The 72,089-nt window shown below is 39.6% G+C and overlaps 1 protein-coding gene across 1 annotated transcript; it reads right to left on the bottom strand.

Moving 5' to 3' along the window:
- Positions 1–22,594: 22,594 nt before the first annotated feature.
- On the bottom strand, positions 22,595–58,628 carry WDR35 (WD repeat domain 35; the record flags this gene model as incomplete). Its single annotated transcript, XM_083371410.1, has 27 exons — positions 22,595–23,849; positions 24,898–25,138; positions 25,951–26,107; positions 27,135–27,275; positions 28,206–28,370; positions 31,081–31,191; positions 32,121–32,253; positions 32,603–32,749; positions 33,839–34,042; positions 35,959–36,095; positions 36,192–36,272; positions 37,021–37,231; positions 37,935–38,044; positions 38,900–38,953; positions 39,322–39,391; positions 39,820–39,964; positions 40,604–40,664; positions 44,906–45,091; positions 45,479–45,604; positions 46,043–46,188; positions 47,074–47,239; positions 47,743–47,873; positions 49,364–49,492; positions 50,132–50,224; positions 54,818–54,889; positions 57,417–57,534; positions 58,617–58,628. 27 exons carry the CDS (start codon positions 58,626–58,628, stop codon positions 23,696–23,698), a joined length of 3,501 nt encoding a protein of 1,166 aa, XP_083227536.1. The 3' UTR covers positions 22,595–23,695.
- Between the last annotated feature and the right edge of the window lie 13,461 nt (positions 58,629–72,089).

Here is a 72,089-nt window from a genome sequence, read left to right as displayed (position 1 = left end):
GGACCACCTGGTTAGCTGTTGCAAGAAAATTGTATAGACTGACTACAAACAAAGGTATGCATGCCAAAGTAACAACAACAGTGCCTTGGAATATCAGCAAGAAATACCACTTCTCTGTAAACAAGAACCAATGAGAACACAAAATAGACAAAAGTACCAAAAAATGAAAAAGCTAAAGTGCTCTGAGACTTAAAATTCCAACAGACAAGCATCTGCCACATAATACTTCAGACTTAACCATGGTCAATATGAAAAAAAAAATCTGGATAGCGGACAGTGCAATACCTGGAAACAGCAGAATAGAAGAGAAAGAGCTGGAGAAAATAGCAAAATACAAAGACCTGCAAATAGAAGTAAAATGACTGTTGTAAAAGAAAGCAAAGATAGTACCAGTAGTAATAGGCTTCTTGGGTGCAATTCCAAAACATCTGGAGCACTATTTGAATACTATTGGCATTGACAAAGTCATCATGATTCAATTGTAAAAGCAGCTTTACTCGGAACAGCTTATGTCCTGTGACATTAACACCACGAAACAACATCTGCTTATTCCAGGTCCTTGGGAAAGACTTGATAAGTGGACAAAAATGCCAAATCGTCTAAACATCTGGTTGACTGTGCAACCAACCATTATAATTTGCTTGCTACCAGTAGATCTAAGCAAAATATTAAGAACACATGTTAGAGCTCAATTAATGCAAATAAGTTACCTCTTTATTTCCATAGTGACCCACCCCAGATGCAAATACCATTCAGAGGAGAGATAATTAAATGTGTGTATGGAACAGGAGGTGATAATCTTTACAACTTAATTAATATAGAGTGCAAGAGTTGACATTGCAGTATGGATACTTACTTCATCAGAGATGAATTACTCCCTTATTTTCTCATCATTTTAATTACTTATTTTATCAGGTGTATTTGGAGATTAATAATATTCTAAGGACTATAGCTGACATATACACATGGATATAGTCAAAAGCTGCTTTAAATATTTTTTTCAATTCAGATGAGGCAGAAATAGAACCCACTTATGCATTGTTCGTTTGCATTCAGGGAATAGCTACTTCCGATTCACTAATTGGAGGAAAAATTAACACAAACTCTTGCATAACAATGAGGAAGGACTCCATTCCAAAACAATGAGAAAAATGTAGCTTAGACAAACAGATCACTAAATCTGTTTTATGCATACAAATAAACAAGAATAAATATTCCCTTTTACAGAGGGGGGGGGGGCGGGAAGCAGCCTACTTCTCACCAGGATCTCTCTGATAAGCAAGGCAGTCCAAAACAGGACAAGAAAAGAGAGAAGGGAAAACTATATGTTTTGATTTTAATTTTTAATACAGCAAATATTTATTTCCGATTGTTGTGATCAGAGAACATCTTAAAAGAAAAATGCTGTGCAATATAAACTTCTTGTGAATGAAAGTAAAGAAACATTACATAGAACAATCAAATCAATGTACTTTTAACCACAGGTAATGAATGCATCAGGATGGCAGTTTTGGAGATCTGCACTATCTTTGCAGTGGTCTTTCAGCAGTTCCAGCAGTTCTTAATGACACTCAGAGCTAACGACCAGATGACTACAAAACATATAAATCTTTCCATTGCCCACTATTCAGTCAGAACTGAAGAAGCTTCCTGGAGGAGAGGTGAAAGGTTTTCAAAGACAAAGCCAAGAAAGTCCAGTTGTTTTTTGATAGCACCTTTGGGACATTTCCTTTCCCCAGTTATCTTCTAATTTAAGTTGTCAAAGGCCCTGCTTGTATTAGTTTGGCTCACTGGCAGAAAGGGCTTCTCAGTAGCAGGGCCTGAGTGATGGTCCCTCCAAAGAAAAATGTCACTAACTCCCACATAGTCTGCTTTCAGTTAGCAACTGGGCTAATCAGCAACTATTCAATCAGCAGGACAGCTACTGCAGCATCTGTCTTTTAGATTGCCTCTTATATTGCTTTATGCTTTTGAAATGAAACTTTTTTTTAAAAAAAAGGTTGATTTTATTGTTGCTGCAACGGTTCACATTATTCTGTAAATTCAGTTTCAGGAGGAAGACTGGCATAGAAATTAATTAAATGAATTAATGAACAAATTGAAACTTTATGGGAAGTTCTCAGGACACCTGATCGTCTGCCAAATTGATCTCTGCAGAGACAATTTACAAGTGCAAACACAACTTTTCAGCACACACTCTTTACGAACACTGCTTTCAAAGGGCATATTTTTAAAAAGTAAGTAATCCATCTGTTAAAGGAAATGGTTGGCCACCTAATCTCTACTGATTTATGTGACATAAAAAGCAAATACATACCACAGGTGTCTCAAATGTTTAATTATTTTTGTTGATGTACTATTAACAATTCCTCAGAGCATTCTGATAGTTATCAGAGTCATTTAGTTTTAGCTTATCTGTCTAGTTTGGAAATTCAAAAGAGTTATGTAAAAAACAACAGTTCAGCATAATCTCATGGCCTTTAAGCAAGCAGCAAACAGATAAAACTCCTCTCTCTTGACTTGTCCTCTCTCTCTCCACGCATTTCTTAAGAAAAGGAATCTGGAAACATGCAGAGAAGAGATGAGGAGAAGTCTGCTCATGACATTATGCAATCATCTAGGGACAACATCTGCCCACAACATCCATGTAGGTTCTGTTCCCACTCTTCCCTTGTTGATTGGAAAGATCTAAATTGGAATTCTTTTATACCATGAGAACATTTATTACCCTCATATGAAATGCTGGATGTAGGATTGATATGGTAAGTCTTGCTTCTTCACCTGACTATGTAAAAGGAGGGCTAGTCAATATTTGAAATGTCATCGCTGACACTTAAAAAAAGCAAAAAACTGTGTTTAATTTTTTTTTTAAAAAAAGTTGTATAAAATGTATTCCAACCCATAAACAATGCATTCAATTCTTGAATGCAATATAATTGGAGAAAACTCAGGTCCCAGAATAAAATCTGTCCAACAGTACTGAAGTCTACATTTTCAATTATCTCTAAAACCCACGGGATGTTGAGTATCAGAATATTGTCAGTGGGAATGATGAACAGAAAATTGTGAGGATGGTAGACAGAAGAGGTACCGTAGAACCATAAAGAGGAACTCTCTTGTTGGTCAATGTGAATGTACAGCGACATTTTGTTCCATGTTCTTCTTATAAATATCATTGGGGTGAATGAAAGTAAAAAATACATTGCTGATATAGATAGCACTACATAGTTTCTAGCCATTTTACAAATGGCAAAATGTCACTCATAACTCGTGGGAGTGAATCTTGTACCTTGAACAAGATCACTCCCTTGATTGTTAAGATGCAGGCAGCTTGTTAACTGCACATGAGGTATCTCAGGGTGGGGAAGGCCATAGAGGGCCTAGTGATGGACCAGGCTCCAAGGCCTCCCTGAGCCCCTAAGATACCTCATGCTTCCCTCTCCTTTCCTGCTGTGCTGGGCTCACCTTGAAAATATCCGTCCCTTCTCTGCCATGGTTCCTACTGCCACCCACATCTGAGGCTGGGGGATGCTTCTGTGGCCCTCCGGAAGGTGGATCCGGGCATCGGAGGCGTTTTCCAGGCCACTGCCACGTGGATCTGAGGCCAGAAGTCACTTTCACAGCCCTCCAGAGGCCCGTTTCTGGGTGGCAGCAGCCTGGAAAAAGCCTCTGGTGGCCAGGTCCACCTTCTGGAGGGCTGTGGAAGCATCCCCTGGCCTCAGATCCAGGTGGCAGCAGCCTGGAAAAGGCCTCTGGCGGTCAGATCCAGCCTCCGGAGGCACGTCAAAGCATCCCTGGCTTTGGTTCTGTTCTCTGTTGTAGAGAACAGAGGCCTAAAGAACCATGAGATCATGCAAGATCAGCAGTGTGAGATCTCACCCCACTGATCTCGCGTGCTCTTGCGTTACTTTAGGCCTCCATTCTCTGTGAATGCACCAAAGGCTTGGAGCAGCCAAGAAAGCGAAGGATCTCTCGATCTTCACAGGGTGAGTACCGAAGGCCTGGTGTCTAGGGAGACCCGGGGCGGGAGTGGGGAGGGAGCGAATAACCAGGGTGAATGTTGCAGTACCACTGTGGTTGCTCGTAAGGGTGAACAACCGCCATTGTGCAGCAACATTTGTAATTTTGGGACTTGCTCCTAAGCACTAGGGGGGTGCTCATCACATAACTTTGAACGAGCATTAAGTGAATGCTCGTACCTTGGGAGCTAAAGCAGACATACACGAATACTTTGAAAAAAATGATAACCACTTAATCCTTTCAGGGTTTGTACAATTGTATATTAAAGGGAAACATAGAGCCAATGCCATTTTGAGTTTGAGAAAATTTAAAGAAAGTACAGTAGATGCATTAAACCCACTACAGATTTAACATATCAATTTGAACCTCTTAAACAAAATTAGCAACACCCCTCCACCCTCACTTTGTTTTATGCTGCCTTCCAGGGATCACCACAATGGACGTTTTACTTATTAATTATGAATTGACACCTGTCCCCACAGCATTCTTGGCTGCCTTTTCTGAATTTGTACTCTTGAACATAAGTTAACTGACTGACTGAAAATTATTGAACATGTAGCTGGAAATACGAGATCAGAAATGACAAAAGAAGAATCTCAGAATATCTGCTACACCTTTATAACATGCACTCTTCCAATCTTTGACAGGATTTTCTCTCTCTCTCTCTTTTTAAAAAAAATATTCTTAGTATTCTTCTAGTTATTAGAATTAACCAGTTTTGTATAATAAATAAACTACTATCTGAGGAAGAAGGGCAAAAGAATTGATTTTTTTTCTATTCTTGTGATGGATTCATTGGAAGCTCATTGTTTAAGTTGAAATTGTGCGTTTGAAGTTCAATTTCTCAAGTCATTAGAGAAAGATAGGAAATTCAGAGGTCAAGGTAAGTGTAATAGAAATTTAGTTATAAGTTAATGATCCTTGAAATGCAATAGCCTATAGTTAATATGATATTTACAGTTTTCTTTGTGCTCCAAGCCCAACAATGGGTTTTCACCACAATTTACCGCTTTTATAAACTTCAGCGATTGCAAAGCTATTTTGGCTGAAAGATTACACTTATTTCTGTATTTGTTTAGCAATCCTACATTTGAAAGGAGAAAAGCTGCTCTGTACAAAATTTAAAATATACATTGGCAGGTGCGCTCAGAGAAGCAAGGAGGGCAAGAAAGACATCAGTCATTTCAAAATAAATAAAAATTGTAATTATGAAGCTCTGTTTGAAAGCAGTTTGTAAAATGCTGCTTTCCAGAACATTTTGACTGGATTCAACCATTATTTGTATCTGGTGGATGAATAGATATGGGAAGGGGAGCAGAAAATATTAATCACTCTGTTTGTGAAGCTATTCTTACAACAGTTTTAGAAGTCTTGCGTGTCATCTAGTTTGTGGGTGGACTTTTAGCGTCAAAGAGGCCCACTTCATTATCATCCTACTGTTTTCCTACAGGTGTAGGGTCCATTTTTTGGATCAATGAATGCCATTTCACGGGGTCAAACTGGATGATTTTCATGTCTGTGTTAGTTGTATTCTGACACCTTTGCTTTGTCTTCTGAATGAGCATTTGCCATCAATGTTAAAGTGGTTGGTGATGCAGGCAACAATGCGGGGTGTTGCTTGTAGAGCATGGCCAAAGACTTATGAGGCTGAAAAGCTACCACAGCCTTTTATACTGAGAACTGGACTGGATGGACCAATGACATCCAATTATGTAAATTGCTGGAGTATTTTTTTTTGTCTCTGTGTTTTCCCTGTGTAGCTCTGTCTGTGGAGCCTGTCGTAAGTTGTACTCTTCACCGCTTAACAATGAAGGGCAGAGTAGCAATTTGAATCAATCTGCTCCTGACTTTTGGCCTATGATTTTCCACTGGCAATTTTGCTAATGCTGCCTTTAAGCCACAATGTCGAAAGGAGTAGCTGCATTTGCTATGAAAAGGGGCTCCGTTACTGCAGTCCTCCCTCCCCTTCAGGGAGGGTGTGCAATTAATCTTTAAACACATTCAAAACAGACATTACTGGCAAATAGAAAGCATGCCTGATGAATGCTGATAGGATTTCTTTTTCTGAGACCAGAATGTCATTGTTTTTCTCCATGGCAAAACTTCATTGCTCAACTTCCTTTGTATCCTTTTCAGCCTCCTAATAAAATATTTTCAGAAATGAATTACAGGTAGTCCTCGACTTACAACAGTTCATTTAGTGACCATTCCAAGTTACAATGGACTAAAAAGTGATTTATGATCGTTTTTCACAATTATGGCCTTCGCAGCGGGCTTCCGGTGGCTGCGCGGCACCGGAGACAGCCTTCCCGGGCTGCCCGCGGCTCAGCTGAGTTATTTTCGCCCGAAACAGCGCCGATCAGCTGTTCGGGCGAATTTGAAGCCCCCTCCTCGGGAGAAGAGGAGGGGGTGAGCCCCCAGGTAGGGGTAGAGTTCTCCGGGGCCGCCTGAGCTTATGGCTTGGGCGGCTGAAGGATTGAGCTCCCCCGTAGCCTGGGTTGCTCCCAGCTGGCCAGCGCCTCTGCTCCTGATTCTTGGAGCAGAGCCAGGCGTCTGCGACCACCCATGACTATGGATTAAAGGAGCAGGCAGAGCGGTACAAGAGGAGAAGGTGAAGAGGATTATTATATTTTACTCTCGAGCTTGATGGACTTTTTTAAACTTGAAGTGAAAGTGCGTCACAATTGAAAGTAAAAGATGGCGGCTAAACCTCCCCCTAAAACTCTTCGGAGTGCTGGAACTTCTCCGGTGCAACAATCATTATTGCAGGCGTTGCATCCTCCTGATGTATTGACATCGAAGGACTTACAAGATGCTCTTGAAAAACATACCCAGGTAATTTTGAAACTAATTAATGATAGATTTGCACAGATGGAGGAGAAATTGGAGAAACTGGAGGAGAGAATGGAGGAGAGGATGGAACAGAAGTTCAGTGTGATGAAGGCAGACATCTTGTCTTCAGTGTATAAAGTGGCTGAATGTGTGGAAGATTTGGAGGAAAAAGTGGAAGACTTGACTCAAAAGAATGCTATATTAGAAGCAAAAGTATTGGAGAATGAAAATTTAAGAGACAAAATGGATAAAGAACTGAGTCTTGCTCAATATTACCAGATGCAGTTTGCCATTAGAATTAGAGGTTTAAAGGAGAATATTAAGGAAGATCTAAAGCAGCTGGTCTCTGAGGCTCTCGAAGTAGTATTGAATCAGCCAGCATCTGAAATAAAAGGAGGCATGGATAAAGTGTTTCATGTGAATTCATGGATTGCTAGACAGAGAAAGTTGCCCAGAGATGTGGTGGTTTATTTTGCAAAAAGGGAAATCAGAGATGAAGTTATACGAGCTGCTTATCATACTAAAGTTGTGATTGCTGATCAAGAAGTTTTGGTTCTAAAAGAAATTCCTCCAAAGATCTTAAGGAGAAGGAAGGATTTTACATTTCTTGTGCAAGAGCTCAAGCAACGAGATATAAGGTTCAGATGGGAGATCCCAGCTGGGTTGATGGTGATGCATGAAGGTAAAAGGTACCGTTTGGTTACTGTGATGCAAGCGCGTGATTTTTACAATAATGTTTTAAAAGCAACTCCATTAACACTTCTGGAAGCTGCAAAGGGATCTGGAGAAGGAGAACATCAAGAGGCTGAAGATGGACAGACAGAGGAGAATGGTGTTGGAGGAGATCAAGTTACAACTTCGTTGGATGATCCTATGGAACAGAGGGTGACGCGTGCTGCTTTAAAACGATCAAAAAAGAGAAAAGAATGAGATTAGCAGAAGTCTATGGAACTCTTACAACGTACTTATAGCCGAGTAGTGGGAGGTGGGAAAAGATTTGGGTGAGGAATGCAAAATTTTATACAAGTTTAAAATCTAAGAGAGAACTTTTACAAAATGTTTTATAGATGGTTTTTAGATCCTAAAAAGTTAAGTATGTATTTGAATTATTAGCCTAAATGTTGGAGGTGTGGTGATGAAGACGCAATATATTTTTACATATGGTGGACTTGTAAAAAGGTTGAGGCTTTTTGGATAAAAGTTTGGTGGAACATACAGAAGATTTTTAAATGGAGGTTAAAGTTTTGTTCGCAACCTTTTTTGTTTGGAATAATTACAGATGTTACAGTTGTGGACATTAAGTTGATGTTGAATTTAATTACGGCAGCAAGACTTTTGATAGCTTAGTACTGAAAGAGGAACTGCCGACTACAGAAGAGTGGATTTTAAAGTTTTCCGACCTGGCTGAGGTGGCGAAGATTTTGGTCAATTTGAAAGATTATTTGTAAGAATGTTATATTATGGAATGGAGAAAATGGATTGAGTTTATCTAGAACAAGTATAGGGTTAAGAAGTATTATGTAGTATCTGAATAACTCTTTTTTTTTCTTCTCTTTGTATCTTGGGTTTTTTTTGTTTTTTTTTGTTTTTTTTGTTTTTTTATATATATTTAATATTACTAAGGATTGTTTTATCCTATATAAGCTAGAGAGTGATAGATTTCAGAGTCTATGGTTGTTAGCATATGGTTGTTTATGTTTGCTTTTTTTATATATATACCTTGTATTTAGCTCTGGGAAGTGGGGGGGGGGAAGGGGGGGAGGGGGGAGAGGAAGGGGGGGAGGGAGAAGGGAGGGGGAGGGGGGATTTGTAAGGGGGAAAAATTGTATGTTAAAACTTTTTAATTAAAAAAAAAATTATGGCCTTCGCAGCATCCCCATCATCATGTGATCAAAACTGAGATGCTTGGCAACTGGTTCATATTTATGACCGTTGCTGAGTCCCAGCAACGGTCATAAATATGAACCAGTTGCCAAGCATCTCAATTTTGATCACATGATCATGGGGATGTGACCCCTTTTGCGACCTTCTCACAAGCAAAGTCAATGGGGAAGCCAGATTTACTTAACACTGGGTTACTAACTTATCAAGTGCAGTGATTCATTTAACAACCGTGGCAAGAAAAGTCATAAAATGGGGAAGAACTCACTTAACAACATAAATTTTGGGCTCAGTTGTGATCATAAGTCGAGGACTACCTGCTGTACTTTTCCAGCAGGCCACAGAATGGCACAGACAGTTTCATTTGCAGATTTGTTTTTGGAAAAGGACATTGGAGAAGAAGCATTAAACAATGCGGCAAGGACTCTCTGCGCTTTCTGATTTTCCTCCTGCTTCTTTGGAATGATCAATGGCAGTTTTGCTTCTTGCACATTCTACAACTGTAGAATAAATCTGCCAGCTCGTTGGAATAGTGGAAGCTAAGCTATTTTATACCCTTGGAACCTGTCCTTGGCTGATGTTGGAATAAGGAAGAAAATGCTACTTTAATAATGGACAAACTGAGGCAATGGAGGCAAACCTTTTGGGCTCGGCATGTCAAACGTTCAAAAAACGCCTAATGACTCTGCTGGCAAAAGTGAAACAATCTCCCTCACAATAGCAGCAGGACTTGCAGCGGTACGGAAACTGGGCCTGAAGTAGAGGCTTTGGCTTCAGCCTAGCACCTCTTCTGCTTCTCAAAATGGCGACCTTGTGCCATCCTTCAAGGGATGAGAGACTTGGGGACAATTTGACCTAAATCAATTCTAGGCCAAATTTGGGTGTGTGTGTGTCACTTCATAATTTCTTAGTTTAGTACAAGCAGCAGCATGAATAACAGAATAACAGAATTGGAAGGGACCTTGGAGGTCTTCTAATCCAAGCAGGAAACTCTATACCATTTCAGACAAATGACAAAGTAGCAACAATGAGACATTGGAAGATCTGCAAGAAATACCATTTGCCGGCAATCAAGAACTGGTGGGACCATAAACCAGAGAAAGTATTAGAAAATGAAGAAGCTAAAATCCTATGAGACTTTAGAATTCAAATAGACAGGCACTTGCCACATAACACCCCAGACTTAACTGATGACAAAAAAGAAAGACAAAAAAAAAGTCTGGATAGTGAACGTGGCAAAACTTGGAGACAAGCAGAATAGAAGAGAAAGAACTGGAATAGATAACAAAATACAATGACCCGCAAGTAGAAAAAGAAAGAATGCGGCAAAAGAAAGCAAAGGTAGTATCAATAGAAATAAGGGCCTTGGGCGCAATCCCAAAACAGCTGGAGCATCACTTGAACACCATCAACACTGACAAATTCGCCAGCAGTCAATTGCAATTTTACTTGGAACAGTCCTTGACTTATGTCCACAACTGAGCCTAAAATTTCTGTTGCTAAATGAGAGAAGTGAGGTTTGCCCCATTTGATGACCTTTCTTGCCAAGGGTGTTAAGTGAATCACTGCAATTGTTAAATAAGTAACCCAGTTGTTAAGTGAGCCTGACTTGCCCATTGATTCTGCTTGTCAGAAGGTCACAAAAGGTGATCACATGATCCTGGGACAGTAGAGCCGTCATAAGTATGAGCCAGTTGCCAAGTACTCAAATTTTGATCATGTGACCATGGGGATAATGCAACAGGTTGTAAGTGCAAAAAACAGTCATAAGTCACTTTTTTCAGTGCCATTGTAACTTTGAACAGTCACTAAACAAATGGTTGTGATCCAGACAAGGTCCAAATTATTAAACCGGGTATAATAGCAATTTAAACCTTCATGGTAAATGCAGTAAAACTAATAGTAAAAATAAGTCAATTAACATCAGATATCAAGGCAAACCCTATTTATCCTTTTTTAAAAATCAGGACACATTCTTTCTTCAGTATGTTTTTCTTTTAACAACAGCAATGCATCTGTGACTATTATATTGCTAGCTCTGTTTTTAAAATATACCTAAATATTTCAAAATAATGGACTTTATGCTATAAATATAAATGCCTGTCAGAATAGAATGGTATTACATTATTCATGTATTTTTCCTTGTTTTACCCTACCTCTTCCATAGCCTCAAAATGACTCAGAAAACATGTAACAGAAAGTTTTTCACTTACACAGTGCAAATGTTCAGTAATGTTGAGATGAAAAGCGGGGGGGGGGGGAAAGCTAGAGAAAGAAAGGAGATATTTCTATGGAATGGCATAACATGAGACTCATCTTCAAATCCCAATCATGGTATAAAGGTTCCTGCTAACCAGTTTTAAAGGACTTGCACCTTGGTATCCCCTTTGAGTCATTTCCAGCCCGCTAAGGAGGCAACTTACACTCCAGTTTAGTTACTCCATGTTTGAGTAGTGTTCTCCCACTTCTGACACAATTCTTTCTATATGAATTATCTAGGATACCTTCTTAACAATGTACTTAGGGGTTAGGATCTGATGAGCTCCAATTGCGTAGCTGCTTTAGCTTCTTGACCTCAAGCCCCCTGTGGGCTAGGCTCTCCACAGCCACTTGACCTTGGGCTGCAGGAGAGAGGGGTCATCTGACTTTCGCAAAGGCTTCTGCATAAGTAATGCTTGACCAGCACTTTCTAAGAGGTTGCTGGGCCTCATGCAGGCTCCTTACATCCATGGGCTTAACGTCTTTTGAAAGAGTGCTACACTTGTTGGGAAAAATATTTACTACTGTTTTGAAAGGACACCAGGCCTGTGCTTAACCCACCCACCCCTGCCCCCGCAGAGTCAACTATTGAAGGAATATATGTTAATGTAACTGTGGAAGAGTTCATATTGGTGATGTTATCAAATGGAGTTCATCACAGCAAATTCCTTTTGGATGCTGTTTTGAAACTGAAACTTTCCAAAGAAGCAAAATATCTTGTGTCCCCGCTCCGATAATATTTCAAAGGATTTGTGAATGAAAACAATCTTCCTTCCTTCCTTCCTTCCTTCCTTCCTTCCTTCCTTCCTTCCTTCCTTCCTTCCTTCCTTCCTTTTCTTTTCATATAACTAATCTACTATATACTGTATATATATATATATATATAGAGAGAGAGAGAGAAAGAGTAAGTAGGTATACGTAGTTATAGATAACTATACCTACTTATTTAAATTTCCCTCTCTCTCTCTCTCTCTCTTTCTCTCTCTCTCTCTCTCTCTCTCTCTCTCTCTCTCTCTCTCTCTCTCTCTCTCTCTCTCTCTCATCTATCAATAAAATGCAAAAGCTGAGAGAAGCATACTCTTTTTTCCCTATTTCATTTCTCATCAGTTCCTCTAAGGAATTTCTCTGCTTGAAATTATTTGACCAAGGGTGGGGGCAAAATCGATGGTTTACAATCCAAGTAATGGGAAGCATTGATTTAGTTCCATAATTTAGACACTGAATCAGCAGCAGCTAAGCAAAACTATGAGACCATAAAAGGATAGATAAAAATATGCCATAACTCGAAGAGAAAGAGAGAGAGAAAATAGAGAACAGAAACCTAAAGAAATTTACATGCCATCAGCTTGTCCTATTCCTCTAGAGCAAATAGCCTTGAAGGACAGGAGGAAGAGCCTCTGCCAAGACCGTGGTCAGATAAGAGGCACTTGAGCCCAGGCCAAGAAACCAGTTTGAGTAAGGAATGGGGAAACCACATTCAGACTTGCAGGATTCTGTTACTATAGTTGCTGCAATAAAGTTACAGTAGTCCTGACCTACAGTACATAGCATTCTGGTCTCTCTCTTGTTGTGCTGAGAGTTTCTCGGATTATCTGTTCACTGGAACATCAAGATAACAAAGTACGGTACTCAGGATTATGAAATTAAGCACAATGCTGAATTCAGATATTGAAGTTTCTTGGCATGAAGGTATCAGTTTCTATCTCTTTCTGGGTCAGCCCATCTCCTCCTCCTTCTTGCTAGTTTACTCATTCATTTATTCTCCCCCCCCGGATCCAATCTATGCAGAGGTTCCCCCCAAATTTTGTCTTGCACAGAGCAGCAAGTGGGACCACCCACTGCAAGGGTCATACAGTAAGTGCCTGCAGGAAGCAGAAGAACTGGCATACATCATCTGTCCCCCTCACTGGCAGAGAGAGGAAAATGAAATTATGAAGGTAGTCAATACAGGTAGTCCTCGACTTACAACAGTTCATTTAATGACCATTTGAACTTACAACGGCACTGAAAAAAGTGACCTATGTGACCGTTTTTCACACTTACGACCCTTGAAACATCTCCATGGGCATGTGATCAAAATTCAAATCCTTGGCAACTGGCTGATATTTACAGTATGATGGTTGCGGTATCCTGGGGTATGTATGTGTCGTGTGATCATCTTTTGTGACTTTCTGACAATCAAAGTCAGCGGGGAAGCCAGATTCACTTAACAACCATGTTACTAACTAACAACTGCAATGATTCATTTAATAACATGGAAAGAATGGGGCAAAACTCACTGAACAAAGGTCTTTGTAGTGTATGCGGGTTTTGCATACACGTGAGGGTCATTGAATTAAGGAGGTGGGGAGCTGGACAGCTCCAAGCAGGAACAGCGTTCGGCGGGAAGCCAGAACAAGGGGACAGCATTCAGCGGGAGAGCAGGATTTAAAGGGATTGGCTGACCAGCCAGCAGGATGCTTGGATTATACCGATTGGCCAGGCAGTTACTTGACCAGGTATAAGTGAGGGCTCAAATCCTTTGTTTCCCAGTTCGGCCATGTTCCTCAATAAACAACTTAGCTCCTGAACCTGTGTCGCCTCTGATTCTGGGTCCAACACAACAGTCTTGCTTAGCAACAGAAATTTGGGGCTCTGTTGTGGTCATAAGTCGAGGACTACCTATAGTCATTTTTAACATACTTTCATTTAACTTCACTGGACTTAGTGATAAAGCTGGCCTCATATTCATGTCATTGCAAAAACAAACAAAACACCACAAGGGTTGAACTCTGGTGGGTAAAGCATTCAAAGGTGGCATCTTGTAAAGCATGTTAGCTTTACAAGGTCCCTCCTTTGAATGCTTTCATTCTTTTGAATGTTAAAATGTCCTTCTTCAAAGGATGAGTCCCATACCCAGTGGTGGGATTCAGCTGGTTTGCACCAGTTCAGCAGAACCAGTAGCTAATTTTTGGTTGCACAGGCCCAGAATGGACTTCCGGAAAGGCATCCACCCAGAGAACCGGTTGTTCACATATTTGAATCCCACCACTGCCCATATCCCAGAAGTTTCAGCGCTTCCTTGGCTATCCTTTCCTGTACCTGTATACAAGCAAAGTGACAGGGTTAATGGTTCCAGCAGGAGTTAGCAAGCAAACACAAAGCATCAGAATAGCATAAGAAAAAAAACCTGCTAGGAAATGACCTCCTGATTGGCTGAAAATAGGGTCTTGTGCTCAGTCTTCACCCAACTGTCTTCTAAATGGCGTGTGATGGTGGAGAAAAAAAGAAACAAAGGAAGATGAGTTGTCAACATTGATACACACCCACTGGGACACGGCATCTGCACAAATGGGAAGAAAACCTCTTTGGGATGGAAAAAACAAGGCCTGATTGAAGCCAGGAAATTACACGTCCGCGAGGCTGAAGTCGAGTGGAAATGTCATGAGTTTGTGTGTGGGTGTGTGCATGTAATGACACATAAAAATGGCTGTCATGGAAAAACATCCCCAATGTTTCTGAAGGTGCAGATGTTAGAACCAGAGCAACCAAAGCAGGGGTCTTCCAACTTGGCCCTTTTATGGCTTGTGGACTTCAACTCCCAAGAATTCGTCAGCCAGGCACGCTGGCTGAGGAATTCTGGGAGTTGAAGTCCACAAGCCATAAAAGGGCCAGGTTGGAAGACCCCTGAAGCAAAGTAATGATTTTTTAATGAATGCAGGGATTTTTTCAGAGGGGAAAATGTTGGTGGAATTATACAGTCAGCAGGGGACTCACTGGTGGAATCAAAGAATCACTTGGAAAGCCGCCATGATTTCTTTATTGGATTTGGCAAGGGGAAAAAAAAGTTTTTACTCTCTGTGGTCAATAGTTTAGAAGCATCCCATTTCTTGTCCCATCTTTGCAATTGTGGACAACATCTTAAAAGGAAGTTGAGAAACAATACAATATTATGATATCTCATTCCCTTTTCTCTAGCAAGCCATTAGAGTGTGCATTTGATGCCAGGGTAAAGATATTGTATAAAGGGCTGGCCAATATACAACAGTAAGATACATGGGCAATTGATCAAAATCCACCTCAGCAGGAATCAGCATCTTCCTGATCTTGGCTGATCTGAGAAGCTAAACTGGTTGGTTCTGGTTAGTGTTTGGATAGGGAAACCACCTGGCAATTCCAAGGCTGTTGGCTAAACTAAGACATTTAGTTTAATATAAGCAAGGCTGTTCCTCAAATTCTATCAAGAAAATGGCTGGATTGGATGTTGGTCTTGATTTAAAGGTGTCTTTGCCTTTATCTTTTACCGGATGAAAATCTGGATAAGGAAACAAACCCCACATGGAAATTATGTGGAAGAGGTCATCTCTATCCAGCAATCTCAGCTGGGAGGACCTCAAGGGGGAGCAAGAATGAAGAAAGTACTGTTGCCCCATCACACCCCTAGTGATGGAGGTATGCCCCCATGCATGCTGCCCTTTTTTACGTGACATTGCATGATTATGCGAAGGGGGAGCAGGTCGAGGTGCAATGGTGTGATGCAGCCTTCAACATTTGGATGAAAACAGAACCTGTGGAAGCTCATGGCTCTACCCTACTAAATGCTGTGTAGCACTTCTAGTTAAAGAAGGGCAGATGTTCTTGTCTTGTCCAATTCAAAGCAGCACTAAAAAAAAAACTCCTGGTCAGCCACGACTTCTGCCTCATTCAGCAGGTGGCCCAGGAGATCTGGGTCTGCGAGAAGAAGACCATCAGCAAATGGCCTGGTGACATCCTGTCCTACAAGGAGCACCTGAAGTCCAAGGTGGTGGACAAAGAGCATCAGCTCACCAAGAGGATGCACAACGTTTGAGCCGCAGCGGCAGTGGCCGGCGGGGAGGCCCAGCCCCGCTTCTTCCTCTCGGACACGGGCACCGGCCTCCCCAAGGGAAGACAGGCAGGACCCCCGGCTGCACCAGGCCTCCCCTCGGCTTCTCCCCGTCTCTGCCACCCAAAGCCCCTGCAGCCGCCTAGCCCCAGCGGGGTAGCAAGAGCCGGCCCGGCTTCTTGCTTCAGATCCACAACTCCACTCCAACATCTAGAGCCTCGATTTGTTTTTAATAATTATTTATTAGTGTAATTGCATTCCTGCCTGAGAAGTATTGGCCAATAAAGAGAGGGGAGCTTCAAAAAAAGAACCTCCTAAGGAAAACTGATCAGTAATTGTCTAGGCACAGTCCAGTAAAGAAAAACCCTACCTTCTTGCAGACCACAAGCATCAGATACCACGTCATTGGAGTAGATTGACCAACTGGAGAATTAACCTCTTTTAGGCTCAGTGCAGTCCTGTCACTGCTTGGACAACCTGAAGGCCTTGGAAAATGTCGGTGGAAAATACTTAGCCCAGGTCTTAAGCCAGGCCTCCGTGACAGAAATCCCAAAAGGGTTTTCGACCCCAGAATGTGTGGGATGGTGGTGGTGGTGGTGGTAGGGGAAAGGATCACTCTCTTTTAGCAGGATCTGGGTGGTAATGAGGACAATTGGGCTTTCGTAGGGTAGCAGGCTTACATTTTAATGTGTCCGCTTGGTGAGAGCTGGTGGGATGATTAAATGGGGCTAGGATGAAAGTCTGCAATCTCCCTGCATACAAATAGGTTGGGTTTAGTAGGACAGCAGAAACAGTGATGGGGTAGGTTTGAAGGTACTACTGTGAGTGTGACTGAGAAGAAATGGATCCTCTCTTTCAGTAAATCACTTTTCCCCTGTAATTTGCTTTTCAATATTTTTACCCAACTGTGTTTACTCTCTTTCTCCTACCCTGTTTGCAGCAATTTTCTGTGGCTTAAGGAAATATTTGTGGATTGCTTGGGTGTGCTTTAACTGTCCCCAGCGGTATGTGTGTCCCTCGTCTAATAAGAGGAATAGAGGGAGATATGGTGGAAGGGGGGAGACAGATCTGGGAAAGGAGGCAGGACCTTTTAAATTTTGGTGGTTTGCTTCTCCATAAAGGTAAAGGTTCCCCCGCACACGTGTGCTAGTTGTTTCTGACTCTAGGGGCTGGTGCTCATCTCTGTTTCAAAGCCGAAGAGCCAGCGCTTGTCCGAGGACGTCTCTGTGGTCATGTGGGCGGCATGACTAGACGCCAAAGGCACATGGAATGCTGTTACCTTCCCACCGTGGTGGTCCCTATTTTTCTACTTGCATTTTTACATGCTTTCGAACTGCTAGGTTGGCAGAAGCTGGGACGAGAAACAGGCCCTCACTCTGATACACGGCACTCGGGATTCGACCCGCCAAACTGCTGACCATCTGATTGACAAGCTCAGCATCCTAACCCACTGGGCCACTGTGTCCCTTTTGCTTCTCCATAGAACAAGATAATTTAGAGGACTAGATCAAGTTACCCAAAATTTACAGTCTGGGGGACATCTTGAATTGACAATCACAAAATATTGTTCTTAAGGAGGATCTTTTCTTAGCGGTGTAGCTAGTAAGTCAACTGCATGTCCTGATAACCTCAAGATTATTGCAATTATCCTCTTTGTAGAAGGCCCTCCCAAAGTTCAATTTAATCTTTGTGTTGGTTGAATTTCACTTGTTCCTGATTTCCTTTGAAGCCCACTTTAAGGTGCTCACAATAGTGTGGAAAGTTTAGGATCAAGTTCATTGCACTTACTGCCAGCTCCATTGCAATCTGTCCTGTATTCTTAGATAATCAGGCAGGTACGTTTTACAGACCTCACCAAGGATATTTCTGATATCACTTAATTCTGTCTTCCCTGGATAGCTGTATGGTTGTTGTCATCATTGTATTTCTGTAAATTACCATAAATCATTAATGGAGTGAGCTGCATACAAATTCTCTAAACAAATCAATCAATAGAGTTTTTTTCAGCATTAATTATTTGACAATGTGGATATACATATCTTATTGACATGCTGCTTTTATAGTGTTACAGAATGTCAGAGTCTCCGTATTTGACCCTTCACATATTTAGAGATACCTAAAGATGTTTTTCTCAGCTCCAATTAGTGATACATTAGTTCCCTTTAACTGGATTTAAAATGCTTTTCAGTTTATTTTCATTTTATTGGGTTATATTTATGCAAAGCACTGAAATACAAACCGAGAGTGATATAAATAATGAAGTTATTATTGACACATGTGCTTTAATGATTTCATTATTGATTAGTCTGCTTTATATTTTTTTTAAAAGTATTTGGTTGCCTTGAGTCCATTATGTAGCTGTTTGGACTTTTTGGCACAACACAGCTCTGGATTATATATTATTTTTGAAATAAGCTCAGATATTAACCAGAGATAGTAAAATTTCAGGTAATAATAAAAAGAATAAGATCCTCCAGATGGCAGAGGTATTCTCTGTGTTCTGTTAACTTAAGAAAAGACAAGATAGCCAGGTCTGTCTAAAGAAAACCTCATCCTTTTTAAAATATGTGCAAATTTTTGATAGCATTGCAAATACTTTTGATGTGTTTGTGTGTGTGAGAGAGAGAGAAAGAGAGAGAGAGAGAAAGAGAGAGGAATTATTATACTTTAGAGATAGACACATTCAGTGTTGTTCACATTTCTCTACAGTCAGGAAGCATTTCTATTTTCCCAAGAGAGATGAAATATTTCCCTTCGACAATATATTCTCTAGTGGAATTCAAACTTTGATTTCATATAGATTAAAAATAATGTGCAATTTCTAAGTTAATCTTCATCTTATTGCAGAAATGGAACTGTAACTTGGCCAAGTGTTTTGTTGATTGTTTGGCAAGATCTCTGAATTTTGGTGTGAGCTGCCAAGTTGCACCTAGATGCAGCACTTTCCACATTTCCAGAAATATCTGCCGCAACTCTAGTGAGAAATAATAATTAATAATAATAATGAAGTTGGAAGGGACCTTGGAGGTCATCTAGTCCAACCCCCTGCTTGGGCAGGAAACCCTATACCATTTCAGACAAATGGCTGCCCAGTCTCTTCTTAAAAACCTCCAGTGTTGAAGCATTCACAACTTCTGGAGGCAGGTTGTTCCACTGGTTAATTGTTCTAACTGTCAGGAAGTTTCTCCTTAGTTCTAGGTTGCTTCTCTCCTTGATTAGTTTCCATCTGTTGCTTCTTGTTCTCCTTTTGGGCGCTTTGGAGAATAGCCTGAGTCCTTCTTCCTTGTGGCAGCCCCTGAGATATTGGAACACTGCTATCACATCCCTCCTCATCCTTCTCTTCATTAAACTAGACATACCCAATTCCAGCAACCGTTCCCTATATGTTTTAGCCTCCAGACCTCTAATCATCTTGTTGCTCTTCTCTGCACTCTTTCTAGAGTCTCAACATTTTTTACATCGTGGTGACCAAAACTGGATGCAGTATTCCAAGTGTGGCCTTACCAAGGCATTGTAAAGTGGTATTAATACTTCATGTGATCTTGATTCTATCCCTGTTAATGCAGCCTAGCACTGTGTTGGCTTTTTTGGCAGCTGCAGCACACTGCTGGCTCATATTTAAGTGATTGTCCACTAGGACTCTGAGATCCCTCTCACAGTTACTATTATTGAGCCAGGTACCACCTATACTGTACCTGTGCATTTGGGTTTTCTTGCCTAAATATAGAACCTTACTTTTTCACCATTGAATTACTCTGAGTAATTTAGTTAAAAGGGATGGGACATATCAGAGTGGGAAGGACTGGCAACACCCAGTTTTTATCATGGATCCAACTCCACTGTCCTTGGGACCTATCTGCCATCCCATACAATCCCCAACAATCTTCCACGGGGAGAGGAAGTTGTGAATGCTTCAACACTGCAAGTTTTTAAGAAGAGACTGAGCAACCATTTGTCTGAAATGGTTTCCTGCCTGAGCAGGGGGTTGGACTAGAAGACCTCCAAGGTCCCTTCCAACTCAATTATTATTATTAAAGCAAAAGAGATTGCTTTAATAAGAAATTGAATTAAGCTGAAAATCCAGTTGCCTTTGTAAAAGGAAATGAGAAGGGGTATTTTTTCCCTCTCTTCATTTTGGCTTTGAGTAAACAACAGCTTTTCACCATAGGTAGCTGTAACCCAGGCTCAACATTATCCTGCTCCACAGTTATGTATATTCTCTATCATGTTGCTTTTGTGCTGATTCCATTAACAAAACTCTGAGCAGCTCACAGTGGTAACATAATACACATGAATCATTTTGATCATATTTAGTAAATAATAGCATAATTAAATCATAATCACATGAATGGACTGATGTAGTTTACATGATTTCTTCTAAAAGGAAACAACAGGAAGAGGAATAGTAATGTAAAATAGCTTTCTGGTTGATCAGATGCTCATTGTGAAGATAAAATTTGCTCCAGAAATTGTTTGCATTGTGTGAATGAGATGCTGCTATTTAAACACTGGAAGACTCAATCAAAGTGACTACCCAATAGTTCACAGTCCATTTACAATAACATTATGTATTAACAATTGAAATGGGATTTTGTATTGTTTATTGGCAGGTTTGTTTAAAATTCCTAACACAGATGTGTTGGCTGTAAGCCGAAAATTGGAAATATACATATTTAATTTAGTGGCCCTGGGTCATTGCTTTATTTTAGCAGGGACAGTCAAATTAATACGCTCAAAAATCTATGCATCCTTTTCGGATGCATGAAAGTAGTGTTTTTATTATGTCTGAAAATAATTGGAGTTTTTAAACTAAAATTTGATTCAACTTCTGTTAAGGATGAGTAAGCTATTAAGGATTCCCTATTTAACAAGTGCTTGTAATGGTATGTGGGAAAGGCCTTGGGAGATGGGGCGAAGAGATGCTGCCTAAGGCAGCGGTCCCCAACCTTTTGGGCACCAGGGACCGGTTACGTGGAGAGAGGTTTTTCCACAGACTGGAGGATATGTTGTTTTGTGTGCTGCCTGCATCCCACAGATGGGGCTTTGCTTGTTTGTGTGGACCAGTTGTTGGCATGCCGCAGCCTGGTACCAGTCCATGTGCCGGGGGTTGGGGACCCCTGGCCTAGGGTATGGTCAGAGAAGAGACAGCGTAGCTGTATAGAACAAGAGGAGCAGGAGGGACCCTACCTAATTTCTTGGGTGAGGCAGGAGAACTTACTTTCAGACTTGTAAAATCCTACCAACGTAACTTACGATAAAGTAGAATTAGCTTCCTTGGTCCTGTTTCCTGTTTGGTCTCCCTGTAAGGTTGACAACGGCTATATTTTGGCTGCTTCTTTATTTGTGTGTGCATATGCATATATTTAGCTGCTTCTCTCGAGAGCCAACCAGTAACATATTAATTTCAGGAAGCAGGCCAACTTGAAGATAACATATGACAAAATATTGCCATAAATTTAATTGTTTCTCTTCTGTCATGAACTAGAAGAAAAACAAATTAAGAGACATAGGTTGTCAGTATATCTTATTTCCTGCTGATGCAGCCTTTTAATTGGTAAGTTATTGACCTCTGAAAAATTGAAGTACGTAATGAAATAGTGACACCTTGTAAATCAAGTGGGTTGCTTAGGTAGTGAGGATTGTAATTATGGGGACATAAATATTCTTCAGCTATTCCTTCGCAAGAGCAGAGGCAAGTCACCCGAAACCACTCTATGTCATGGAATTAACTATTGAGAGGAATGACATCCTTGAATTTTGGTTGTTCTGATACTGTGCATTCTCCAAGTTATCAAAGGTAAATACTTTGTTATTTCCTTGACATTTGTGCTTCACGCAAAAAAGAAAACTTACTTGTTAGAGCTCCTATTTAAATTGTGTTTATACCAATAATAACATCCACACTTAAAAATATAGGCAGAGTGAGGTCTTTCTTAAGCATTCCAATTTTCTCCGACGTCTTGAGTACTATTGAGAAGCAAGGGCTTTTGAAGATTCTAGCTTTTATCATCAGTCCCAATGATGTTCTGCTGTTATGATCAGAGAAAGGGACACCAAGACTGGATCCCCTACAAGATCACTCTTCAGTGGTGGATGGGTCTTTTGATCCACCATACAGCATCCAAGATATCCCAATTACTAAAGGGCTACAGCAGCTTATTTATCCCAATATTAAAACTAGCATAATGCAGTTGTCATGAGTTATCAAATATCATTGTTCTGCCATCTTCCTCTCTATAGAATCCCATTTTAGGTTCTAAAGCTTTCCATTCAGCTTTTAACGACCTTGCACATCTCAAAAGTTCACCATTAATGCACAGTAGCTAAATTGATTTCTTTTGGGTTTTCATTAAAAGAAATTCCCAAGCTTTGAGTCATTTCTGTCTTCATGATCAGGTTATTCTTACCATGTGTTCAGTATATGCACCTATGTATTTCCACAAAGTTTCTACCCCAAACTAACACTAGCGTTATTAATGTAGAAATATAAGAGTGCTACAAACTGTTAGAGAGTTGGGCTTGACCAGTAATTTTATAACAATTTAATACATAACCACTGAAAATTTTAATAGTAACTTTCAGTGGTTATGTATTGCTCAATAATGTGCAATTTGGTATAATTTACATGTAAGAGAAATAATGGAAGACATACACAGGAATTCCTATTTTCCATTAATACATTCATTGTGGAAAACAGAAACACACAAGTTTTTATGTTTAATTTATTGAAAAATGATCTCAAACAATGTATACCAACAGAATAGGAAATTCAGAATATATCTGGAAATTATTTTAATTATTAAATAAATTATTTCCAGGGTGATATATGTAATGATATTTTATGTAATAAACCATGTATTTGTCCATATCACTTTTTATTTTAATTTATACATTTTATCATTTAGTTTTCTACAGTTACAGTTGTTTCTTCATGGAAAAATATAATACTGTATTATTACAGAAAACAAAGGTAGGCTATATAAATATTGCCTTAAAATAAACAGTTCTTTTCTCATATAAAGCAACAAACATGAACAAAATTCTGGAGCAAGTGGTTATGTACAAATATATCTTTTCCACATAAGAAATGTGTTTCTATTAAACATTCAACTGATAAAGAACTTAGTCTCAACTTTTATACAAAACTACTGTTAGCTATGCTGTTTTAAACTCCAGTAGTTAATGTTGCAAAATTCTTTGCTGCTTTTGGAGACGTTATGAAAGAAGCAAAGTGCTGAAGGAAGGGGTCAGAGCAGGAAAAAGGGAACAAAAGGGCTAATAGGCTTTGGATATTCTGAATCAAGCATTTCCTCTTGTTACAGTTCTCTCCCAGCCTTTTCCCAGAAGAGGTCATGCCTTGAATTTGACCGAGAACCCTGCATGTAAAAATCTAGGCTATTTCAGAAGGCTTGGATTTCTGCCATCAATGCCCGAACAGCTGACCAAAGAGACTATAATATTTTGATAGTGCTTCAAAGTGTAGCAATAACAAACCCATGCATTTTATTCAGGTCACATACCCATATTTAAAAATTGTAGACTAAACTGTGAGATCTTTTCAGCGAAGAGCTGAAAAAGTGGCATAGCTGTATTTATTTTATACACCTATTATTGTGAACGTCGGTGCAAAAGTGACCATGACTTTTGCCAAGACTATTAACGGGAGTTTTGTTCCCGCAAAAATTCAGCCCTATTTTCCCCACAATCTTTCCAAAAATGCTCGACTTCGCTTACAGAATATAATGCTCATACAAAGAAATATTGCAAAGCTCTGCAAAGAATAAATTTAAGAAAGGAAACATTTGTTTATATCAAGTACCCCGATTAAAGGACACAGGTGGCTGCTTTCACCTGCATAATTTAATAGGCCACTGAACTGTGGCAGAGTGGGCAGAAGTTATAGTTGCTGATTTCTTGAGCTTGGACACAGTGCTTGCATATATTGCACATCCAAAACTGATATTCTGTGATGGGCCTTCCTGTAGCAACACATGTTGGAAGCTTTCCTTCTCCCCTAAAAAACATAAGGAAGAAAAATATTATCACAGTATGTCAACGTTATACAACTACATTAGTCATTCATTCAAATTTAAGATTACAAGCATGGATTACAAACATTTCAACAATATACAACAAAATAAACTTGCATAGCAATAGAATTATTTTTAAAATTAAAAATGCAATGTGCAGGTAAGATGAATGCTCTCAAATGAGTATTATTTCTAGATTAATTTATATTATGAGAGGGATTCCAATTTATATACGTGATAAATATTTCCAAGAAATAAAATTTTTTGTTTAGAAAAGCTGTATCATATGCTTACCTATTGTTAAGCATTAAATAATGAACCAACAATTAGTGTTAATTTTCCAAATTAGGCAACGCTGAATATACATATATAGCATTTTTGATTGGATGTTTTGGGGAAAATTAGTGGGCTATATAAATGTGAGACAAAAGCTAAAAATTTCAGATAATATTCTTTTGAACTGCATACCTAGTACTTGGAATTTAAAACCAAATAACTTAAATGGATTCTCCAAGCCCTTACAATGCCCAAATGACTTATACTGCAGCATTGGAAAGATAAAAATGACCCCTTAACTCAATGGATTGAGGACCCGACTGTACTTGCCACTTATAAGTTGGTGCCTAGATGTAGATCTTGTATGAACAAGTATAATAAAATATAGAATCCATTTATAAAAAAATACAGTAAGCTAAAAAATCAGGCGAGTTATGTACTGTATATGTACTGGGTTGCAAATTTACTTTTCCATCCCTGTCATAACTGTGAATGGTCGCTAAATGAGGACCAACCTGTATAAGAAGTCCTAAATGAGGACCAACATTGTATAAGAAGTCCTTTGCAAAGGGAGAATCTTCTTCTCTCCTTCTCCCATGTTTTTCCCCCTTAATCCAAATAGACTTTGTGAACAGGCAGAATTGCAGGGTAAAAGAGAATATCTACCACCTACAATGCTTTTTTCCTGCTGAAGCACTGATTTCCACCAAACCCAGGATATTGTAATGTAATTACAAGGAAGAACACCATGCTTACTCTTCGAGAAGGCCATCCAAGTCTGACTTTTTGCTATCTTTAGGATAGTGTTTTGTGAATATTTGCAGGGCAAGCTCTTCATATTGCTGCTTCTGGTCTGGACTAAGATTTTCTAAAGATTCCAGTTTAACAAAAGCTTTTGAACAGGTACCGAATGCTCTGTTAGCACATGCACAAAGAGCCAATAGGGAATAGATTTCTACTGCAGGAATAATGTCTTCGTAATCCCTCAAGTGAAGAGCTGTTAATGTAGAAAGCAATAGATTCAGAACATATCCATCTATTAAATTAAATAAGCAGTTTTGTTACGTAAGTACTGTTACGTTAATGTACTGAAATCATTAGCTGACACCCAACTGTTGTGAACCACAGTATGAAGTGGCTTAATGCAAACAACAGGAGAAGATCTACATACAAGAGAACTGTAAGATCTATACTAAATCCCCAAACTGGAAGAAATATGTTCAATACCTGGAATACAATAGTTGACTACTTAAGTCGTCAATAGCCATAAATCAGGGGTGTCAAACTCAATTTCATTGAGGGCCGCATCAGCATTGTGGTTGCCCTCAGGGGGCCGGGTGGGTATGGCCAGGGTGGGCGTGGCCTGCTGGGTGGGCGTGGCTAGAGTGTGTATGGCCTACTGGGTGGGCGTGGCCAGCTCTACATCGTTCGCATCAAGGGTGCCTATGGGGGGGCCTGGGCAGGAGTGGGACACATCTGAGGGTCTCTGGCAGGAGGAGGGTCTCTGGGCCAGGGCCAAGGCAGTGGGGGCCGTTCCCTCACTGTTTCCAGGATGGCTTTGCGGGCCGCATGAAACCACTTCGCGGGCCAGATCTGGCCCCCGGGCCTTGTGTTTGACATGTCTGCCATAAATGATTCAGGCTAACAGTTTTAGATCTTTACTGATTTCAGGAGGTTTCTTTTGAGGAAAGCCTTTTCCCAGATATACAGGATATAATAGGAACATTGAAAACATTGGCTTAAGGACTGGCTTAAGTAATGGAAAAATTGCCCCATGAATCCTAAGTGGAAAAAAAGGCAGCATCATACCTGTTTTCATTGCTGTATCCACATAACCTTCATACAGCTGCCTTTGGGCAAGTATGAAAAAATGGTAAGCCTCAGCTCCTCGCCAAGCATTATCGATCAGGCGACTGTCTGTGGAAAGAACGTCTTCCTCTAGCAAGCCAGCTAGGGCTGAAGTAGCCTGGGATAAAAGATGTCATAAAAGTAAAATAAACAAGTGATAGCACGCCCATTATTTACATTAAGTCTGTATGCATTTCATGCATTGTAACAATGCACTTCATGATACACAGCAATGTAAGTTGCACAGCAGTGAACTATCAACAGGAAAAGCTTTGAGAGGGAAGTAAGCCCATCTTTATTTCTTGAATTACACGTTCAGCATAAAAACCAAACATATTTAGCAACAGCACTTAAGACTTATATATTGTTTCATACTGCTTTATGGCCCTCTCTAAGCGGTTTTACAGAGTCAGCCTATTGCTCCCAACTATCTGGGTCCTCATTTTGCTGACCTCGGAAGGATGGAAGGCTGAGTCCACCTGGAGCCGGTGAGACTCGAACTGCCAAACTGCTGGCGGCTGGCAGTCAGCAGAATTAGCCTGCAGTACTGCATTCCCACCACTGAGTACCACGGCTCTTGGATAATGGTCCGATGCATAGAATGTATTCATTTCAGAAGGGGGAGGCCACACTGTATACAATCAAATGTCAGTTAACAGGGACCAAGAAGCTGCTTTACCCAAGGTTTTCCTCCTACTAATTAGAATTTTTCTTAAAAGGAGAAGTGTCACTGGAAATTCTGCGATTTTCCTTTTTTCTAGGGAAGATGTAAACAAAGGAAAACTCTGTGCGAGGAGCAGCATTGGCTTCTGCAAGATGGTGAAGTGTTTTGACTGTGCATCAATTGTCACAAGCATGCACAAAAAGGAGCAGGGCATGGTCCGTAATGCTGTGTCCACCACCTTGCAGATACTAACCTCTCACTCCAAAATGCTTATGGTGAGGTATATATCCTATTTTAACATATAACTTTGACTGGATCCATTTGTAAAACCATTTCCCAAAGGGTGTTCTAAATGTTTTTGGATAATGTGGAGAGGAAATATGAGTTGAAACATGAGTATTATGGAAATACTTCACAACTCTATCTTGATAGGTATTCCTTGCAGTCGCACTGGAAATGATGAAACCTCCTGAAACTTTACCTCAGAAGTCTTTCCTTTGGCTTTTCCTCTCTGAGAATTTTTTATTTGTTCGTGGTATTGTTCAACAAGTAAAGCCGACATGACATAGAGCTTTTTAACCCGTAAAGGTTTGGTCCTCTTTTTAGCTTCTTCATCTGCAATCTTTAAAAGACAAACATTACAAATTAGCTTTATTTTCTAATTACAATGCCATATACAAAACTAAGGCAGTATTTTTCACATCAAATAGATTTATATTTTACTCAAGACATTTGTAAAACACTGACAGTACACCAAGCTGTTTTCCCCTTAACAATTTTCTCTCTTGCCTGAAAGCAAAGGATTTCTTAATAAGAGTCTTTTTTGCGTTCTTATTAGGTTGAATATAACCGAGAACAAACACTGTTGCAGAATGGAAAACTAGGCATAAGATGGATCTCTTTGAAGGGAGTGAGAACATCTCCTTTTTTTTTTAAGTCAAGAACCAAATGCTGATTTGTATGTGAAAAGCAAATTTAATCAAGTTTCACATCACAGGCATACAACGTTTAATATACTGTATCTTCATAAGCCTTCATCCCAAAAAGAGCATATCAAAACCCCACAAGTGGCTAGTCTTCATGCTCAGAAAAATATAGGAAAAAACCTGTAAAATAGCTTCTAATTCAATACGATACAACTATTGCTGAACAAACAGATAAATGCCAATTACGTGCTCCAAATCTCCTTTAAGTATATAAAGGCTTTAATAGATAAAATACATAGTACGACAAGAGAAATATGTATGTTTATTCCTAGGGATAGAACCATCAATGGGCAAAGTGAAAAATCTACCATGAATAAAAACTGTCAACTTCTTAAATAGTTAGCACCAAGCTACTGTAAACGACTAGCACGCATGTGCGGGGGAACCTTTACCTTTACCTTTTACTGTATGTCAGTATTACACCTGTAGACTTTTGTATCCACCAAAACATGCCCTAAATCTTCTGAAGCACAAAAAGAATAATCTATAATAATCAGATATTTTTGGAACATCACTGTTTACCCCGTCTCTCTCTCTTTTTTCCAGATATCCCTTAACAACAGTACCTTGAACATAAGTTTCGCAGCATCAAAGAAATAATTGGCTTTGCGATATAGTTCAACAGCATCCAGAGGTTTATTCTTTTCCAATAACTGAGATGCATATCTAGCTAGAAGAGAACCAATCTCTTTCATGTTGTGTTCCTTCGCTAGTTCAACTGCTTTACTCCACTGGAAGAAAAAGCAACAAGCATTAATCAGTGCAAATCCAAATTTAGGAACAAGTCTTAAATAAATGTGCTCTCTTTATCAGAGAAAATAATCCAGGGGACTTTAAGATTACGGTACTAGGACAAGGGTACATTACATTTCGTAGGGATGTATTGGGACTGTAATCTTGTGGAACAGTTGCCACACTTGTGGGAAAGTAGGCCTAAATTAAATTAATTAATGTTTCAACCTGGAGCAGAAAATAAGACAAGTACGTGTGATGTTTCTTCAGCAGTCAAATGTATTTATGTATAGATATTTAAAAAATGATTATGATGATATTAAAGATACATTTGTCAGGGACAGGAATGTACATATTGAGCGCAAATGATGCCATGTTGTTAAGTCAAATGTTAGATGCAACGAAGAATATAGATCTGAAAATTAACTTTTAGTTTGACAGGAAAATGGAGTGAACAATTATAAAAATTATCAGTAGCAAAAATAGAGGATAGGTAGTCCCCGGCTTACAACAGCATTTGGGACTGGAACTGCTATGTAAACTGGTCATAAAGCACAACACCACATGACTCTTGTTTAGTGGTGGCAGTTTTGCCGTTCCAGTTGTTATCATTGGGTAAGGACTACACCTGACCATGATTTCCGTCTTCCTGCTAGCTTCACCACTGAATTTGCTTGTGGGAAGTTGGCAGGGACTGGTGGAAATTGACACCCAGCTCTCAGTCATGTGCGACAACCAGAGCTTTGAGGACTAAGAAGTCCCCCTCGTTCAGCACCATCGTAATTTTGAACAGTGGCCGAGAGAATGGACATAACCCAAAGGTCACCTATATATGAATTAATTTGTGTACCTGAGGCAGAATATTTAGTAAATGCTGGCAGAAAGAATGTTTATCAGAAGGAGGGGGAAAGGTTGCGTATAATAGCCTGCTTGTCTTTATTTTTTTTATTTGAAAGTAGGAATTTGGTAAGCTAGGAAAAACGTAACAGCAAGATGAGAGCAGTGAATGTGCGGTGCATCACAACTGTGTGCAATAAAACAAGAAGAGAATAGTGGGTGTAATATACTTGAGGAAAATAGACCCAGAGTGAAAGAGTGTGTGTATTGTATGTGTGAGTGACCAGCACAAAAAAAACACATTAAGATGGTCTAGAGCAGGGGTGTCAAACTCAATTTCATTGAGGGCCGCATCAGCATTGCGGTTGCCCTCAGGGGGCCGGGCGGGCGTGGCCAGGGTGGGCGTGGCCTACTGGGTGGGCGTGGCTAGAGTGCGTATGGCGTACTGGGTGGGCATGGCCAGCTCTACATTATTCGCATCAAGGGTGTCTATGGGGGCCTGGGCAGGAGTGGGACAGATCTGAGGGTCTCTGGCAGGAGGAGGGTCTCTGGGCCAGGGCCAAGGCAGCGGGGGCCGTTCCCTCACTGTTTCCAGGATGGCTTCGCGGGCCGCATGAAACCACTTCACGGGCCAGATCCGGCCCCCAGGCCTTGTGTTTGACATGTCTGGTCTAGAGACATATAGAGAGAATGAATGAAGATTGAATTGCAGAATAAATATACAGAGGAGAGAATGAGTTGAAAGGAAATGAAAAACCAACAAAGGTATGGCTGGATAAAGTAATGGAGACTCTCAAAAGGGGAGCAATGAGTTGCTTGAAGAAAATAAATTTAATAATAATAAAATGCCCATGAGAACCAATATACATTTGTGTTGCTACTGCATTAATCTCTTTACTAACTAACGAAGTAATTCCAGCTCCAGCTGAAATCTCCATTATTGTTTTGCATTTGTCTATTCATCTACCAGTCTAATACTTGCTGTAGTGCCTACTTTTGAAGGTAATATTTTTTGTCACACAGGGAAGCAGGGACATGGTTGATACAACCATTAAATTTCAGCTGCTTTGTCGTTTAGGGAGATGAGCATTTTTAAGAGGTGAAATTGGTTCTTTAAACATTTTCTCCTTTAGCATTCCACATCAAATGGCGGGGGAGCCTAAGTTTGGGGTTATTTAGACAGTAAAATGGGTGCTTTTTCCTTTATATTCTTCCAACCTCCACAACAATGGGTTGACTTAACTATTTTGTTCCCACTGACTCAGCGAGTGTACTTGAGGCTGCAAATGGGATGGAGGCAGGAGGTTGCATATGATCCCTGGATTACCTTCCCACAGTTTAGCTGCAGTATTTTTTCTTTCCCCGCAACAACATATTTTAAACAAGTAACCAAACTATGTGAGACAAGAGATACCTAAATTGGACCTCCTTTATGTTTCTAAAATTAGTTGTGCAAGAGCTTTTGAATGGAACCATGGAAGAAGAGAATTATTTTTCCCCCAATGTTAATTGTCTGAGAATCTGTGTAGTCCCCTGAAAAATAGCTGGAGTGTGTATCTGATATTTGGGGATTGGCCCATGGGGGAAAAAAAAATTTCAAACTGGTCCCTAATGAAAATGGTGTTCCCCAATCATGCTACCTATGTTTAAACAGTAGGAGATCTGATTATACACTTTTTATGTAATTTCTGAATTGGCCATTAAAGACACAAAAGTTGAGGACATGTAAATCCCTAGATAGATATATTTGTTATATATTCAATCTCTTAGCTGCCAGCTGACGCTGCAAGGGAAGCTATATTGAAATCCATTACACTAATATGAACAAGCTCCCCTCAAATAATGTCTCCTATATTATGCTTATATTTTTACCTGGTTGAGATTAACACAGACATCTACTGCATCCTTTGGTCTGTTACATTTCAGAAAGGCAGCTACAGCTTGTTCACACATCCCCACAGTAACGAACTTATGGCTTATGTCCTAAAAGGTATGGAAAGGTATTATTACATTCTAAAAAAGTAGCAGCATACAATATCAAAACTCCTTAATTTCTAACAAATTGACTGTGGCCATGTGCTGGCAAAAAACCTCACTTGGCACGCCAGAAATACAAAATACGATATAGTGGTAACCAAGATTAACCAGGATAATTATTATTACCATCTTTTCCAGTGTTTTATTGTTTTATACGTTTGATATACTTATCGAAATATATCAAGTTAACATAAACATATCAAGTTTTATAAATTTAAAGTGTAACCTATGCTATGCTGCTTTTGCTTTACTATGTAGAGGGCCATTTCACAATCACAGCCCCTTTGGGTATTCAATCTTAAAAATGTGTTAAGAGTATGGCCTAGGTTATTTTGTCCTAAAGGTCAGATATGATAAAAAAAAATATCATTGATTATATGGCATTATATATATTTTTTACCAGATTTTCTTTCAACATGAGAAACAGCCTGATTTTTAAACTTTCTTTTTATGTCTTCAGTATGTTACCCTCAGTAGAATCAAACCACTGGTAGAAGTAAGGATTTATTTTTTCAGATAAAAAAACTTGCTCAAATCAATAAAGTAGAGAATACAATCATAAGCATATGTAACCAGAAACAATTTTCCCAGAAATTAGCAATAGACTTATATACCGCTTCACAGTGCTTTACAGCCCTCTCTAAGCAGTTTACAGAGTCAGCATATTGCCTCCAGCAATCTGGGTCCTCATTTTACCGGCTTTAGAAGGATGGAAGGCTGAGTCGACCTTGAGCAGGTCAGGATTCAACTCCTGGCTGTGGGCAGAGTCAGCTTGCAATACTGCATTCTAACCATTGCGCCACCAGGGCTTAATATCATCCAAGATAAGCAGTTTATAGTAACTAATCCCAAGAAGCAGCTCTTTTTATACTCACTGGAAGTAACTTGTTGTTTTCTGGAAGCGAGTTAGCCAAATTTTCTAACGCTTGATAGTCTTCCAGCATATAATAACATTCTGCCAAACGTTCGTGGTTTCTGCCTTTTACAAAATAGGGAACTGCATTCGCCCTACAAAGGTGAAAAAAAAAAAGAGAGAAATGGCTGATGATCTGTGAATATTGCTAAATGTGTAAGGAATACTCAGGGTATAATCAAGCAAAGGCATGATTTCTGGGAAAAAATGTCCAGTTATTTATAATTCTGTATTGTCAGTGCTTGAACAGAATTTTAACAGATGTTGCATTTTATACTTCAATTTCCCCAAATAATATTTCTCTATTTTCCTGAAAATAATTTATTTAATTAAAATCACAGTCAAAGGAATACATGCACTATTCCAGTTTCATCCTTTGCACTGCAAAATACAAACATGCTCCATCTAAGTAAGTCGCAATCACAACTGGTTACAACCGCATACCATTTCTGTCTATCTGCAAAGTACTCTCCAATTTCATTGTGTGCTTGTTCAAGGAAGCTGTCGTCTCCGTGGCCTGAGCCTGTCTGCAACAGTTGCACTACTCGAAACCCATTGCCTAGTTTCATTCGTAGGTCAACCGCAAGATCTCTGTAAATGTGACAAATATGCAACTTTAGCAGCAGAAACAATGCTATTTTAGGCTTAGTTGGAGTGGTCAGGGGATCAGACTAGAAACTGGGAGACCGTGATCTCTAATTCCACCTTAGGCACAAAGCTGGTTGGGTGACCTTGGGCCAGTCACTTTCTCTCAGCCCTAGGAAGGAGGCAAGGGCAAATGACTTCTGAAAAACCTTGCCAAGAAAACTGCAGCGACTCCTCTCTAGGCCAGGGGTAGGCAACCTTGGCTCTTTTATGACTCGTGGACTTCAGCTCCCAGAATTCCTGAGCCAGCATGGTCCAGCTTGGAAATCTCTCCCTTTGCCCTCAGGGTGGCTGGCTCAGGAATTCTGGGAGTTGAAGTCCACGAGTCATGAAAGAGCCAAGGTTGCCTACCCCTGCTCTAGGCAGTCTCCAAGGATCAGACATGACGGAATGGGGGCAAAAAGGGTAGCAAATGCATTGATTCAAATCTCATCTCAATGGAGAATCAAGATCTCATCTCTTTGGCTTTGGTATCGTTTGCAATAACAGTGGTCTGTTTTATATAGACTAGTCTTAGAAATTATTGGATTTCAGAAATGCTCTGAAGTTTTGTAAAGTTATGTCAAAGCTACACAAAATATTCACTTTTAAATAACAAAGAGGATAATCAAGGGGTGGCGGGGTGGCAAATGACAAAGACAGTGTTTACATTGTTGTACCACAACTCCACTTGTTCTGTACATGAGTCAAGATGTCACACAGATGTACAAAAGGAGCAGAGTCTGAAGGGAGAAACAACATGAAGCTGCTTTTGTTATTCAGACATCTCTGGACAGCTCTGAAAACAACTTTATGTCAAGCAAAAAAAAAAATTGAATGCTGCAAATTGAAATTGGCTAGTTTGACCTTTCTGCAATCCTTCTTCATGCTTCACGTTCTTATTAGTCTTTTTAAGGAGTCCAGTTCGGGAAATGTAATTTATATATACACTCACATTTTTAAATTAATCAGTTCAAAAACATGTCTTCCCACCATCAAATGCTATTATATACTTGGGATTTTGTACTCTTAATTAAATTTATCTAGGGAAATTACCTTCTATCCATGTCCAAATACATTCTTTCAGCTTCTTCAAATTTTCCAAAATAAACTGCCACTTCAGCTTGCCTAAGTGCTTCACTCTGGAGATTGTGAAGGCGTTTTACAAACTTAATACCCTGATAATTTTTATAACGTACAAAAGCTTGCTCAGCAGTGTGAAGATCAAGTTTTTGGAGAGCTGTTTCAGCCAGTAGACGCCTGTATAAAGTACACATATTTTATATCTATATAGATATCATCTTTATTAAGAATACAGATAGTCCTTGACTTATGAACATTTGTTCAGCAACTGTTCAGAGTTATGATGCTGTTGAGACTTATGAGCCAGTCCCCAGTGTTGTGGTCTTTACAATGCCCCCACTGTCATGTGATTTAAGATCTGGGCACTTGGTAATACAGTCACACTTACAACCAGTTGCTAAATGCCCTGTGATCATCGTTTGCAATCTTCTCTGTTGGCTTCCCCAGAAAGTCAATAGGGAAGCTGACAGGGAAGATCACAAGCCAGTGCCACTTTCTAAAAAGATCCCTCCTGTCTTTAGGGACTAGCTGAAAAAGCTGTGTGCTGAAATCCAGGAAGATTTTGGCATCAGGGATTTCAGCCAGCTGAATCAAGAGTTGCTGAAAATCAAGAAGCATTTTCAGCCCGGGAGGATTTTCAGTCCCAGATGGAGAGGCTTCAGAAGCGAGTGACCTACTGATGAAGACACTCACCTCCAACTTGGAAGATTGAGTTCAATCCTAGGTACCGGCAGAATTTTTTTCTTCTAGGGTGCAAAGAAAAAATATCTGCTGCAAACTCTGCATGGCGCCAGGAAGGGCATCTGCCTAATAACACTCAGCTCCATCCCGTCGCCCTGCCTGTACCCTGAATTAAGGGATTACAGGGTCGTAAAAAGGGAGGTTTTTGTTATTGAGAGGCTTCAGAAGCCTCTTGGATCTCAGGCTGAAAATCCAAGTGGCACTGAGGCCGTCGCACACACAGCCTGACACTCCTCTGTACCCTTGCACATTGTCCCCAAACCATGCTTCTGCACCATACCCTATGCCAGTGATGGCAAACCTTTTAGAGACCGAGTGTCCAAACTGCAACCCAAAACCCACTTATGTATCATTGGGTGCCGGGCGGGCGTGACCAATTGGGCGGGTGTGGTCCATTTGGTGGGCATGGGTGTGGTGGTAACAGCAGACTGGGTGGGACTAAAAAGTTCAATCAATTCCAACTTTGCGAGATCTTTTTTTCCCCCTTGAGAAGTTGAAATTGATTGATTGAACTTTTTTTTTTGCACATAGCAGCAGAGGCCTAAAGTAAAATGGTTTTATAAAACCCAGCTGAAGGCCTAGGACTGAGGCGACGGTGCACGTGCCCACAGAGAGGTTCATCACCATGGCCCTATGCATTCTCCCTGACCTTCTCACGTACCCCCTTGCTTCCCTCTCTCACCCAGCAACGTGTGGGGTTTGCATCTTGCTGCTGGCTTCCCCACTGCCCTGATTATGGGAAGCTGGCAGGAAGCTGCCTCGCCTAATGGCCAGGCCATTCCTGGTGTGTTGTTGCTTAGCGACAGCAATCACATCATTCCATGAAAACCTTCACTTTAGTATTTCAAGCTTCTTTAATTGAGCTCTACCTCTAGGGATGTGAAAGCTAACTGTCAAATGTGAGAAAAGAGTGGCATGCTGCAGTGAGTACCTAAACATATTGTGTGTATAATTCTTCCAAACTTATTTCCGAAGCATATGTAGTCCTATTGAATTTATCCTTCAAAATCACAAAACTGTAAGAAGTCTCAGAAATTTTCTAGTCACAATTTTCACCTCTGCACATTGTACCCTTTCTTTTGTTTATTCTTTTTCTTTTTAAGTGGGATAATTTAAGTTACTGGGGGGAAAAACTCTGCCTGCCCATTATAGAATAATGGGTAGACATTATAGAACAACTATCCATGGTTTAGGAGGAATAAATAGCCCTCCAAAGTTTTTCATAATTTCTCTATGTCCAATATTCTCTGCTAGTAATGCTTATTATAAGAATGTAGTAGGAAGTACTACAAATCACCATTATGAATCATCATAAAAGCTGTAGGGGAAAAAAAGAGAAACAAGATTTTTACCAAAGTCTTGGATGTGAATTTTCTTCAATGAACTGGGAAGATTCTGCAATCCCTGCCTCTTTAACAATTGCCTGAGCATCTCGTAGTGATCTAATATCAAAATGTATTATGCAGTCCTTATTAGGGTGTTCAGGATTCTATTTAAATAGAAAAAAAATATCTTATTCATTTCCAATCAAGCTATTTTTTTGGCACATGGCATTTTCATTGATTAAAAGAATTTGTTTACTTACCTTTAATATTTCATCCAATAAGACAGATTTGATTTCTAAATCTTCAAAGTTGCAAATATATCCAGAGGTTTGAATGGGCTCCTTGGAATACATAAAGGTAATTAATGGTTTTTTTTAAAAAAAACTTAAATGCATTTTGGAAGTGCAACACAAAGTCTCTTTGAATCCTGCTTAAAAGATTTTTATCCATGCTACTACAGTTTCTACACCTGCAATTAGATTTTTATCCATGCTACTACAGTTTCTACACCTGCAATTAGAGTGCTCAAGGGGTTGAACACCTTAGTTACAACTCCCCCCAAAAAAATATTTGAAAGTTTTTACTTTTAAATCAGTGACTAAGGGAGACCAATGAGAATAAAAAGTATCAATTAAAACAGATATGACTGTAATTGTTCTGAAGGGTAATCAAAGATGACTTTAAAGACAATTCAGGCAATTGGAAAATATTTAGTTGGTAATAGCCAAAAGATGTAAGTTAATTTTTTCTTGCAACATGGTTAGGGCAAAAATAAACAGAGAAATCACCTTTATACTTTACTTATGACCTTCTAAAATGATACACCTATCTTGAAAGTTACACAATGCTACACCAAATGTTGCTATTCATTTATCACTTTATAAATGGTCAAATGGAGCTGGCAAGAAAGTGGTGGCAGTGGCAAAAAAAATCAAAAGAACAATTCCTTGAAAATGATTATTCACTGAACTTTCAGCCCATTTAAGTGAACTTCACTTATTTTCTCTCTGAAATTTAAATTCAAATTCAAATATGACGATTATGATCATAATTAAATTCATATTTTTCCATTGTTGTTAATTACTCTACCTCAGGATCCAGGTTTCTAAACACGTACATCCTTGTTTTCTCCATCATGGCAAACAAATCTGGATTATCTTTGGCCCATTTCATATTCCAAACATCTCTGCGCTCCAGTTTGAGTTGTTCACCAACTCCTTGGCATCCTGAACCGTCTGTTACTCGTATATCCAAGTCAAAGAAAATCAGCATTCCTAACATGTCTATGATAGCAAGACGACTGCAAACATAACAAAGGCAGAGGAGGAAAAAAAATACTTTTGATTAACATTTCAGTATTAAATTAAAACCCAAACATTTTCTCTGGATACATTTTCAGCAAAAATGAAAAGAATTTTCAACTGAACTTTGCTCTGTAATACAAATATAGAGATTAGGAATATTTGTTTAAACAAAATCTGTCATTCCCATCATAGTTGTTCTTTACCTGTATTATAATCCTGTTTTTAGTATAGTATAGTACATTATCAAAAGGGACGCGGTGGCTCAGTGGGTTAGGACGCTGAGCTTGTTGATCAGATGGTCGGCAGTTTGGCGGGTCGAATCCCGAGTGCCGCATAACAGAGTGAGCACCTGTTACTCATCCCAGCTTCTGCCAACCTAGCAGTTCGAAAGCACGTAAAAAATGGAAGTAGAAAAATGGGGACCACTACGGTGGGAAGGTAACAGCATTCCGTGCACCTCTGGCGTCTAGTCATGCCGGCCACATGACCACAGAGACGTCCTCGGACAAGCGCTGGCTCTTCAGCTTTGAAACGGAGATGAGCACCGGCCCCTAGAGTTGGAAACAACTAGCACGCATGTGCGGGGGAACCTTTACCTTAGTACATTATCTACAATCCTTCAAGATCCTTTAACCAATTTATAAGAACTGCAAATAAAAAATTGAGTCTCGCTTTAATATCAAACCTTTCTTTTCTTACCTCGACTTGCAATTCAAAGACATTTGATAGGGTCGATGGTTTAGGACATATTTTCGAATTAAACCAACATTGGGCAGCCTGTAACTCTGAATGGTGCCAGACTCTCTTCCCTAGGCAAAAATAAATAGTAAGGCACTGTGAAGCAAAACGTTTCCTCATTAGAGGCACTTAGTAAGGCATGTAGTATATCATGTCATTTAACAAACTTTTGCTGCACTTCGAAAAGGCTTCTGTATTAATATTCTGATTCAGTTAGTAACTGGCTAAATGAACAACTGGTGCATTCTGGCATGCATATGTCAGCCTAACAAACTGACACAGGAGATCTTTTGCCTGTGCATCTTCCATTCTTCTCTTCAAAACGCATAGTATTATAAGAGGCTATTTTAATTAAAAATACTGTGATTACATTTGGTATAAGTCAGGTTCCTAAACTACAAAATGCAAAATGGTTGTGCAGATTTTCTCTTATAAAACTTAGTTAGTTCCCTGAACTGGGTCACTGTGTTTTTCTCCTAAGTTTTCTCTGTCAATTTATCTATATACAAAAAATGCATAGCTTTAATTCTGTATTTCTGAACTGTTTTTTAATTATCATCCAGAAAAATATTTAATGTGTAAAAGTCTTCATGTATGTGGTTGCACTGTGCTTTTATGTAAGATGTTGTAATCTCTGCTGGCGTTAGGCGAGAACACTCTGCCTTCCAATTTTCAAATAGTCTAATTAGAATGTTGTTAAAAGTACCATTTACTATACTTTGTGTATGTATGTTCATATAATTATTCCCTGTTCCTATCCTAGTACAATTCTGTTTTCTTATGTACAATATATAAATTCAAATCCATCATGGCCAGATACACTACTTATTTTAAACTAATTTTACTCTTCTCAACTGCTTGAAGTTTTATATTTGAAAAGCAAAGAACAAATATTGTAAAGCAAAACAAAATTCTCTATTACTTACAATAATCAGTGTCTTATCCGATGCAGTTATTGCACAAATAGGATCCCTTGTTCCCTGAAACCATATAAATAATAACAGTGCAATAGCCAAAATTTAACTTATTTCTCTAGAACAGGGGTGTCAAACTGCCATCCTGTGGGCTGGATGCATCATACAGAGGCCGCGCCCACTTCAGCTCCGGCAATGCAAAAAAAGTCACAATACATCATGACACGTCATGTGACACGGCGAGTTTGACACCCGTGCTCTAGAACAAAATGCAAAGCAAACCACAAGGATAAATGAAATAACGTTTAAGAAATGTTGATGAGTTGATGATGTCTTTTAAAATTAAAAAGCAACTTCATATTTAAGATGGAAATAGTAATCCATAAACAAATTTGGCATCTGGAATTCAGCTGCTGATTAAAAAGGAAACTTACTTGTAGGACCTTAGCATAGTCAAGAACTCCATCACCTGCTCCAGAAGGACTATCATCCACATGGTAAATCCTGAAAGAAACCAAGCAAATATTGCCCTGAAGTTACACTGAAAAAGCGTACCACAATATGGGAAAACATATTTTAAAAAAAGAGTTTTAAATTCCAATTATTATTTCTGGCATCAGCACACTTTCATTTTGCAAAAGAGATCTACTTACAAGTAACAGACTATTTCAACTGCATTAGCTATCATTCATAAAACAGCTGTTTTAATTGTTTTTAGAAAAAAGCTAAGCTGCTTTTGCTCTTTGGGCGACGCCATGGACCAAGTCATGTAAGTTCTTGGCATCAATGTGGGTGTGATTTTTCTACAACCTTTTTCTAGAAAGTATTTTTTTTTCTTTTGACAAGATTATTAATCAAATGTCACAAAATCACTGTAAGTGGTAAGATATACAGCACAGAAAAAAGAGGTAAAAAAAAACCAATGGACAAACCTTTCCTTGCCTTCTTTTCTGGTCCGTGCTACCTGATTAATTTCCATTGCTGTGAGCTTCTTGTCTACACGGTATTGCCAGATATAAAACGCTTCTTTTGAAGCTGCTATGACCTGTGTTTTAGTCATTGTAACAAACAGTGGGGCTATTATAAAATTCAAACAAAAAAAAACATAAATTAAAGAGTCACCCTTCAAAAGAGATGGGTGGCATAAATATTTAATAATGAATAAAATAAATAATAATTAGGCCTTTCAATACTTGGATGCAAATTCATCTAGTATTAGATGTGAACAACAAACAGCAACACTGAACAGTTTTGCAAAATTGTTCTGCTTAAACAAACATATTAAGCAGCATAAGTTCTTTTAAAAAACATAAATGCTTTTGTAGTTTAAGGACTTGAGTTGCAGTTTGGAAGCATAACCTGTCATTTCATCTTATCTACCAATTCACAAGATTAGTGTAAATGGTATTAGCTATATCAGAGCCTGTCTCTCAGCCTCAATCCTACACTGACAGGAAGAATGTAACATTATTGTCCATCATTATTATTGTAATCTTCTCTAGCTTATTCTATACTGAATATCATGTACTGTAACAATTTTGGAATTGGGTTTAGGGAAATATATTTAAAAACAATGCAGAAATCAGAAAAACCTAAGTAAAGCAACTTGTAACTTGTGACAAAAAGGTCTACCAAATAACTAGTGTTAACGAGGACAGCAAACTGAGAATAATGTTCGTACAAACACATGCAGATATACTTGAAATATTTGCTTACCAATATCTATATATTTTGGATCCAAGGGTGTGCCAATGGAATTACAAAGAACAAGTACATACTAGAGAAAAATAAAAACACAAAATTATCACAAGACAAATCCAACACACTCTAAGGCAAGATTCTGGATAGATTATATAAAGATGTATGTGAACAATTTATTATTTGAACATCTAGTCATATTTTTAATCAGTTAGAGAAGAAAAAAAGGAGCAATACCTATACTTTATGTATTACATTAGAGGCTTTTCAACTTAAAAAATAACCACAGAATGAAAAGACTCCTTCTCATACATAGAAGCACCACTATTATGTCAAGAGAGCTATCAGCCTTTTCCTTTGTACTACAATATATATTATATATTCTTGCACAATACAAAGCCCCCCATTTTTTATCAGTTTCATAATCAAAAGAAGTATAAAATCTCAAGTGACAAAAATGAAGTCTCATAAAATATGACAATCTCGCAAAGTGGAGGCTTTTCCAAGATGGTATTAATTTCAAGATTCCCCCACCAGAGACCTTTAGCCCCTTCTTCAATGGTGGGATTGAAATAATTTAAGAACTGTCTCTCTGAAATCACAGAACCCTTTAAGAGCCAGTTGTTAAATTTAAGAGGCGCACACGTAAAAACCAAGCAAGGGCAGGGGGGGGTGGGGGGGGGTGGAGCTGCCCCCCCCCGAGTTCCGCACCTGCTTACTTCAGGGCCCATGCACCCTGGCCACTCCCCACTTGGTGACCTCCCCACGCCGGATCAATGACCCGCCTGCCTCTTCCCTTTCGCTCCCCTCCTGAGCTGGGTTGCCATGCTACACAGGATGGACCTTACCCAGTCCCCCTCCGCTGTTTCGGAGCCAAGGGACAGTGGTGGCGAAAGATTCTGCCGCTGCTGCGCAACAGCCACATCTGCCACTGGAGGGGCTATGTATGGGGATTAATAAAATACAAGCAGCGGCTCGCTGTTACCATCAGGTGGCGCTGTACTGAGACAGGATTGGCTGATAAGCGCCCGGCGGGAAAATCACATAAAGGGATTGGCTACCTGTGTACCTAGCCAGGTATATAAGGGGGTACAGGTAGCCCCTATTGTTTTCAGTCAGTGCTTCCACCAATAAAGAGCTGTTATGCTGAACCCTTTGTCCATCGTATTGCCATGCGGTCAAGAACCCACTACACAATAGGGGCTTTCTTTGATCCCCGCCATGCCTGCTTCGCCCGACAGATCACCTGCTTGGCAGCAGCCACCACTTCCTTCTCCTCCACCAAGCCTCCCTTGCCACCTCCCTCCGCCAGCCCTCTGTCGCTGTCACGGTGCACCTGCTTGCCTGAAGCAGCAGCCCATGTTGGCTGCCTTCTTCCCAGCCAAGAAAGAGAGAAAGGGAGAAAGGCGGCTTACGGTAGCTTCCTTTGTCTCCCCAGGATGTCCTTAAGTGTTCCTTCCTTCTTTCTGCTGGTCAGCGCTTTCTCGCTGCCCTGCATCTGCTTTCTCCGTTCTGGAAAGGGCAGCCCCGTTTTCTGCCACTTTCCTCCCAGCAGAAGGGAGGAAAGGAAGGGCGCTTCGTATGGAAGGACACTAAGCTCCAGGAAAACTACTCTAGCTGGAGCTGGGCGAGGAAGGCCCGGCTCCCCTTCCCTGATGGTTCTGCAAAGCCCTTGAGGAGGAGGGGATCCGCTTCCCGCAGGTTTAGCTTCGGCACCCGCTTCGGATGGCAAACAGAAGAGCTTTGGTCTTTTTCTCCAGGAGGCCCTTTGAAATTGCCCCTCACTCCCTCCCCCCCTCTTCACTTTTCTGCCTTAAAATCCAGAGCAGACGCTTGACTTAGAAAAATCATACCGGTAGCTACCGTATCCTCAGTGGATCAGGAGGAAAACCTGTCTGCTCTGGATTTTAAAGCAGAAAAGCAAAGGGGTGTGTGTGTGGGGGGGTCAATTACAAAAGATCTCCCGGAGAAAAAGAGCAAAGCTCTTCTGTTTGCCATCCAAAGCCAGTGCCGAGGCCAACCCTGCGGGAAGCGGTTCCGCTTCTCAAGGGCTTTGCAGAACCATCGGGGAAGGGGAGCCTGGCCTTCCTCGCCCAGCTCCAGCGGGTGTAGTTTTCCCGGAGCCTAGCGTCCTCACATACAAAGCGCCCTTCCTTTCCCCCCCTTCTGCTGGGAGGACAGCAGAAAACGGGCCTGCCATTTCCAGAAGGGAGTCAAGGGCAGCAAGAAAGTGCAGTGGCAGGGATGGGAGGGTTGATGGAGGGACAGCAGGGCTGGCGGAGGGAGGCAGCAGGGGAGACTTGCGCAGATTTATCACAATCGGTTCGGCGAACTCAACAAACAAAACACTAGGTATCGGTTTTGCCAAACCGCTGCGAACTGGCTGAATCCCACCACTGCTCTCCTTCCTCCCCATTGATGGGTCCAGTTTGTTTTGGACAGGGTTAGCATCAGTTTCCCAGCTACAGTTAGCCACCAGGGTCAGGTCACTAAGGTCTTCAGCTTATTCAGTCCTTTCTGACCCTTTAAGTCTCCCCATATGTGCATGGAGCCCAATTCTCGCCTATTAGAATTATTTGCTTTCTTTTGGAGTTAGAGCAGGCTTAGCCCTTTCAGAACCGTTTTGTTTCACCATGGATGTGTTCCAGCTGCAACACACTATTACTGCCAAGCTCCAAGCTAAGCTCCAAGCATCAGCATAAACTCCCAAGCTGAGCTTCAAGGACTGTTGCTACTTAATGTAGCTTCCTGTTTAGGTTCTGTAGCAGCAGTTGTTAAATGTTGCTTAGGTGTGCCAACGTTATCTCTCCTTCCTTCATCTTTTTCCACTCTCCTCTTCACGTACACCTCCCCTCAGTTACCTCTGCCTTTGTATCCCAAGAGTCGTGTGAGATAGCTATGAATACCTTCAGAGGAGACCCTTCAACCGTTATTGTCTTTACCAGAAATAAGGAGGGTAATAAATCCAATTGAGCACCTCTATTTTCTACTCTGCCTCTAGGCAAAATTATTCCATTCTTATTTATTTGTATCCCATCTTTCATTATTACTTTTTTTACAAATAACTCAACACGGTGAACATATCTAACACACTGTCCTCCTCCCATTTATTTCACAACAACACTGTGAAGAGGGTTGAGCTGAAAGAAGAGTGATTGGCTCAAGGTCACCCAGCTGGCTTTCATGGCTAAGGTGAGAGTGGAATTCATGGCCTAAAAAAATCATGTATTTCTGATCTGTATATTATTTCGTACTTTGCTTCTTGTTTATTTTACTGTATTTTATTTAGAATGTCTATCAGGAAACAGTCTAGAATACCTATTCTGAAGAATTAAAGTCAAATGCACAATTTTTACAGACAACTGTAGACAGTTATGTGGATATATACACATTAGGACTAGGTATCATTTCACCCCACGTAAGTAGATAGTCATTTTTCTCATCTAGCAACTTCTGTGAATAAAAAATAAAAAGCAATTCCAGAAATTACCACAGAGATATAATCTGTACTAATTCCATCCTAAGAAACTGTTATTTTGATAGATACATTATCATATAACAACCACTCTATCAGTTAAGGCATCATTTAAAATCATTGCTTTACCATTCCTCCAGCGGATTCTGTTTCATCCTCATCCTTTGTAAGCATTGTACAAAAGATATAAGAAATAATGAGGGTTTTTTTTCCAGAAGATAAAGCAAGTGCAGCAGAACATTCTTGCCTGAATCATTTGTATTTCTGAAGTAGATGCTGCTGTATGTGGTAGAATTTACAAATTTCTAAAATGCTCTCACATACAGGAGGAGTGGATTTGTACTTTGTTGAAATCAAAGGTAGGACAGGCTGAACACTAGGAGGAATTTCACAATGATAAGTGCAATGTTATGCAGCAGCAGTTTGCCTAGAAGAATGGTACACCCTTTGCTGGAGAAATTGGGGCAGGATGGGCACCCATCAGAGATGGTTTAGGGTAGGGGTAGGCAACCTTGGCTCTTTTATGACTCGTGGACTTCAACTCCCAGAATTCCTGAGCCAGCATGGCTCAGCTTGGAAACCTCTCCCTTTCCCCTCAGCAAGGCTGGCTCAGGAATTCTGGGAGTTGAAGTCCACAAGTCATAAAAGAGCCAAGCTTGCCTACCCCAGGTTTAGGGGATTTCTATATTGAGCAGAGGATTAGCCTAGGCAACCTATAATATCCTTTCCAATTCATGTGTTCTGTAGTACCAGGAACAATTCAGAATTTCATGATAATTTAATTATAGATCAAGAATGAATAACAACTGGACTAACAGATAAGGTTATAAAATAAGCAATAATACCTGTTGTTGATTTTCATCAGCTTTAGTTGCCAAAATGCAGAAGTCGCCACAGGTTGTTATGGAGATTAAACTCTTGACAAATTTCAAATATTTTTCATTGTTTTTTATATCCCAAAAGACAACACAATATTCTGGACGGTCCGGTCGGGTATACGCATACACTACAGTATTAGTGCAATAACCCCACTGTTAACAAAAACAATGATACTAATATTCCACAGTAACATTGTAATACAGCGTGTAGAAATATATTTATAAAGTCAACATTGATGAATATCTTTCTCATATTGCTAATTAATCACATTTAAAATGTTGAATGCTTCAGATAATTATTGTTTGTGAAAATGGTACAGGGTCTTTAAGGAAACATCCTCTTCCCCTCCCCTCCCCAAACTAATGTTTTGGATCACAATTCCAATAATTAGAATAGAGTTTATGACATTAAAAATAACAATAAATAGTGAACTATAATATACTAAAACCCTCTCAAAAATGTATTCAGCAATATAGTAGTAAGCAGATGCTCAATTAAATCCTGTTCAGGATCTGATAATATTTTAACATGTCCCTTACCTTGTAGTCTGGTCGAATATTTGCAAAATAAATACACTGATCAACAGCTAATGCTATTTTTAAACCGCCTCCTTCCCAAGATAAAGCCGATACTTGTTTCCCTGGAATCTTTAATGTACGCAAATGCTGAAATGACATCAATCATAAATTAGCTGGACACTATTAGAAGTATTTTGAAAATAGTTATAAATAAATAGCATATTGAATATTTTCTTGGAAGTTCCTGAAAGAGGTTAAATTAGCTAACAAAAATCTTGAAAAATATTTTTTATTATTCTATTTTTAAAAAATTCTATCTCCTAAAAATGTTACATATTTATGTGAATAAATTACTTGAAAGTTGACTGCTTCCAATGTGATCCTTACTTTTTTGAATACTAATTACAGAACCTCTGTAAAAAAAATCAGATCTTAACAGGTTCAAATAAATGCAAAGAAACCCAGATGACAAAAATATTATCTCAATCAGTTTGAAAATTTTGATTTTTTCAACTATCAACATTTGCTTCTTTTATTTTACACTGAATGTAGAAATGGGAAAATCCATAAAATCTGTAAGTTTACCTCACCAAATGGAGAATAGAACTGTACAATATTTATATCTTTATCTTGCATAGGTATCTTCTGGAAGCCTCCAATAGCCAGCACGTTGCCACAGTGGTTCCACTGGATGCTCACAACATTCAGAGCCGCATCAATTAAGACAGGGTCTGGTTGTTGTTTTAAACAAACAAACATTGACATAAAAGGGCATATACAAATATATTAATGGAAAGATAATTCTTAGTTATATTTGCCCCTTGAATGGAAATATGGAAATGGAATGGAATATTCTTTATTGGACAAGTGTGATTGGAAAAGGAATTTGTCTCCAGTGCATAATCTCTCAGTGTACATACAAACAACAAAATGATAAGTCATAGATCATAAATTAAAAGATACAATCATAAATCGTAAGATGCAAACAAGTGATAAATCATAAGATACCAATAGTAAAATATAGTAGGAAAGATGAGAAAATGAGAAAGATGAGAAGGATAGCAACAGCACTTAGATGTATATACTGTTTCATGACTGCTTTACAGCTCTCTCTATACATGGTTTACAGGGTCAACATACTGTCCCCAATAATTTGGCTCCTCATTTTACCGACCTCGGAAGGATGGAAGGCTGAGTCAACCTTGAGCCGGTCAGGATTGAACTGCCAAACTGTTGGCAGTCGGCAGTCAGCAGAATTAGCCTGTAATACTGCATTCTAACCACTGCACTACCATGGCTCTTTAATAGCAATACAGGATAATAGCAATGCAGCCCTACTACATGGATACGTTTCTTTAGGCATAAGACAATGCTGTGGGAGTTAGGTGTTTACCGGAATGATGGCATGGGGGGTGGGGGGGGGAACCTAGTTGCCGTGGGAGTTAGGTGTTTACCGGAATGATGGCATGGGGGGTGGGGGGGAACCTAGTTGCCGTGTCAGAGAAGTTGAAAGTTTATATCAAGAATTTGAGGGGTCTTTAGATATTTTCTCAGCCCTCTTTAGGCAACTGAATTTATGGTACTTCTTTACAACTTTTACCACAAGGCATGCTTACTTTGATCATTCTCATGTCTCATTATTTGGCATCTTCCATTGTCAAAACAAATTGCAAGGCAAGGACAGTCTGGTTCTACATATCCCTCTGTTCCTGGGTACCAATGGATTCCTGCAATGCTGAATGCTCCAGTTACATTCACCAAACAGTTCATTTTCATTTTCATCTACAACATAAATTCAATACACATACATAAATATATATTTTCACAAATCTAATTATTGTATGATTGGCTGAAACAATATTTAAACTAACATTTAACTGAGCTAACCTGCAAGTAAGTGAAGAAACCTGACACACATAATAGAATCAGTTTAATATTAATATGTAAATCACAATCTTTTAAAAAGTGAATTAAATAGTTTTTATACAATTTTTTAATAATAGATGTATTATAAGAAATAGCTACAGTTCACAAATCAAGATGTCCCTTAAACCAACTTCACAAATAGGCTAATTAGCAGCCCTGTGTTGTGCTATATTAAATCATATAATATACTATCTTAAATCCCTATGATGATTGGAAAAATCTTTTTAAACTTTGCAACTGCAGAATTAAAAACCATTCAATCACTGTAGATTAGGCTGGAATGCTTAGAAAAACCTTTCTAACTGGATACTAAAGCATCCAAAAGGTGACTACTTAGTAGAATATATCTCTAAACCTACCATAAAAGTTCCATTTTTGTCATAAATGTGTATTTCTCCATTGGCCATTCCAAAGAGTAGAGTTCTACCATCTGGAGACCATGCAACATGGTGAAGTTGTACTTTTAAATCCTTTCCCCAAATACGATTCCCTTTCAAAGGAAAATAAGTTCAATGCATCTTACAACAAAATGTTCAAAACTGAAAACATTAAAAATGGAAGTTTACAAAGAATTTTATCTCTTGAACATGCAGAGGAATGAAAGCTTTGTTTTTCTTTTCTCAATGCCTCCCTCTACCTTTTCAAAATTAATGATATACATTCTTGAATATATAAACTTGGATTCAAATACGTGATTCTTACTGTTGATAAAACTACTCTTCAGCTTTTTTTCTTTTTTGTGCTGTGTTGCTATATACCAGACATGTCAAACTCACGACGTCACGTGACATCGCACAACGTATTGGAACTTTTCCCCATTGCCGGCAATGGGGTGGGCGCAGTTTTGTTGTGATGTGTCCGGCCCGTGGGCCGACAGTTTGACACTCCTGTTATATATACCATTCTGTTCCAGAAGATCATCTCACTCAGCATTAAATGTATAAAAAAACATAAGGGATTGTGGAAGACAGGAAGGTTCCATTCTTGGAACACAACTCTATTCCTTTCATAGTAACTAAATTAGAGATTAGCTGAATTAGGACATTAACTGCTTTAAGAATATATGACAAAAACTGAAATGGAATTGTAATAAAATCATATTATTTTGGCTTTATTCTTCTTCTGATATTGTACATCCCCATAATTAGATATTGATAAAAATATATACCTATATATATTCTAATAAAGGTATTTGGGTTATTTAGAAATAATATTCATGTGCTGGGAAAATAAAACTTAAATGTGCCTTAATTTCAAATGTTTCCTTTAATATGAAAACAAATGATAAAGTAAAATATATGGAAACTTCCTTCTCTATAGTCAGACATTGTCAAGTGAATCTAACTTATTGCAAAATAATAACATATTCTTTTTGGAGAGCAATCACTCCAGTGATGGTAATGTATCTTGGAATGGAATTGTTTAAAGCAGGGGTCCCCAACCCCCGGGCCGTGGACCAGTACCGGGCTGTAGCATGCCAGCAACTGGTCTGCACAAACAAGCAAAGCCCCATCCGTGGAATGCAGGCAGCATACAAACCACACATTCTCTGGTCCGCAGAAAAACTTCTCTCCACAGAACCGGTCCCTGGTATCCAAAAGGTTAGGGACCTCTGGTTTAAAGTGACATGTGGGAATACATGGTTTAACAACTTCTGCTTAAAGATGTATGGACATTCATGTCCCCTACACTTTTTTGGGCCTCTCTCAGTTTTGTAAATTGAATAGAAAGACCTGGTAGAAAACTGCAAAGTGTTGAAATAAGTTTTGAATCCTACACAGTCTGAAAATTACAACTATTGGGAAGATCTTACATGAATTCAGCTGAATGTGTGCAAACATACCCTCAGTTCTTCCTATTCAAGATATGGAAACCTAGAGATGGAGCTAACAGGGCAATGATTTCTGAAGGGAGCTAACACTATAAGTCATTAAACCTTTAAAAAAACTGCATATTCTATTAACATAAGTAGTACTTTACCGTCCACAGAACCAACAATTACAGCGCCATCTTCATATATAATGCAAATTTTCTGCCCATCAGCATTCCATCTCATGCTTCTAACCACAGATTTATTTCTATTGTTGATCATCTCCTCATACCAAGCACCTAAAGCCAAAGGGGAAAAGAATTATCCATATCTACCACACTCCTATTTTTCATCTGAACTATTGTTAAAAGTAATACAAAAGAAATTATTTGCAAACTCAATAACCTCTACTGAGCTGGACATTGATTCATGGTTATTGTGTAACTACCATGAAGTTTCTCTGAAGAGCATTCCAACACTGGGAGATGGAGATGGAGATGGCAAGGAAGGAGTGCTTAAAAACTGCTCTTCCATTCCCCTTCCTTAACAAAAGGAAGTTTTGACCTGTATGTAATAACATATTTTTGTTTATGGCTTTCAGATTTTCTTAAAAATCTCATGCAGCTCTAGATTTCATCCGGTTTGCTCCTAATCCACAGCCTCAGAGGCTGGGAAACAGAAAAATCTTCCCAAATATTCTAGTATTGGGCTAACATGGGACCAAAGCAATATATTGAGTTGGTGAGAGAATGTCAGCATGATATTAATTTAAAAATAAATCTCTTAGAATAAATTGTCATATTAATAATCTTTGGGAATACATAATTCTTCTTAGAATCCTACAACTAAAGATCTAAAGGTATACTATAGAAATCTCTAAGCCATCTAAGAATTGAAATGCCATAAATATGACAGCCATCCTCCAGCAAGTCACCTACCTTTATACAGCATCCACACTATAATAAGTCCGTGCTCATCACTACTAGTTAGCTTTTGATATTGTTCATTCCAAGTCACTACTTGCACAGCACCTATAAAATTGCATAATGATACTGTTGAATTACACTAGTAACAACAAGATTATTTGGGAAAAACGTAACACACTTTCTACTAAAGATAAGCATCATATATAAACACCCATTCAGACCCAGTTGGCAACTTAGGGATTCTCCTGGACTCGCAACTCCTGCTTGATGAACAGGTGGCAGTTGTGACTAGGAGTGCCTTTGCACAGCTTTGGTTTGTGCACCAGCCTCAGCCTTTCCCAGATCAGAACTCCCCGTGTTTGGTTACTCAAACACTAGTTCATCCCTTGTCTGTCTTGCTGCAATGTGCTTTGCATCGGGCTATCTTGTAATGCATTCAGAAGTTTCCGTCAGTACAAAGTGTGGCAGTACTAGCATTCCCTGAGTCCCCTAGAACGCCCATATTACGCCATTGCTTCATGAGCTGTACTGGCTGCCATTTTGCTTCTGGGGGACGTTCAAACTGTTAGTTATGACCTTTAAAGTCCTCCCTGGCATGGAGCCTGATTACTTGATGAACCTGTCTCATCCCGCTAAGACAAGCTTGCCCCTTTTATACCAGCAGAGAAAGCCTGCTGAGGATCTTGTTGGTCAAGGAACTCCAGCTAACAGGGTCCAGAAGAGCCTTGTCTGCTGTAATGCTGGCCCTCTGGAATGTCCTGCCTCCAGCATGGGGTCTGTCCCCACCATCCTGTCCTTCCACAACGGCAAGGCCTGTCCTGGGGACCCAATAGGGGATGCCACACTCGAGGTACCTCCTACACTAATTAACCGACCCCAATTTCTGCCCCACGCTTCTTGCTCACTCTCTGCCCATTTTTTAAATTCATAATATTTTCATTGTTTATCTTTATTGTTTCATTGCTCTGCTATTTTTATGCTTACATTTGTAATCTTTTTTCCCCCTCATTTTACTGTTGTAAGCCACCCATAGCCCTAGAGCAGATGGGCGGCAAATAAATTTAACAAAGAAACAAAAAGTGCTGTTATAGCCGTGAGTGGCAGATGGGTGACTTTGGGCCAGTCATTCACTTCAGCCCAACCCAACCCATCTCACGGGGTTATTGTTGTGGGGGAAATAGGAGGGGGAAGGTATGTGGGACACATTCGCTGCCTTGAGTTATTTGTAAAAATAATAAAGGCAGAATAAAAAAGTAAATAAATAAAAACAACAGTCTCCCTTACAGTATCCTTACACAATTACTTCCATCCACCCACTTGCCCTATGTACTTTGCTGGTTCTTTTGTTGCATATGATATTGTTCCCAGAGTAATTTGAATATCTGGCTCAGAGCTTTTTCCACCCACAGAAATTATAGTAATGTCTCTGGATCAGTTATTTAAAGTCTCTACCGTGAAGGCCATTTACAGGATAGTGTAAATTACAAACCAGGAAACCAGAACTTTTAGGATATTATAGAACAATTATGTTCTAATAACCTATCTTCCTTGATAACGTCAAGCTTCAATAATACACACCATTTTATACTCTCTGAAGATTTTTCTGCTGGTAAGAATCTCGAAGGCACAAAAATTTCATAATTTGTATGCATGTCCCCAAATGATACATTTTCCTCTGCTTCAGCATTCTCAGAGTAACTGCAATATCTGCTGCTCCTCAACTGGCTTGCTAAATTTCAACCATCTATGTGTTTTGTTGTTTAAGGAAAGCATGACTTTTGAAAGAGCTGCCTTCTTACATCTTTTGAAATGCCCCCTTTTAAAATCTTGTGCTTACTGTTGTTAACAGGGTAACCTCTGATACTATTTTTTTCACTTGCAGAGTTGTGTTGTCTGCGTACAGCGGGGCTTCCGACATTGCTCAACCTCCTAACACCAGATTCTACAGAAGGCTATTTCTAAAATCAATATCTCAGCAAGTATTAGTGGGGCTTTGCAAAGGCAAGATTTCCTTGTATTGTTCTAGTCTTTTTAGGAGAACTTGAAAGCAATTGTATCAAATGTTCAAAAAAATCAATTTCTTACTGCTAGCATTTCTGGCATTTTGTTCTGATTATTCTTGCATACTGTGTAAATATATTCTGAACCATGCATTGGCTATTTTGAAGTTGCAAGGAGAAAATTTTCAGCATACAAAAAGAGCTGAGGTACAAGCATATTTTTACTTTATTTGCAACAATTATTGCGTATCCTCATATATGTATAGCACTGAAACAGCACTAAAGCAGTTTGTTTCCTTGTGTGTTTGTGTATGTATGTATATATATACATATATATATACATATACATACACATACACACACACACACACACACACACACACACACACACACACACACACATATATATATATATATATATATATATATATATATATATATATATATATATATATATATATATACACACACACATACATACAGTCATGGCCGAAATTGTTGGCACCCCAGAAATTTTTCCAGAAAATCAAGTATTTCTCACAGAAAAGTATTGCAGGAACACATGTTTTGCTATACACAGGTTTATTCCCTTTGTGTGTATTGGAACACAACAAAAAAGGGAGGAAAAAAAGCAAATTGGACATAATGTCAAACAAAACTCCAAAAATGGGCCGGACAAAATTATTGGCACTCTTTCAAAATTGTGGGTAAACAAGATTGTTTCAAGCATGTAATGCTCCTTGAAACTCACCTGGGGCAAGTAACAGGTGTGGGCAATATAAAAATCACACCTGCAAGCAGATAAAAAGGAGAGAAGTTCACTTAGTCTTTGCATTGTGTGTCTGTGTGTGTCACACTAAGCATGGACAACAGACAGAGGAGAAGAGAACTGTCTGAGGACTTGAGAACCAAAACTGTGGACAAATATCACCAATCTCAAGGTTACAAGTCCATCTCCAGAGATCTAGATTAGCCTTTGTCCACAGTGCACAACATTATCAAGAAGTTTGCAACCCATTGCACTGTAGCGAATCTCCCTGGTCGTGGATGGAAGAGAAAAATTGATGAAAGTTTGCAACGCAGGATAGTCCGGATGGTGGATAAGCGGCCCCAAACAAGTTCCAAATGAATGCAAGCTGTCCTGCAGGCTCAGGGAGCATCAGTGTCAGCGTGACCTATCCGTCGACATTTAAATGACATGAAACGCTATGGCAGGAGACCCAGGAGGATCCCACTGCTGACACAGAGACATAAAAAAGCAAGATTACAGTTTGCCAAAATGTACTTGAGTAAGCCAAAATCCTTCTGGGAAAATGTCTTGTGGACAGATGAGACCAAGATAGAGCTTTTTGGTAAAGCACATCATTCTACTGTTTACCGAAAATGAAATGAGGTGTACAAAGAAAAGAACACAGTACCTACAGTGAAATATGGTGGAGGTTCAATGATGTTTTGGGGTTGTTTTGCTGCCTCTGGCACTGGGTGCCTTGAATGTGTGCAAGGCATCATGAAATCTGAGGATTACCAAAGGATTTTGGGTCGCACTGTAGAGCCCAGTGCCAGAAAGCTGGGTTTGCGTCCGAGATCTTGGGTCTTCCAGCAGGACAATGACCCCAAACATACGTCAAAAAGCACCCAGAAATGGATGGCAAGAAAGCGCTGGAGAGTTCTGAAGTGGCCAGCAATGAGTCCAGATCTGATTCCCATTGAACACCTGTGGAGAGATCTTAAAATTGCTGTTGGGAAAAGGCGCCCTTCCAAAAAGAGAGACCTGGAGCAGTTTGCAAAGGAAGAATGGTCCAAAATTCCGGGTGAGAGGTGTAAGAAACTTATTGATGGTTATAGGAAGCGACTGATTTCAGTTATTTTTTCCAAAGGGTGTGCAACCAAATATTAAGTTAAGGGTGCCAATAATTTTGTCCGGCCCATTTTTGGAGTTTTGTTTGACATTATGTCCAATTTGCTTTTTTTCCTCCCTTTTTTTGTTGTGTTCCAATACACACAAAGGGAATAAACCTGCGTATAGCAAAACATGTGTTCCTGCAATACTTTTCTGTGAGAAATACTTGATTTTCTGGAAAAATTTCTGGGGTGCCAAAATATATATATATATATATATATATATATATATATATATATATATATATATATATATATATATATATATATATATATATATATATATATATATATATATATATATCTCCCATGTTTGGGGCCTAGCAAGGTAATCTAAATAGTTAACAAGCATTTAACACATATCTCCCTTGCTTTTCAGCTAACAAAGTGAGATAGAGCTTGTGGCCTAGAGGTTAAAACAACTGCCTAATGTGCAATCAGCCCAGGTTCGAATCTCAGAAGGGTGTGGCTGACTGATGAAAACAAATAAGTTTGAAATGCATATCAGTCTCCCTTTAATTCTTTGTTAGCAAACTAAAATTTACACAAATATGAGCTGTCACTGGTGTGACTACTGCCTGTCAATGGCCTTCGGTTAGGCCGAAACAGGAAATAAAGATTTGTCCCATGTTTGGGGCCTAGCAAGGTAATCTAAATAGTTAACAAGCATTTAACATATATATGAAATTCATTGGAATTTATCCAGCAAAAATTGAAAGTTCATCACTGAAACCGTATCATTTTCTGAACATGTTAGTCAAAAAGCAATTTTATTTTACTGAACAATAGTAACTCTTACCAGTGTGACCCTCAAGTGTCTGATTCATTGAGAGATTGCTAGATGCAGCAAGCCCCTTTAATTTGGCTTCTTCTAAAAACACACAAAAAGCATTTTTGTAAGACACGAACCCTACATAAACTAACATTTATAATATATATTAGCTTATTTCTTCACTAAATGGTGCCCCCTTTCAACTAATCATAATATTTAACTAGGCATGTTCTGTAGAAACTGATGAGGAACAAGCAGGAATTCCAAAGGAACTGAATTTGTTCTTTTGCTCATTAAAAAGAAGTTGGAATCCCAAATCTAGCTTCTCTTTGTATTTTTTTAAACAGTATTTTGATTTTCTAACTGTAGGAGAAGGAGTGTTAGAACCTGGGAATGGACCGATCAGCCTAGAATCACTATATAACCATAGCGGATTAAGATCAACCTGCCTTGAATTCCATGGACCTCTATCTAACTCCAAACAGGTGCTAACTTTTTTTTAGCAATAAATCAATTTAATTAGACCAGGGGTATCAAACTGCCAGCCTGCTAACCAGATGCATCACGAGGAAACCGCGCCCACCCCATTGCCAGCAATGGGGGAAAGGTTCCGATACGTCGTGCTATGTCACATGACATTGTGAGTTTGACATGTCTGAATTAGACCTTTATGTTTCGACCTGATGCAGACCTAACATAGTAATAGGCAACTTCTTTGTGGCTAGGTTTAATTTCATTTATGTGTTTATTTTCATCAACTGATGGCAAGCCATCAAGATATTGTGACTTCACATAAATGGGAGGGGAAACAATTGCCTGCTTTTAAATTCTTTGAACATTTTAAAGAAATATATATATTTCACATTAGTACTTATAAACTACAAAAGAATACATGAAAAAGAATAAAAGAATATAACACAAATTAATAAAACACACATTTTAAAATTTTGTGGAAGCTATGGTTTTCTAATATATAATTCATTGTAAATCACTAGTAAAGCTGAGCTAAAAGTGAATACCAAGAATCAGAATCAGCACAATATAAATCACCGAACAGAATGGTCAACTATAAGTTCATTCCATCTTACTAAAATATTCTCATAATTCTACCTGAAATCCTGCCCAACATCAAAAGATTAAAAAAATGTCCACAACATTTAATCCTATTAGAATATATATTCCCTGGTTATCAATTATAGGTAAAGGTAAAGGTTCCCCCGCACATGCGTGCTAGTCGTTTCCGACTCTGGGGGCCGGTGCTCATCTCCGTTTCAAAGCCGAAGAGCCAGCGCTTGTCCGAGGACGTCTCCATGGTCATGTGGCCGGCATGACTAGACGCCAAAGGCTCACGGAACGCTGTTACCTTCCCACTGTAGTGGTCCCTATTTTTCTACTTGCATTTTTTACATGCTTTCGAACTGCTAAGTTGGCAGAAGCTGGGACGAGTAACAGGCGCTCACTCTGCTACGCGGCACTCGGGATTTGACCCACCAAACTGCCGGCCATCTGATCGACAAGCTCAGCGCCCTAACTCACTGAGCCACCGCGTCCCTTATTAATAAGATCAATTATACTAAGATCTTATTAGACTATGGATGAAAGGAGCTCAATGACTCCGTGACCTAGAAAAGACACCCTTCATTTATACCTTTGATATTGAGTACTTTATATTCAGGCCTTTCACCATCGAGCCAATTTTGCATACACAAAGTCCTCAGTTAACAACGGCAATAGGGACTGGAATTTCTGCCACTAAGCGACATGGTCATAAAGTGTGATGCCACATCGCCCCATTGCTTGGCGATGCCTATCCCTGCAGCTCCCACTGCCATCATTAAGTGAGGATTGCAGGTCGATAAGCACCTTCCTGCCAGCTTCCAATGACCCAAATCTGTGGGGAAAGCAGCAGGAAGCTGCAAGTCCAAAGGGATTTGCAAGCAGTCAGGTAAATGGCTACTGCTGGGTGAAGGATGTTATGCGAGAGTGAGCAGGCGGTTGGCTAGGCACAGTAGAGTTGGGGGTGCCTATTGTTGGTGAGTGAGGTTGGGTGAGGGTGCAATGAGCCCCAGAGCTGTGGTGTCCCATCTCCCCATACATAGCCAGGGATGGTGAGCCCAGCAGAGGGAGACAAGTGAAGATGATCATCTGCTGGGGGAGGTGGCAGAAGTGGTGGTGGTGGTGGTGTGTGTGTGTGTTTGTAAATGCGGTTTGGCTCAATTTTTTATTATGTGACTGCAGGAGCATTGTGATGGTCATAATGATCGGTCACCATTCCATTTTTAAGCACAGTCGTAACATGGAATAGTTGCAGAACAGACATTAAGTGGGGACTACTTGTACTCTATATGAGTAGGAAAATGGCAAAATACCTTATTCTGTTATGTAAATATACAGGGAATTTTAATGAGATTTGTCTCAAATGCCTTCAGTTAGGATTGTTGAGGTTTGTTTTTAATATTTGGAACATTAGACTATAAGAGAGATTGTGGAATTGTCCTAGAACAAATAACGTGAGCAACGCAAGGACAGAACAAGATGGCCAAATCACAACACAGTGAAAAAGAAAAAAAAATCATTATATTCCCTATGTTGCCGACAAATTTATATTGAGACAAATGTAATTTACCTGTTTTTATTTCTAACTTTAAAACTTTCAGTAGACCATCTTCACCTCCACAGGATATATAGCCTTGATCTTTGCTCCAACAAATAGATCTAAGTCTAAAATTACCAGGGATTGTAATCTGAAATAAATATATTTTTTAAAAAATATGAAAACAATAACAACACTGAAACTGAACACAAATTGTGAATTGTTCCAGCAATTAATTTAACTGAAACCAAACTAAATTTATGTACAAAATGTTTTACAGAATTTATACAAAGAACACGCCTGCAACAAATAGTAACTATTTCCATAGGTCTTACCCTTTTAAACTATGCAAATAATTCTTTCGTGTACCATCATATCTAAAAGTAGAAAGTAATATCTGACACAGTACATAATTTTACTTCAAGATCAAAAAAGTTTCTTGATTGGCAAGAAAGTACGGTATGGCAGTTCTGAAAATGTCTGCAAAAATCAAATAAATATTTTAACATTTTCCAGTTTTAATTTCTAATACAGAAAAATATTGATAGATATAAATCAAAACCTTTTGTGTATACAATCATTTTTACGAATGAGACCAAATTGTTTGAGAATTGCTGCTATATGGAATAACTTATTCTATATATAATAATATAATATATATTAATATATTTTTAATATTATATTAGATTTTTATTATTCTACTATGTTATATATTATACATTATTTCATATTAATATATATAATGTATATTACTATTAATACGTAATAATGAATCTTCAGAAGTTGTGGGTACTCCATCACTGGAAGCTTTTAAGAGTCGGAACAGCCATTTGTCTGGAATGGCATAGTGTTTCCTGCTTGAGCAGGGGGTTGGACTAGAAGACCTCCAAGGTCCCTTCCAACTTTGTTATTCTAACTGGAGGATCAATATCCCCAGTTCAAATTGATTTAGACCACTGTATGTAGAAAGTATTGAATAGAATTTTAGGCTTTATTAGTACCTTGGTGTTTCAATAAAGAGATTAGCATTTTAGATGACATTTATGTCTGCTTTCAAGTTTTTTTTATGAGTTAAAGCTATTTCCTTTGAGGAAAGGATAGGGCTGTATTCTGAAGTCCTTGATTAAAGTAACAAATGTTAAAGAAACAAACCCCAGCAGCATAATTTAAGTGAGTCTTTTCACAAATCTAACAAAACCAAGACTATGTCTTTTATTGTTTGATTTTTTTTACCTTCTGACACATCGCACATATCAAATGTGTTTATAATTTGTTTCTATACTTTATATAAGGACTTGACCCCTACTTAATAAATGCTTTTTTCTTTGCCTGAACTACTTGTGGTTCATATTGTTGGGTGTGTATATATTGGAAAAGGCACTTTGTAAAAGTATTGGATATTCTCAGATTCAGGAACTAGATTCTTTTCAGTTGTACGCCAAGTCGGGTGCCTGAGTTTTATGGGCAAGACTATTTCCCTCCCAGATGGGACTAGCTAAGTCTCTTCGAGTTAAACAGTAGTACAATGAGTTTCTAATGCTTTGAAACTAGTAGTCATGTCATAAATTGACAGCAACAAACATTAAAAAATCTGAAGGAAAAATTGTAGAATTTTCTCCCTGGAAGAATCATGAAATTGAAATATTGGGGAATATTAGATATGACACACATACATATCAATTCTCTCCATATGCAAACATATGTGCCAAGATAAGCTACATTACACATCATTGTGAAGATTAAATGGGGATGGAGAAATCACAGTGAACTCTTTGGGAAAAACCTAGGACAAAAATATAGATTATTCATATATGTAAAAAGAAGTTGAATTCATTCATATCTATAAGTAGTGTGACGGTTTCACTTATTGCCAAGGATATGGATTCAATATGCAGTTACAAAATTATGACTATACAGGTAGTCCTCGACTTACAACCACAATTGAGTCCAAAATTTATGTTGCTAAGCAAGGTTTTGTTAAGTGGCTTTGCCCCATTTTATGACCTTTTTTGCCACAGTTGTTAGGTGAATTACTGCAGTTAAGTTAGTAGCACGGTTATTAAGTAAACATTCCCCCCCAATTGAGTTTGCTTGTCAGAAGGGTGCAAAAGCTGATCACATGATCATAAATATGAACCATCTGAATTTTGCTCATATGACCATAGGACAGAATAGCATAGAATAGAATAAAAACTTTATTGACACTTTAAATGTACACTACTCAGCATACATTAAAATGAAATTTTGTTGCATTCAGCTCTCAAAAAAAAGAGCCTTGGTGGAGCAGTAGGCTAATGCCTCCTTAAGTAACACCAGCTGCCTGCAATTAGTGCAGGTTCGCATCCCACCAGGCTCAAGGTTGACTCAGCCTTCCATCCTTCCGAGGTAGGTAAAATGAGGACCCAGATTGTTGGGGGCAATAAGCTGACTTTGTAATAATGCCGCTTGGGGCCCCCCGAAAGCCCTAATAAGCAGGCATATACATAGAATGAAGGCTATTGCTAAGCACATTGGTTTGTGCTTAAAATTGTAAGCCGCCCTGAGTCTTCAGAGAAGGGCGGGATATAAATGGGATTAAAAAAAAAACCATTATGCATTTGCCCGCCTAAACACACATGTATGACACAGAGAAACATCAGTCTAGTTCGAAGGTGTACATATACACAGAGATAGAAAAAGAATCCTGCGAATTTACAAGACGGATGGCATAAGGAACAAAGCTATTACAGAATCTAGTAGTTCTGCTATAAATACTTTGAAACCTCCTCCCAGAGGGGAGCAACAGAAACGGACCATGAAGTGGGTGTGTGGGGACTCTAACAATGCTTTTGAGTTTAAAAGAACATAGCGCTTATAAGCAGGGTCCTGAAGAACAGGAAGCGAACTTCCTATAATCTTCTCAGCTGTCCTTATCACTCTCTGTATGGATCTTCTATCTGAGGCACTGCTACCACCAAAATCAGTGATGCAGTTTGTTAAGATGCTCTCAAGTCGCGCCTCTGTAAAAAGTGGCCAGGGCAGAAGGAGAAAGAAGTGCTCTCCTCATCCGATGCAGGAAATTCAAACGCTGGCTTGCCTGCTTCGCTATGGAGACGGTGTAAGGGTTGTTAAGTGTGAAAAAGGGTCAGAAGTCACTTTTTGCAGTGCCATTGTAAATTTGAACAGTCGCTAGATGCACGGTTGTAAGTCGAGGACTACCTGTATACAGTAGGAATATTTCTATATAGAGGCACTGCAAGCACAAACTGTTGCAACTCCCTTCCCCCCCCCCCGCCTTTCAATCTGCAGAGATTAATACAGGGGTCTTCAAACCTTGCCCTTTTATGACTTGTGGACTTCAACTCCCAGAATTCCTCAGCCAGGCACACTGGCTGAGGAATTCTGGGAGTTGAAGTCCACAAGTCATAAAAGGGCCAAGTTTGAAGACCCCTGGATTAATTCATGCTCTTAATACATTTCAGGTAATTTAGAAATTAAATACGAGCCACAACCAAGTCAAAAACCGTTAAGATACACGTGGCGGGTTATTTAAGTAAGAAATTCTGACCGCGTCAAATTGGCCGCTACGGATTTAGACGGTTAAACTTTTCCTGCAAAAAAAAAAAAGCGGGTTGGGGAAGGACGAAGGAAGCAAAAAAATAAATAAAAATAAAACAAAAAAACCAAACCACCGATCCCACCTTCTTGCTCAAGTAGACAAACATCCTGACCGCTTTTATACCCCTCCTTGTCTCTGCGCCGCCCGGTCCTCTGAGCCAGCAGGATAACCGTTTCAATTCGCCCGAGCCGCTGTCTCCATGACAACAAAGAGCGCCGAAGTGCGGCCGCCGTGGCAACCGATCCTAAACCGGAAACATAATATAAAGGAGCGTCACAACGCTTCCGGGTTAAGGGAAACGGAAAGGTTACGCCCGTTTGAATTGTTGGCGCGTTAGCGGCCTTCTATCCACCGTAGAGCAGGGGAGTCTCCACCTTGGCAACTTGTAAGACAAGGGTCTTCAAACTTGGCCCTTTTATGACTTGTGGACTTCAACTCCCAGAATTCCTCAGCCAGCATACGCTGGCTGAGGAATTCTGGGAGTTGAAGTCCACAAGTCATAAAAGGGCCAAGTTTGAAGACCCCTGTTGTAAGACTTGTGGACTTCGGCGTGGCTGAGGAATTCTGGGAGTTGAAGTCCACAAGTCTTAAAGTTGCCAGGCTTGGAGACCCCTGTTCTAGAGCGCTGTTCGAGTGGTTTGTCCTCCGCTTGGGAGAACGGACAGAGTGGAGTATTTCTGTGTCTTTTCTTTTATGGGTTTCCTTGGAAGCTCTCTGCTCCTGAACTATAACAAAAAAAAAGAGAAGCGCCGAAATAGAAAGATTGGATCCTTGGGGGAAAAAAAATCTTGTTTCCTGCAATTTGGGCAGGATTAATAAATATTACATTTATATGTCAGCTGGGCTCCTTGCGACTCTTGTTTGGTTTTGCAACGGGAGCCACTCTCAGTCTAATTGTTGTTTTGGACTCATTTTTTTTATCCTGTTCAACCTCTTAAGTAAAAACAGGTGAGGCAGAAATTCAATAGGAGCGAATATATTTTGTCCCTAACACGTTCTTCCTTGGACCTTCATTCCAAATTTGGAGGAAGAGAGCTTTGATTAGGAAAAGTGTATGTGGGGTGGGCTAAATTAATATTAGCCCACGTTCATCGTTGCCCCAACTCTGTTCTGAGGTTTCCCCACCCTCCGGTTTGTTTTTGCTTAGTTCCCAGCTGATCTTGTAAAGGTTAGATCTGGTTCCTAAGTCAGGGGTAGGCAACCTTGGCTCTTTTATGACTCGCGGACTTCAACTCCCAGAATTCCTGAGCCAGCTATGCTGGCTCGGGAATTCTGGGAGTTGAAGTCCGCAAGTCATAAAAGAGCCAAGGTTGCCGACTCCTGTCCTAAGTAAATGGGAAACCCAGAGGGAACACCAAGGTTAGAGTAAGTATTGAAAAAGCAGAGGCAACCAATATTGATCAGGTTTCCAGGAACTGGGAAAAAAAGAGTAAACAAGTTGTGACCACTAGGATGTGCTTTTCCTCTGCACAGTTATGGCAGGATCTCAAAAGTCATGCTTTGCTTTCTTCATCTCTCTTGGTTAAGTATTGGACCTTGCTCATTTGATCACTATCTCCATAGTGATGGAACTGCTGGTCTTTAGGAATACAAAAACAGGGTTTTCCCAGCAGTTTTCTCATTTGAAAGATTTGCTACACTATTATATTTTTCCCCCCACTAATAAATTTTATTAATGAATTCAAAGCGACTGTCAATTGTTTTCAGTATTAGGGAAACCTCACAGTGTCAAGGACAAAGGAGAGCAAGAAAAGCCTTTAGAAGAAAGGAGTAGGGAGAGGTCTTGGGATCAAATTGAATCTGGTTGTTATTCAGTTAAGCAAGAGTTTTAATTTTTTTTGAGTGAGGGATACAATTTTGCATCCAATCATCCCTGGATTAATTCAACTATAAAAGCCAAAGGATAAATGTACTTCAGATTTTTAAAAATCTAGAATTCTGAATCCTTTTGTTTCCTGCTCACTTTTATTTCTTCCAGCTCAGTGGAATATTATAAAGAAATATTTTTGCTTTTATAAATAATTGTTTCACTTGAAGCCCATTTGAATTGTTCACATCTCAAAGTTGAATTGAATTGGATCTTGGCTAGTTCTCACGTTTATTTAAACATGACTTGGTTTGTTTTGGGATGATAAATAATTTGAAACCTAACTGAAGTCCTGTTATTTTATAGACAACAGTTTTAATGTTAAATAATAAACCATTGATGTCAATGTGACTCTTAAAATGTCTAATATAGAAGCATCATTTTGCTCCCCTATCTATTACAAATCATTTAATTTTTGAATGCTTGCAATTATCAAATATGCAGAAAATTGAGTTTATTGCCCTACCAGGAAATCTAGGTTTTTCTAGGACCTTAACCCAGTTGTACCTAATTAAAGCATGAACATGCTCGGCATCATTTTGCTTTTAACTTGTTCTCAGCCCATGAGTGAGATAGCCCTACTAGGTTTGTCATAGCTGTAATCCCCTTTATTCTGTCCAAGATCAGTCACTATGTAAAAAAAAAGGATAATTATCATTCATTATCTTGGAAGATTGTGATTGCAGTAACTGGGAACAAGTGTGAGGCAAAATATGCATTGACAATGGAGAGCAAATTGCCTCCATAGTTTTCTGCTGACTTAAGGATAAATGGATAGCGCTGTAATTAGGACATCCAGCCAGTTTGGTGTAGTGCTTAATGCAGACATGTCAAACACAAGGCCCAGGGGCCGGATCCGGCCCACGAAGTGGTTTCATGTGGCCCGCGAAGCCACCCTGGAAACAGTGAGGGAATGGCCCCCACTGCCTTGGCCCTGGCCCAGAGACCCTCCTTCTGCCAGAGACCCTCAGATCTGTCCCACTCCTGCCCAGGCCCCCATAGGCACCCTTGATGCGAACGATGTAGAGCTGGTCACACCCACCCAGTAGGCCATATGCACTCTGGCCACGCCCACCCAGTAGGCCACGCCCACCCTGACCATACCCACCCGGCCCACTGAGGGCAACTGCAATGGTGATGCGGCCCTCAATGAAATTGAGTTTGACACCCCTGGCTTAATGCATCAGACTAGAAACTGGAAACTATGAGCCCCAGTTGTAGCTTAGGCACATGCTAGCTGGTTGACCTTGGGCAGTCACTTTCTCAGCCCTGGGAGTCAGCCAATGCCAATCCACTTATTAAAAACTTTGCCAAGAAAAGTGCAAGGACTTGTCCAGTCACCAAGATTTAAAGTTAATTGAAGGAAAGGAAAAAAAGGACAAAGGTAAAGCCTATAGAGGTCCATTTATTTTAAGGCAATGTTGAAATCAGTTGCCTTACTTGTGTTCTTCAGCTAATACAATAAAAATGTTTAAGAACTATTAATTATATTTTTCCAATTGCTACTTACGACTCTGAAACTTGGGACTCTGAAAAAGGCAGAGAGGAGACAGGTGGACGTCTTTGAACCGTGGTGCTGGAGGTGATTATTATGCATGGACTGCAAAAATAACAAACGAAGTCCTAGAGACCAAACCTCACCAAAAATATCACTTGAAGCCAAGATCATCAAACAGAGGCTGCCATGCTTTGGTCATGTCATGCAAGCTGACTCACTGGAAAAGCCAGTCATGCTGGGAGTGATCAGCAAAAAAATGGAGAAAGGGCTGCTGGTTGGATACTATAAAGGATACCGCCAGGCTGACAATGGCAGATCTGAAGGAAGCTGTGTGAGACAGATGGGCACAGAAAGTATTGATTCACAGAGTGGCTGAGGATTGGACATGACTAAATGACTGACAACAACAAAAACGCTGTATTGGGACTTAATGAGCTCACCCAATATCTTGAATGAACCTCTGCACTAGGTCTGCAGTAGGATTCAGTCGGTCAGTACCTTGGAACAGTCCTTTCAGGTTTTCCATATTAGCAGCCCTATCCTCCAGGGATGTTTACACAAATTTGGCCCAAAGATATTTGTAGTACCAGATTAACCCTAAAATACCATAAATTTGTTTATGGATATCTTTACCAAGTCTGCCCTGCCAATAATAATAATAATAATAATAATAATAATAATAATAATAATAATAATAATAATAATAATAATAATAATAATAATAATTCCATAAGCCATTATAATAATAATTATAAATTCCACCAGATTGGTTCCTAAGACATTTTAAGAATGTGTTTTCCTCAATTATACACATCATTTCATTTTTTTTTTATTTTAATCCCATTTATATCCCGCCCTTCTCCGAAGACTCAGGGCGGCTTACAATTTAAGCACAAACCAATGTGCTTAGCAATATAAATATATAAATATGTATAATCTATTTAGATACCAAATATCACTAATTACAAATATTTAATGAAATTGTATTATCGTTATCCGACAGTAAATACTGAAGATAGAATAAATTTGAATGTCCTGGAAGTTTAACAATAAGGATATATTTCATGTACAGATTTTTTATAAAAAATACCACGTGGGAAAAAGTGTTGATTTTTTGCAACTGATTAAATGGATTTTTCTTATAACTACTTAGCTGACTTTTTGCAGTGCCAGGTCAGGGTGCTTTGGGGCCACAGGTTGTGGGGCAGAGATTGTTTTTTCCATAAATAAGGCCAAAGTGTGGGTGGGTAACTTATGGTTGTGCATTGTATACTTTATTTGCTTTAGCAAGGGTTAATGCTTTGTTCGAACATGGATCCAACAAAATCCAACAAAATTAGAGGTAACTGTGCATGTATGTATGGCTCCATTGATCTAGATCAGTTTTAAGAGCCACCTCATCTTCCAATATTTAAATGAAGATGATGCATATTGTGTTCTTTGCAAGAACTCATTCTTAATCCCTCTGACAGAAAAATGAAAAGATAACCTTTATTGTCACAATGGCACACATCAAAATGAAATTTAGTTGCCCGCTCTCAGAGTGAAACACATACATGACACACACCTAAACATACTATACACAGCATATGTATAGACCCACAACCTACATATACATAACAAATGAATATTAAATATATTAAATATTAAAAATGACTATCCTTACAATTCTTTGAGGCTAAACCCAATAAATGCTCTTTTACAGCAAGTGCAGAGGTATAAACACATACTTTGCTTATTTTATGGAGAAAGGTAATGCTTATTTTTTTAAAAAAATTTCCTGTCTACCTTTTCCCAACTATATTGGCTAATGTTTCCATTAAATCTAAGTCCAAAACTCATTAACAGCTAATGTCCTGCAACATTATTAAATCGTTTCATCTAAAAAGAATCAGGGGCTCAGTGAAAATTGTCCATTAGGCAGGGTTGGGAGGAGAGAGAATGTGGTGTCAGAAATCCAAAGATATACTATAATACGTCTTTTCCATTCTTTGAATTCATTATAGAGTCCACCTATTTTTCTTCTTAAACAAAGTCCTTTGAATGATTCAGACAGGTGTTTAAGGTCTCTGGGCCATATCGTATAAGTTTCAGAATATACTGGTTATCCAGTATCTAAAACTGTTAAACTATAAAAGCTAACAAAGCTAGATAGCACCATTTTTTTCCCTCCAAGGCTTTGATCAAAATTAGATTTATTAACTGGGTAGGCTTTTGAAGTTAGAGAAAGACCCTTTAGCAGCTTTGTGGCTATAGGGCTGCTACACATGGCCACCTTGGATTCTCGATCCTCCAAAGTGAGTTCGCTTTCCAACATTGCCACTTTTGCATAAATGGTTTTATAAACAGCCTATCCGAGTGCTTTTCATATCTAAATTCCAGTACAATTATTTTACCATTAATTGTTTCCCTGCAAGTACGGGGCCTACTTTTTTCAAATCACCTGAATGTTGATCCATTGGTTGCAACAAGAATTGACTGGCCAGCTTGTCACCCAAGCCTGACTTCGTGGGCTGAGAGATAGTGAGTGGCCCACGATCAGCCAGCCAGCTTTCAAGCCTAAGGTGGGACCACAGCTCAAAAGTTCCTGGTTTCTAGCCTAGAGCCTTGATTATTACACTAGACCAGGGGTTCCCAACCGGGGGTGTTCGCACCCCCTTGAGATGTGAGACAATATTCCAGTGGATGCGAAAACTTGGGTTTTCAAAATTATAGTGTATACACATAATTTGTTGCCGTTATTTCGAACTTTTGTAAGGAGTGCAAAAATATATCAGAAGTGTTCTAGGGGTGCAGAGTATAGAAAAGGGAGCTGCTGCACTGTTCACATAGCAAGATAGTTATACTACATTCTTGGGTGTAGTATGGGCTGGCTGATGTCTTCTTTCCATGCTAGTTCTTTATGATTTGGGATCCTTTTCTTGCTGGAGTTGAACCGTTTCTTGTAGATTTAATGTAATTTTTGCATTTATAGGTAGTCCTTAACTTACAACAGTTCGTTTAGTGACCATTCAAAGTTACAACAGCACTGAAGAATGTGACTTATGACCGTTTTGACAGTTATGACCTTAGCAGCATCCCCATGATCATGTGATCAAAATTCAGATGCTTGGCAACTGGTTCATATTTATGACCATTGCTGTGTCCCAAGGTCATGTGATCATCTTTGGCGACCTCCTCACAAGCAAAGCCAGATTCAGTTAATAGTTGGGTTACTAACTTTTCAGCTGCAGTGATTCACTTAAGAACTGTGGCAAAAAAGTCATAAAATGGGGCAAAACTCACTTAACAACTGTCTCACTTAACAGCTGAAATTTTGGGCTCAGTTGTGGTTGTAAGTTGAGGACTACCTGTATACGGCTGCTCATTTTACTAAAAGCGACTGGGTGGTGTACCAGAATCAGTAAAAGCAACAAATATATTAAAAAAATCATATAAAATATTATACGTTAAACTAAAAACTATAACAATTTAAATATAGATAATTTTCTTATAGTAAATCACAGAATGTATTAGTCCCCTGTGGCAACATACAATCACTATTATGGAAATATAGAAAGTTGCTTTCTGCCTATTCAGCTATTGGCCCTTTTTAGTTTAGCAATATTGATCCTATCTGGCTTTCTAGGGGTTAAGAGGTCATGTTCCTGTCTCATGAAGGGTTATAAAGAGATTCTTTATTATACTTTCGGTGCTATTTGTAGGTCTTATGTATCCAGGACATGTAAAAATAAGTTCACAATTTCCATTGTTTTCTTTTGGAATTAAGCTTTCAGTGCTTCAGACACAGACATATTTACAACACAAAATCTAGCTAGTTGTGAGTTGAGAAAAATTAAGGCAGGATGCCTATCATATGCAGTTGGTGTGTCCAACCTGTGGCATGCAGACCACATGCGGCCCTGGACAGCTAGTAATGCAGCATCACAAGACTATAAACTTTTAACATTAATATATGATTTATATACTTGAACTATATTATATATTTTATAGGCAGCCCAAGACGATTTCCTCTTTACTCAATGTGAACAAGGGAAGCCAAAAGGTTAGACCCCCCATGATATGTAGTATTTCATACTTTGTGATGGCTCTCAAATAATTAATAATTAATCCACTCTTATACTGTCTCTTATACTTTCAACTTGGGTTGAAACTAAACATTAAGAAAACCAAGATCATGGCATATGGCCCTCTCAATTCCTGGCAAATAGATGGGGAAGAAATGGAGGTAGCGACAGATTTTATTTTCCTGGGCTCCAAGATCACTGCAGATGGGGACTGTAGCCAAGAAATTAAAAGACGCTTGCTCCTGGGGAGGAAAGCCATGGCAAATCTAGACAGCACACTAAAAAGCAGAGACATCACCCTGTCAACAAAAGTGCGTATAGTCAAGGCTATGGTCTTCCCAGTTGCAATGTATGGCAGTGAAAGCTGGACCATAAGAAAGGCTGAGCGCCAAAGAATTGAAGCCTTTGAACTATGGTGCTGGAGAAGACTCCTGCGAGTCCCTTGGACTGCAAGGCGATCAAACCAGTCAGTCCTAGAGGAGATCAACCCTGACTGCTCTTTAGGAGGCCAGATCCTGAAGCTAAAACTCAAATACTTTGGCCACCTGATGAGAAGGAAGGACTCACTGTTAACAGCGTTGTGGTCACCCCAAAATCCTTCTCTGACATCCAGGAGCTGCCCATCGAAGAACAGGAGAAATGGCAGCTCGCGATGGAGAAGGAAATGCAGAGCTTAAAACAACTCAAGGTCTTCACCCCCCAGCAACCTCCAAAGGAGAGGAAAGTCATTGGCACAAGGTGGGTTTACAAGGCAAAACCACTTGCCAAAGGCCTCTACCTGTATAAGGCCCATTTGGTAGCTCAGGGATTCGCCCAACGCTATATGGAAGACTATGGGGAGACATACTCTCCAACTGTCCGGGCAGAGAGCGTCAAGACCGCCCTCGTGACTGCAGCCGCTCTGGGGGAGGAAGTCTTCCAATTCGACATCCAGACGGCTTACCTCCACGCCAACGTGGACCGGCAGATCTACGTGAAGGCCCCTCCTGGCTACCAGCAAGAAGGGGAAAATACATGGTTACTCCACAAAGGGTTATATGGTCTCAAGCAGTCAGGGAAACTATGGTATGACTGCCTTAGAAAAAGTTTAGAACGAGTTGGTTTCACCGCATCCCGTGCAGATGAATGTGTTTTCACACGCAAGTCCAAGAGTACCACAGAAAGGGTGTTAGTTTATGTGGACGACCTACTATATGTAGGACCTGACAAGGAAGGGTGTGATGAATTTGCCAAGGCCCTGGAAGAAAAGTTCACTTTGAAATCTTTGGGGCGGGTTGACAAGTACTTGGGTGTGCATATTTTGGCCACTAAGGGGGGGTTCGCTCTATCTCAAAAAGAAAAGATAGAGGAGTTATTGGCCAAATGCAAAATGGCAGAATCTAATCCCACGCATAGCCCAATGCAAAGCGACTTTTACAACCATACTCATAAGGACGGTCCTGAGTTCACAGATAATACGCTTTACAGATCTGTGATTGGCTCCTTGCTATATATCAGCAATTGGAGCAGGCCTGACATAGCTTTAGCTGTAAATCTATTGTCCAGGCATGTGGAACACACAAAGGAATTCCACTGGACTGCTGTTAAGAGGGTACTTAGGTACCTCAGGGGCACGACCGATGCCCTCCTTGTGCTGGAACCAGAGAAGGGGAAGACAGCCCAGCTCTCTGCTTACTCAGACGCAGACTGGGCTGGTGACACCAAAAGTAGATGGAGCACCTCTGGTTTCCTCATATTGCTAAATGGCTGCCCAATACATTGGCATGTTAGGCAGCAAAAAATTGTTTCTTGCTCCACGGCCGAGGCTGAATATGCCAGCCTGTCAGACACGGCAAATGATTTGACTTGGTTCAATGATCTGATAATGAGCATCTGGGCAGCTCCTCCTCTGCCCATCCAAATTCTAGAGGACAACACAGCCGCCATTGCAATCTCGGAGGCTTATGCAGTAGGCTCTAGATCTCGCCACATAGACATACGCTATAAAAATGTCAGACAGCTTGCCAAAGAGGGTTTTATACATGTTGAGCACTGTAATACAGCTGACCAGATAGCTGATCTGTTCACCAAACCTGTCCCCATTGACCGGCACAACCTTCTGTGTAAGCGTTTGTGTTTGGTCTTCTGAACGTTTTTATACATGTCTATGACACCTGCTCGCCCCCTCACACACATTCACTGGTCCCTGTCATTGGCTGGCAAGAAGGGGAATTGTTACATGTTTTGTGCCAGCCCATGGCAGTTCCCCAAATAGGTCATCAGATGGAGCAAAGAGGCTTCTTTGCTCCCCTGCAGCAGCCCCATTGGTGAGAGAGTTTTATGGCTAGGGAGGGGCCGAGACCCCCCATAAATACCTCTGCCCAGGGGCTGCTTCTTTGTTCTGCTTCTCTTTTCTATCTTCTCACGTGCATGCATTCTCTATCATACAAGCATGGATGCTTCCATGCCATATAGCTTTTTTTATATAACCTGTCGATGAATAAAGCTTCATAATGACTGCATTTCTGCATTCTGCCTATTTTACTTGGAAGCACCTTAACATCCCATCGATCTCTTGTGAAAGCTGCTTCACAAACATTGTCCATAGGGTCGCGATGGGTCGGACACGACTTCGCAACTAACAACAACAATACTGTCTGCCAATTTTAATCACTCTCGCCTTTCTATTTTTCCACCTGAGCACCATTTTCTTATTCAGTTCATTTGAGAACAATTTCTTGTTTTGTGACTGTCTGCTTTTAAGTTTTTTTTAGAGATCTTCATCTAGTATTTTTCCAGATGCTGCATATGCTGATACGTACTAAAATAAACTCTTTGGCTTTTATGGCTTGCTTTGAATGGATCTCAGGTATTCCATCTTTGATTGATTATGTGTTAGTAAGTCAATGTCAAGTCTTAGCAACCAGACACATTTTTTTAACTGTCCTTAACTTGGTCCTTCAGTCTTCCAATCGTGCATTCATTGCCACCGAGTACATTTACGTTGCTCCTGATTGTCCTCTTCTTTTTACTCAAAACTGACTTTTGAAGATGAAGGACAGGCCATTAATTCCAAATGTTAAAACATGTTTGTAATTGTAATTTTCCAATATTCCTATAAGTCATTAGAGGTAACTGAATATATAAATCATTTAAAAACCTGAAAATCATTACTAAACCCAATTGTATACATATCAAGAGCAATTGACAATACAATATGAATCATAAAATAAAATTACAAACTGCAATATTTTTTTAAGTCTACCAATATACAAAAAATATAAAAATATCAAATAAAAATCAATAAAAACATTTTAAAGAAACTACTCAATTTGCAAATTGCTTCAACTGGTGCAGAATGCAGCCGCGCGAGTTGTTATGGGAGTTTCCCGATACTCCCGTGTAACACCTCTTCTCCGTGAGCTGCATTGACTTCCGGTTGCCCTCTGGGTGAAATTCAAGGTGCTGGTAATGACCTATAAAGCTCTAAATGGCTTGGGTCCGGATTATCTAAGGGAACACCTGCTGCCGGCATCAACTTCCCATCGTCCTGTGCGCTCCCACAGGGAGGGCCTTCTCAGGGTGCCGGCGGTTAAGGAGTGCCGGCGGGTGATCCCCAGGGGGAGGGCATTCTCTGTGGGCGCGCCTGCCCTTTGGAATGATTTACCGGTGGAACTTTGGACCACCCCCGATCTGC

The sequence above is a fragment of the Vipera ursinii genome, assembly GCF_947247035.1.
Source record: "Vipera ursinii genome assembly, chromosome: 1".
Lineage (NCBI taxonomy): Eukaryota > Metazoa > Chordata > Lepidosauria > Squamata > Viperidae > Vipera > Vipera ursinii.
Note: the sequence above shows the minus strand (reverse complement) of the source record. Positions and strands in the feature narration are given on the sequence as shown.